The sequence below is a fragment of the Cherax quadricarinatus genome, chromosome 13, assembly GCF_038502225.1.
Source record: "Cherax quadricarinatus isolate ZL_2023a chromosome 13, ASM3850222v1, whole genome shotgun sequence".
NCBI classification, from domain to species: Eukaryota; Metazoa; Arthropoda; class Malacostraca; order Decapoda; family Parastacidae; genus Cherax; species Cherax quadricarinatus.
In genome coordinates, this window is record NC_091304.1 from 43424129 (window position 1) to 43496217 (window position 72089).

Genomic DNA, 72089 nt, shown 5'->3' on the forward strand with positions numbered 1-72089 from the left:
TACCCTAATCCCTTCATAATGATACCTCGCTTCCACTCCAACAGCGTGTCAAATCATGAAAACCCCTTGCCTCCACTCAGTCTGATCTAACATGTTCATGTCCAAAACCTCCTTTACTCCCTCCAACCCTTCCTGGAGCAACCCCTTCTTCCGTTTACCCTTTACATTCCAGATCATCCTAATTTGCTCCATCATCTCTAAATATCCTCACCACCACAACAGTCACGTTCGTCAGTGAATAACAATACTGATAACCCCACACATTTACATGTATTTCCCTGTGTTGTCTTTATCAGATGTTTCTTAACACTCATTATTAATGGCAATATTAATGATTGGTTTGTATACATTTTTACAGGTGAGCTTCGTGGAGACAGAGTTATCTTCTTTAGTAAGTATAAGAGAGAGAGAGAGAGAGACAGAGAGAGAGAGAGAGAGCATAAGAGAAGAGGTACAAAGAGTAGTTAGACAGCTTGAGGGGTAAGAAAGAGGAAGGTGAGAAAGGTAACAGACAGCGTCAACCACCAGCTACACTCCATAACATAGTATTATATATTTTTTTTTTCTGAGTTTATCTTTGCAAGTTGTTAGTGAACCTCTACTCAACCACAGCCACCACCACCCACCACAGCCACCACCACCCTCCACAACTACCACCACCCACCACAACTACCACCACCCACCACAACTACCACCACCCACCACAACTACCACCACAACTACCACCACCCACCACAACTACCATCACCCACCACAACTACCACCACCCACCACAACTACCACCACCCACCACAACTACCACCACCCACCACAACTACCATCACCCACCACAACTACCACCCACCACAACTACCACCACCCACCACAACTACCACCACCCACCACAACTACCACCACCCACCACAACTAACACCGCCCACCACAACTAACACCGCCCACCACAACTACCACCGCCCACCACAACTACCACCGCCCACCACAACTACCACCGCCCACCACAACTACCACCACCCACCACAACTACCACCACCCACCATAACTACCACCACAACTACCACCACAACTACCACCACAACTACCACCACCCACCACAACTACCACCGCCTACCACAACTACCACCACCCACCACAACTACCACCGCCTACCACAACTACCACCGCCTACCACAACTACCACCACCCACCACAACTACCACCACCCACCACAACTAACACCGCCCACCACAACTACCACCACCCACCACAACTACCACCGCCCACCACAACTACCACCGCCCACCACAACTACCACCACCCACCACAACTACCACCACCCACCACAACTACCACCACCCACCATAACTACCACCACCCACAACTACCACCACCCACCATAACTACCACCACCCACCACAACTACCACCACCCACCACAACTACCACCACCCACCATAACTACCACCACCCACCACAACTACCACCGCCTACCACAACTACCACCACCCACCATAACTACCACCACCCACCACAACTACCACCACCCACCACAACTACCATCACCCACCACAACTACCACCACCCACCATAACTACCACCACCCACCACAACTACCACCACCCACCACAACTACCACCACCCACCATAACTACCACCACCCACCACAACTACCACCGCCTACCACAACTACCACCACCCGCCACAACTACCACCCCCCACCACAACCACCTCCCACAACAATCACCTCCCACCACAACCACTACCTCCCACCACAACCACCTCCCACAACAACCACCACCACCACAACCACTACCTCCCACCACAACCACCTCTCACAACAACCACCTCCCACCACAACCACTACCTCCTACCACAACCGCCTCCCACAACAACCACCACCCACCACAACCACTACCTCTCACCACAACCACCTCCCACCAAAATCGCTACTTCCCACCACAACCACCTCCCACAACAACCACCTCCCACCACAACCACTACCTCTCACCACAACCACCTCCCACCAAAATCGCTACTTCCCACCACAACCACCTCTCACAACAACCACCTCCCTCAACAACCAATACCTCCCAACACAACCACTTCCCACAGTAACAACCTCCCACAACAACCACTACCTCTCACCATAACCACCTCCCACCACCACCACCCACCACCACCACATCCCATCACATCCACCTCCCATCACAACCACCACCTCCCACCACAACCACCACCTCCCACCACAACCACCACCTCCCACCACAACCACTACCTCCCACAACAACCATCTCCCACAACAAGCACCACCCACCACAACAACCACCACCCACCACAACTACCACCACCCACCACAACTACCACCACCCACCACAACCACTACCTCTCACCACAACAACCACCTCCCACAACAACCACCTCCCACAACAACCACCTCCCACCGTAACCACTACCTCCCACAACTACCACCACCCACCACAACTACCACCACCCACCATAATTACCACCACTCACCACAACTACCACCACCCACCACAACTACCACCACCCACCACAACTACCACCACCCACCATAATTACCACCACTCACCACAACTACCACCACCCACCACAACTACCACCACCCACCACAACTACCACCACCCACCATAATTACCACCACTCACCACAACCACTACCTCTCACCATAACCACTTTCCACAACAACCACCTCCCACAACCATTACCTCCCACCACAACCACCTCCCACAACAACCACCTCCCACACCAACCACCTCCCACCACAACTAATACCTCCCACCACAACCACCTCCCACAACAACCACCTCCCACCACAACCACTACCTCCCACCACAACCACCTCCCACAACAACCACCTCCCACAACAACCACCTCCCACCACAACCACTACCTCCCACCACAACCACCTCCCACATCAACCACCTCCCACAACAACCACTACCTCCCAGCACAACCACTACCTCCCAGCACAACCACCTCCCACAACAACCACCTCCCACCACAACCACCTCCCACCACAACCACTACCTCCCACCACAACCACCTCCCACAACAACCACCTCCCACACCAACCACCTCCCACCACAACCAATACCTCTCACCACAACCACTTCCCACAACAACCACCTCCCACAACAACCACCTCCCACCACAACCACTACCTCCCACCACAACCACCTCCCACAACAACCACCTCCCACAACATCAACCTCCCACAACAACCACCTCCCACAACAACCACCTCCCACCACAACTACTACCTCCCACCACAACCACCTCCCACAACCACTACCTCCCAGCACAACCACCTCCCACAACAACCACCTATCACAACAACCACTACCTCCCAGCACAGCTACCTCCCACCACAACCACCTCCAACAACAACCACCTCCCACCACAACCACTACCTCTCACCACAACCACCTCCCACAACAACCACTACCTCCCAGCACAACCACCTCCCACAATAACCCCCTCCCACAACATCCACTTCCTCTCACCCAAACCACTTCCCACCACAACCACCACCTCACACAACCACCACCTCACACAACCACCATCTCGTATTAATATTGGTAGAATTACCGACAATATGTTAAGTAAAAGGACACAAGTGCAACTAATGTGACATTTTTATTGTGGCAACGTTTCGCTCTCCAGGAGCTTTGTCAAGCCATTACAAACAATACATGGACACAGAGGGTATATATAGGCTTAGAGTGAGGTGTAGTACAAGTAGAGTTAGTAGTAGTAGTTATAGATGTGGTGGAAAAGTCAGCTGGTACATGAGAAAGAAAGGTTACGAAAGCTATGTCTTGGGAAGCACATAAATAAATGTTGGGCAAATGTATATAAGAACATAAGAACTGAGGAACACTGCAGTAGGACTGTTGGCCCATACTGGGCAGGTCCTTCACAAATCCAACCCAATAACAGAATATTTGCCCAACCCACTTTAGTTCTACCCTAACAATAAGCTCTGATAAATTCTCTAACTCATGTGGAAGTCCCACTCAAGTCCAACACCTCTCACTCATGCATTTATCCAACCTAAATTTGAAACTACCCAAGGTTTTAGCTTCAATAACTCAATAGCTCAGTGGTGACGTATACTTAGCTCTGTGAAGACCTGTTTGTGCGTCTCTGTGAATCTGAACCAGGATGCCCTCTCTTGAGCAACTTTACCAGCAGCTGAAAGAAGAGCTTAGGACTGCTAAGATGGAGATACAGCGATTAACGGAGGAGAACAAGAGGATTCGTAGTAATCCTCCTGTTGTGAGTCCCCAGGTTAAGAGGGAAACTTGGTCAGTGGCCGGGCAACATGGAACCAAGCTGAGGATCAAGAAGACTGTTGGAGAGGCAAAAACAACGAGAGCCCAGAAGACTACTGTGGAAACTTCCAACCCATTTTCGGTGCTACCTGACGTATGTAGGTGTTCTACTGAGAATGCCACAACGAGCACCAAGGAAGCATTGACAGACGTGAGTGAGACATCCCTAGAAACACCAACGAAGACCATCGAGAACGTCTTGACAAATTCCAGAAGTGAAGGTGTAGCGCTACCTAACGAATGTGAGTCGACTACTGGGAACATCACGACGGACGTCGACAAGGAAGGTAAAAACATTGTTGTTGTTGGGGATAGCCAGATTAGGTACATGGATAGGGCATTCTGCCTGAAGGATAGGAGTAGGAGGCAGAGAGTGTGTTTTCCTGGGGCTGGGATGAAGGATATTGTTAGCCGTCTGGATGGGAGCAATCCTATTATGTCTTAGTGCTGGAGGCAACGATGATGGCAGACGTAGGAGTGAGGACCTGATTAGCAGGTATAGGTTAGCAATAGAGATAATTAGGAGGAAGAGTGGGAACCCTGTCATATGTGGTATTTTGCCAAGGAGAGGAGTTGGAAATAAATGGTTGTCCAGGGCAATTGGTGTCAATTGCTGGCTGGACAAATACTGTAAGGAAAATGCGGTAACATTCATTGGCAACTGGGACCTCTTCTATGGCAGAAATGACATGTATGCCAGGGATGGGGTTCACTTATCTAGGTTTGGGGTGGGAGCAATGGCCAATGCAGTGGAGGAAGCTGTTAGGTCTTTAAACTAGGAATAGTTAGTGGTATGGGTTTTGGCGGGAAAACAGTGAAGTCCCAGTGTAGTAATATGAGTACTAGGAGAACTAGTAATAGGCAAAATGAGGTGGATATTGGAAAGCCAGTGACACTAATTGACAAGGACAGTAATAGGTTTAGTGGAATAACAGAAAGGAGCAGGAAGGGTAAAGAGAAAGGAGGGTCCTTAAATATATATTACACAAATAGTCGTAGTGCTAGGAAAAAGATGGACGAGTTGAGACTAGTTGCTAGTGCAGGTAACATTGATGTATTTGCCTTAACTGAGATGTGATTCAATATGAAAAATCGGGACATGCCTGCGGAATGTCACATACAGGGATTTAAATTGTTCCAAGTAGACAGAAGTATCGGGAAGAGAGGTGGGGTGGCATTGTATATCCGAGATCGCTTGAACTGTTGCATAAAAACGGGTATTAAGTCTGAAGTAACACACACAGAGTCTGTTTGGATAGAATTTTCAGAAGGACATGAAAAATTGATTTTAGGTGTGATATACCGTCCCCCAAACTAAGATAGGGACCAGGGGAGACTACTATGGGAGGAAATTGTTAGGGCCACAAGGCACGATAATGTAGTAATTCTAGGAGACTTTAACTTTAGTCATATTGATTGGAATTTCTTGACTGGGAATTTAGAATCAAACGACTTCTTAGAAGTAGTTCAGGATTGTTTTTTGAAGCAGTTTGTGATACAGCCTACAAGGGGAAATAACCTTCTTGACTTGGTTTTGGCAAACAAGGAAACTCTTGTTAATAATTTAGAAATTACAGAGGAACTCGGCACAAGCGATCACAAATCAATTACTTTTAGCATTGAATGGAAGTATGACAGTAGGGATAATTCAGTACTGGTCCCAGATTTTCGCTTAGCAGATTACAATGGGCTTAGAGAACACTTATCATCTGTGGACTGGGGTAACGAAGAGAGCTATCAGTATGATAGCAATACATGCTGCCCAAAGGATTTTTATCCCATATAAGGAAATTAGATCGAATAGAAATGACCCCAAATGGATGAATAATAGGCTCGGATATCTTTTAGGACAGAAAAAAGGAATTTATAGCCGCATCAAAAGAGGTGAGGGTCATCTTATGAATCAGTATATTGACATTAAGAGGGACATTAAAAAGGGGATAAGAAAAGCTAAACGGGACTATGAAATTAAAGTTGCTAGGGATTCTAAAACTAACCAAAAAGTTTTTTCCAGGTTTATAGAACAAAAGTTAGAGATAAGATAGGTCCCCTTAAAAATAACTCTGGGCATCTCACTGACAAAGAGAATAACAATATCCCAGTAATTAATTTTTATAGTGGGCCTAATGATGATAAATTATGCAATATTAAGTCACTACCGAATTGGTTATCAAACAAATAGACCGGTTAAAGCAAAATAAATCCCCGGGCCCTGATGAACTTTTTTCAAGGGTTCTTAAAGAGTGTAAAATGGAACTTTGTGAACCATTGACTAATATTTTTAATATTTCTCTTTAAACAGGTGTAGTGTCTGATATGTGGAAGATGGCTAATGTAATTCCTATTTTTAAAACAGGGGACAAGTCGTTACCGTCAAATTACCGCCCAATAAGATTACACTCAATTGTAGGCAAATTACTAGAGTCAATTATAGCTGATAATATATGAAGCCATCTGGATAAGCACAGCTTGATTAATGATACTCAGCATGGATTCACGAGGGGGCGTTCCTGCCTAACCAATTTATTAACTTTCTTCTGTAAAGTTTTTGAGACCGTTGATCATGATAAAGAATACGATATTGTTTATTTAGATTTTAGTACCGCACCAGAGACTCTTAAAAAAAGTGGCAGCTCATGGCATTGGGGAAAAAGTGCTGTCATGGATCGAGTCATGGCTCACTAATAGGAAGCAGAGAGTATTCTTAATGGGGTTAAATCTGAGTAGCGATCTGTAACAAGTGGCGTACCACAGGGATCAGTCTTAGGCCCATTGTCGTTTATAATATATATCAACGACCTTGATGTGGGTATTACTAGTGATATGAACAAATTCCCCGATGACACAAAGATAGGTAGGATAATTGATTCAAACGTAGATGTTAGGGAACTTCAGGAGGATTTAGACAAACTCTGTTCTTGGTCAGAAAATTGGCACATGCAGTTCAGTGTAGATAAATGCAAGGTTCTGAAGCTCGGGAGTGTCCATAACCCTAGCACTTATAAGTTAAATAATGTAGAACTTAGCCATACAGATTGCGATAAAGACTTGGGGGTTATAGTGAGCAGCAACCTTAAACCAAGACAGCAATGCCTAAGCGTACGTAATAAGGCAAATAGATTATTGGGATTTATATCAAGAAGTGTAAGCAACAGAAGTCCAGAGGTTATACTGCAGCTTTATACATCATTAGTAAGGCCTCATCCAGATTATGCAGCTCAGTTCTGGTCTCCATATTACAGAATGGATATAAATTCGTTAGAAAACATTCAGCATAGAATGACTAAATTAATACATAGCATTAGAAATCTTCCTTACGAAGAAAGATTGAAGACTCTTAAATTACATAATCTTGTTAGACGAAGAATGAGGGGAGACATGATTGTAGATGAATGGTTCACAGAACCGACACGTTGGTAAATTAGACACATGTGCAACTCTTGGGTATCTTTATTAAGGAAACGTTTCGCCACACAGTTGCTTCATCAGTCCATACACAGGAGAAACTTGAAGAACAGGAGGAGAATGAGGTAATCAGTCCCTCAACCTTGAGTCGATGTGGTCAGTCCATCAATCTTGAATAGAATACGGCATATGAGCGGAGAAGCAGCTTATAAACCGTAGGCAGGAGAGGTGCAGCAGTCGTAGGTGGTGTCACATTTGTCCAATGTGGAAGTAGGTCGTGCCCAAGGGTTAGGCAAGCGAAGAATTCCCAAGTATTAAGATCCCAAGAAGTTGCAGTGTCTGACAGGATTGTAGATGAATGGTTCACATGTGTCTAATTTATCAACGTGTCGGTTCTGTGAACCATTCATCTACAACCCCATCTTTGTCTGTAAGCCTTCCAGGTCCCAAAGTATCCCTCACTACAACCCCATCTTTGTCTGTGAACCTTCCAGGTCCCAAAGTATTCCTCACTACAACCCCATCTTTGTCTAGAAACCTTCCAGGTACCAAAGTATTCCTCACTACAACCCCATCTTTGTCTGTGAACCTTCCAGGTCCCAAAGTATTCCTCACTACAACCCCATCTTTGTCTGTGAACCTTCCAGGTACCAAAGTATTCCTCACTACAACCCCATCTTTGTCTAGAAACCTTCCAGGTACCAAAGTATTCCTCACTACAACCCCATCTTTGTCTAGAAACCTTCCAGGTACCAAAGTATTCCTCACTACAACCCCATCTTTGTCTGTGAACCTTCCAGGTCCCAAAGTATTCCTCACTACAACCCCATCTTTGTCTGTGAACCTTCCAGGTCCCAAAGTATTCCTCACTACAACCCCATCTTTGTCTAGAAACCTTCCAGGTACGAAGTATCCCCCATTACAACCCCATCTTTATCTATAAACCTTCCAGATCCCAAAGTATCCCTCATTACAACCCCAACTCTGTCTATAAACCTTCCCATTAAATGCAAAATAACAATCTGTTGCTGATGATAATTACAAAGATGTTTTTTATTAAAATTTTGAATACGATCATTATCTTTAATTAGATACTCTACTTAAAGATAATAGATGTTCTACATAATGATCGTGTTCTTCCTTCTGCTGGACCTTCATTTTCTGTGGTCTCCTCCGACTAATGAGAGCAGGTGGTGGCAGTTTTATTAAGAATAGATATAATTACCCTTTATTTCTCTTGTTCCTTTTTGTCTTTTTTTTTTTACACCGTCTTTAGCGTGAGGGAGCGTAGTCGCTATGGTTTTGTTCGATGACCTCTTAACCCAGGTTGGTGTGTCCACTTGCTGTACGTACATGTGACAGTGGTCGTACGTACAGAAATTATGCTCGAGTGCGCGCGCACACACACACACACACACACACACACACACACACACACACACACACACACACACACACACACACACACACACACACACACACACACACATCAATCAGATAACTGCTGCAGCATATGGGCGCCTGGCAAACCTGAGAACAGCATTCCGATACCTTAGTAAGGAATCGTTCAAGACACTGTACACCGTGTATGTCAGGCCCATACTGGAGTATGCAGCACCTGTTTGGAACCCGCACTTGATAAAGCACGTCAAGAAACTAGAGAAAGTACAAAGGTTTGCCACAAGGTTAGTTCCAGAGCTAAGGGGAATGTCCTATGAAGAAAGATTAAGGGAAATCGGCCTGACGACACTGGAGGACAGGAGGGTCAGGGAAGACATGATAACGACATATAAAATACTGCGTGGAATAGACAAGGTGGACAAAGACAGGATGTTCCAGGGAGGGGACACAGAAACAAGAGGCCACAATTGGAAGTTGAAGACACAAATGAGTCAGAGAGATAGGAAGTATTTCTTCAGTCATAGAGTTGTAAGGCAGTGGAATAGCCTAGAAAATGACGTAGTGGAGGCAGGAACCATACACAGTTTTAAGACAAGGTTTGATAAAGCTCATGGAGCGGGGAAAGAGAGGGCCCAGTAGCAACCGGTGAAGAGGCGGGGCCAGGAACTAAGACTCGACCCCTGCAACCACAAATTGGTGAGTACAAATTGGTGAACACATACACACACACACACACACACACACACACAAATGGTAAATGAAGTCACAATTTTTAAAAAAGGAGACAGACACGAGGCATTCAACTACAGATCTGTGTCACTAACGTGTACAGTATGCATAGTCATGGAGATCATCAGGAGGAGAGTGGTGGAGCACCTGGAAAGAAACAAGCATATAATCGAAAACCAGCATGGCTTCAGGGAAGGAAAATCCTGTGTCACAAACCTACTGGAGTTTTATGACAAGGTGACAGAAGTAAGACAAGAGAGAGAGGGGTGGATAGACGGCATTTTCTTGGACTGCAAGAAGGCTTTCGACACAGTTCCTCTCCTCCAGGGGAGACATGATAACGACATATAAAATACTGTGTGGAATAGACAAGGTGGACAAAGACAGGATGTTCCAGGGAGGGGACACAGAAACAAGATGTCACAATTGGAAGTTGAAGACTCAGATGGGTCAAAGGGATGTTAGGAAGTATTTCTTCAGTCATAGAGTTGTCAGGTAGTAGAATAGCCTAGAAAGTGACGTAGTGGAGGCGGGAACCATACATAGTTTTAAGGCGAGGTTTGATAAAGCTCATTGAGCAGGGAGAGAGTGGACCTAGTATCAATCAGCGAAGAGGCGGGGCCAGGCGCTATGACTCGACCCTTGCAACCACAAACAGGTGAGTACTAATAGATGAGCACACACACTGTTGCAACCCCTGAATGGGTTACAATGTATATGATGTATATTATATGTATATAATGTATATTACCTTTTCATATAATTTTATATTGCTTATATTTGCGATAATAGCTAAATCGTAAATATATTGCTTTATATTATTATCTGACTTAGTTACTTTTGTTAGGTAGGATGTAACATATTATTATGTGCTCATAGTTCAAGTCTTGATTGTCTTACTACTGTAATTATCGCTCTTTGCTTGTTACTCTGCCGGCTTCTGTTGCTGGGCAGCAACTGTCCACGGAGCTATCACGTGATCGATGGGGGGTGATCTCGCCTCTCCTGAAGTATTCAGTCTGGTCTAGACTCGTTTTGTGGTTGGACGTATTCTAGACAAGACGAGCCTAAATCTCCCTTATTGGCCCTTGTTGGAAGATCGTCTCTTTCTTATTATTGTTGTTAGTTCTGAAGACTCTGTTCACGGAACATTGTATAGACTTAGTGATTTTCGACGTTGTACTGAGGTTGTGTGTCGCTTAGACACTCTGAGCAACTCAGGTCCTGAGCTGTAGCTTCTGACCTAACTTGTACTGGTATCTGTGTATTGTCACAGTCGGGAATTTTCTTATGCTGAACTTAGATTCAGTAGTATGGGAGTTTTGTGACTTTTGTGGAGGATCTGCTGATGTTCTCTACTTAGTGTCTTTATATTATCTCCTTGTTCCTGATTTTGTGTCACAGTTGCTTGTTATATTGCTGTTGGGCTTAGCATTCTTTTTATTGTTCAAGCAGACTGTTCTGATTGCCAGTTGGTCAAGAAGTTAGTTTATATGAGGACTTTGTCAGTCACTTGTTTAAGTCTAGTCGAGTCGTGAGACATAACGAACTACTCAGAGCACTTACACACATACACACAAACTTACTTGTACATATTTGTAATATCTTATTAAATGTTAATGTACCAGACGGTACTTAAGAATTATAAATGTGATATGTGCTTTCAGCACAATACTATTGTATACGAGAGAAGTGATTATTCTTATTTTGTTGATATTAATTTAATTTAATTTGATATATGCCTAGACAACTTAATTATTAATAAATTTATTAAATTTTAATTTCTCTACTTAGTAGCCTACCAGTTGTAATCCTGAAGCAATATTTATTATTACTGAATTTTAATGGATAATTGGACAAGGATACTGACTACTTGTTACGAAAACCCAGTAACAGGCTGGATGCTAGAAGGGCAGTCCTTTCTAGTATTCACTGGAGATCTCTATGCTTTTAGAATCGCGTTTTTTGTAACACACACACACACACACACACATACGAGGTATCAGAGTGGGCGCCTGTGACGAGTGGGGTTCCGCATGGGTCAGTCCTTGGACTGATGCTGCTTGTGCTATATGTGAATGACATGAAGATGTAAAGCTAATGAGGAGAATTCAGTCGGATGAGGATAAGGCAGTATTAAAAAGGGACACGAAGCTCTAATCTACAGATCAGTGTCACTGACATGTATAGTATGCAAAGTCATGGAGATTATCAGGAGAAATGAGCTTAACAACAACCAGCACGTTTTTAAGGACGGAAAATCCTGCGTCACAAACCTACTGAAGTTCTATGACAGGATGACAGCAGTAAGATAAGAGACAGAGGGGTGGGTAGATTGCGTTTTCTTGGACTGTAAGAAGGCTTTTAACACAATTACATACAAGAAATTAGTGTGTAAACTGGAGGCAGGCAGGTATAACGGGAAGGCACTGAAATGCAGCGGGGAATATCAGTCAGGAAGACGTCAGTGAGTCATGGTACGTGACGAGGTGTCAGAGTGGGCGCCTGTGACGAGCGGGGTTCCACAGGGGTCAGTCCTAGGGCCAGTGTTGTTTCTGGTATTTATGAACGACATGACGGAAGGAATAGACTCAGAAGTGTCCCTGTTTGTAGATGATGTGAAGTTGATGAGGAGAATTCAATCGGACGAGGACCAGGTAGAACTACAAAGGGATCTGGACAGGCTGCAGACCTGGTCCAGAAACTGGCTCCTGGAGTTCAACCCCACCAAGTGCAAAGACATGAAGATTGAGGAAGGGCAAAGAAGACCGCAGACGGAGTACAGTCTAGGGGGGCCAGACACTACAAACCTCACTCAAGGAAAAGAATCTTGGGGTGAGTATAACACCAGGCACATCTCCTGAGGCGCACATCAACCAAATAACTGCTGCAGCATATGGGAGCCTAGCAAACCTAAGAAGAGCATTCCGACATCTCAATAAGGAATCGTTCAGGACCCTGTACACCGTGTATGTCAGGCCTATGTTGGAGTATGCAGCACCAGTTTGGAACCCACACCTAGCCAAGCATGTAAGTAAATTAGAGAAAGTGCGAAGGTTTGCAACAAGACTAGTACTGGAGCTAAGGAGCATGTCCTATGAGGGGAGGTTAAGGGAAATCTACCTGACGACACTGGAGGACAGAAGAGATAGGGATGATATAATAACGACATATAAATACTGAGAGGAATTGACAAGGTGGACAGAGACATGATGTTCCAGAGATGGGACACAGCAGTAAGGGGTCACAATTGGATGTTGAAGACTCAGATGAATCACAGGGATGTTAGGAATTATTTTTTCACTCCCAGAGTTGTCAGGAAGTGGAACAGTCTGGGAAGTGATGTAGTGGATGCAGGTTCCATACATGGCTTCAAGAAGAGATACGATAAAACTTATGGAACAGGAAGAGTTACCTAGTAGCAACCAGTGAAGAGGCGGGTCCAGGAGCCGTGACTCGACCCCTGCAACCACAACTAGGCGAGTACATCTAGGTGAGGCTGCAAGCCTGGTCCAGCAACTGGCTCCTATTGTTTAACCCCACCAAGTGCAAAGTCATGAAGATCGGGGAAGTTCAAAGACAATTGCAGACGGAGTACAGTCTAGGGGCCAGAGACTACAAACCTCACTCAAGGAAAAGGATCTTGGGGTGAGTATAACACCGGGAACATCTGAGGAGAACATCAGCCAAATAACTGCCGCAGCATATGGGCGAGTAGCAAACCTGAGAACAGCATTCTGATACCTTAGTAAGAAGTCGTTCAAGACTCTGTACACTGTGTACAGAGTCTTGAACGACTTCTTACTGAGGTATCAGGCCCATATTGGAGTATGCAGCACCAGTCTGGAAACCACACCTGGTCCAGCACGTCAAAAAATTAAGAGAAAGTGCAAAGGTTTGCAGCAAGACTAGTCCCAGAGCTAAGGGGCATGTCCTTCGAGGAGAGGTTAAGGAAAATCGATCTGAAGACACTAAAGGACAGGAGGGACAGGGGGGACATGATAACGACATATAAAATTCTAAGAGGAATTAACGAGGTGGACAGAGACAGAATGTTCCAGAGATGGGAAACAGCAACAAGGGGTCAGAAATGGAAGCTGAAATCTCAGATGAGTCACAGGGATGTTAGGAAGTATTTCTCCAGTCATAGAGTTGTCAGGAAGTGGAACAGTCTGGAGGCAGGAACATACATAGCTTTAAGAAGAGAGTGTGGACCTAGTAACGACCAGTGAAGAGGCGGGGGCCAGGAGATGTGAATCGACCCCCGCAACCACAATCAGGTGAGTACAATTACTTAAGTACACACATTCACGCATATAACTTTTTTTTGGATCGCGTAGTGCCTAGACTGCATCTAGTTACTCAACACTTCTGCACACTGAAGTGTCGTGGTTATGTCGACGTGAAGTTTTGAATTATCTTCCATCTTCATTTAAAATTATTTGTGTTTTTGTCTCCGCGTGTTCCAAGAAAAATATCTCCGTCTCTTATAAGCCCCGCCACCTCCACATCAATACACGAGACAGGAATAGTACAGGGTGGTCATAAAATTGTAATGCAGGAAATATAAAACTATGTATACGTGTGCATTTGTATACTCGTTGGCACTGTATATCTGGAGAACAGACTTACATGTATGGTCGGGGTGTCACAGACTTCTCATAAACAAAGTAAGACTATGCATTTCCTTAATCTGTTCCTATCTGTGATGCACTGGAGACGTTCAGAGGAGTTCACACTGCTACCTCGATGGAATATGAAGATGTGCGCCCAAGCATGCAATCGAAGGACACCAGGGATCGCGTCATCTTTGGCAGCAAGCACACTCGCCATTCCCTGGATATGAACCAGCCCGCATTGTGTCCCTGTCATCTGGTATTGTAGCAGATGCGTCCCTAAACTGTGACGATGCAAAAATTGGTCTTGCACCAGCGTCACATAGATGGTAAACAGTTCACAACATTTTACTTCGCCGTAACGGTAAAGTTTTGACGATCGGTGCTAATAGTATTATTATTAACGTTAAGTCAGAGAAAAGGATTCAGTCAAACAGTCTTTTATTCAACAGAATTATGTGTGATCTTCATAACAATTCAGAGATGAAAGTATTTTTGGTTTACGAATTTGCTTCTCAGCCACCTTCCCTTTAACAAAGTGGCCATGGCTTGGCGTCTTAAATCACTTATTATCCAGGAAACAAACATGCCAGAAAATGCTTTTCTTTTAGACGTTGGTCATTTACTGCAGAGAATTGTGTATCCAGGTAAAGAGGTGTACAGCAGTTATAAGATTCACACACTGTAACATTCAACAATGGGAGCTCAACAAAGACGCGGAGCTCAGAAATGTAGATCCCATATCATCTACATCAGCATCAAACACTACAGTGTTTGATGCTGATATGGAAGACACTACTCCCCCAGCAACATTCTTGGCTAACAGCGACAATAAGGCCAACAGCAACTCTGCGCGAAATGATATTTATTGCCGGCATACATGGAAAACAGGCTGAGACAGACGCAGTCGCGCTGATTATCTCGACAGCTTTTGCCATAGCAGAATCAGAGGATCTACTGGTTGTTGTTACTGGGACAGCCTTACTGGCCATGCTGGTGGCTAGGGCAACCAGTACTACCAGTGCGTACTAGTTATACCACAGCAGCTTCCAAACAATGTACAACATATGTCAAATTCAAGATGCCGTTGGAGATCCCAACAAGCATGAACATAAGACAGAAGGAACACTGCAACAGGCCTACTGACCCATGCGGAGCAGGTCCATGTCCCCCCCCCCACGTATTAGACCAATGACCCTCCCCCCGGATTAGCCCAATGACCCACCCAGTCTGGTCACCTCCACTCAAGGATGGAGCACTGCACCAGACCCAGCAGCACAAGCTAGTCAGGTCCAACTCACACCCACTCATGTATTTATCTAACTTATTTTTAAAACTACACAACGTTTTAGCCTGAATAACTCTACTCGGGAGTTTGTTCCACTCATCCACAACTCTATTACCAAACCAGTGCTTTCCTATATCCTTCCTGAATCTGATTTTTTCCAACTTGAAACCATTGCTGCGAGTCCTGTCTTGGCTGGAAATTTTCAGCACGCTATTTACATCCTCTTTATTTATTCCTGTTTTCCATTTATACACCTCGATCATATCCCCCCTAATTCTACGCCTGTCGAGAGAGTGCAGATTCAGGGCCCTCAGTCTATCCTCATAGGGAAGATTTCTGATACAGGGGATCATCTTTGTCATCCTCCTCTGTACATTTTCCAGAGCATTTATATCCATTCTGTAACACGGTGACCAGAACTGAGCAGCATAGTCTAAATGAGGGGTAACCAATGATATATAGAGTTGAAGAACAACCTGAGGACTTCTATTATTTATACTTCTAGATATGAAGCCAATAATTCTGTTAGCTTTATTGCGAACACTAATGCACTGTTGTCTTGGTTTTAGATTACTGCTAACCAGAACTCCTAAATCCTTTTCACAATCAGTAGTATTAAGATCTACATTATTTAGTTTATATGTGGCATAGTTACTTAGCTGTCCAACATTTAGAACTTTGCATTTGTCAATATTAAACTGCATCTGCCACTTCTCCGACCATTGCATCAGTCTATTCAAATCATCCTGGAGTGCTCTAGTGTCCTCATTAGAATGAATTGGACGGCCTATTTTGGTGTCATCAGCAAATTTGCTTATGTCGCTATTTATTCCCTCATCTATGTCGTTTATGTAAATTGTGAACAACAACGGGCCCAACACTGACCCCTGAGGAACACCGCTTGTGACGTGCCCCCATTCTGATTTCTCCCCATTTATACAAACTCTCTGCTGTCTATTTGTCAGCCATGCCTCTACCCAGGAAAAAATTTCTCCTGTTCCGTGTGCCTTAAGTTTCCTCAATAGCCTCTGGTGTGGAACTCTATCGAAAGCCTTACTGAAGTTTATATACACAATATCATATGCATTACCATGATCTACCTCCTCAAACACCTTAGTGAAAAAAGTTAGTAAATTCGCAAGACAAGAACGCCCCTTTGTAAAACCGTGTTGAGATTCATTAATCAATCTGTGCCTGTCAAGATGGCTACGAATTGCTTCGGCAATTATTGATTCCATAAATTTTCCCACTATGGAGGTAAGGCTTATTGGTCTATAGTTCGAAGCCAAGGACCTGTCACCTGCCTTGTAAATAGGTATTACATTTGCCATTTTCCACTTATCAGGCACTTTGCCAGTTTGTAGTGTTATGTTAAAAAGATTAGCCAAAGGTATGCTAAGTTCCTCTTTACATTCCTTTAACACCCTTGCAAACAGTTCATCAGGGTCTGGGAATTTGTTGGGTTTTAGTTTCTCTATTTGTCTGAGGACCATGTCACTAGTTACCGCAATCGTACATAGTTTATCATCATCCTGTTCTATATAATCTATTATTTCAGGAATATCGCTAGTATTTTCCTGTGTGAAAACTGAGAGGAAGTAGGTATTGAGAATTTCACACATATCCTTATCACTGTCAGTGATCTGACCAGAGTTACTCTTAAGTGGGCCAATTTTTGTCCCTAATCTTACTTCTGTATACCTGAAAGAATCCTTTTGGGTTGGTCTTTGAATCCCTTGCGACCTTAGCCTCATTATCCCTTTTTGCTTTTCTTAATCCTTTCTTAATTTCTCTCTTTAATTAAATATATTGATTTCTTAACTGCCCATTCCCTCTTTTGATACGCCTATATATGCCTCTCTTTTGACCAATGAGATGTGATGATCTTACATTGAGTCACTGGCTGTGATAATGTGTCTCCAATTTATCATCAGGTAAAGCACCAAGTTTTTAATTAACATAGTACACAAAAAAAGAACCGTTGCATGCTGGACACGTTCACAAAACCTGTAAGTATTCAAGATGAGGTAAAACATGCAGGAGAAAGATTCAGTCCTAAACTGCTTTCCACTGGAACCTTTAAAACCCTCCACTTCTCAAGGGAGGTTTCTTGATGCTGGTGAAGGGCTGTTAGGTAAGACACATATGCAACAGTTAGACAACTTTATTCCGAAACGTTTCGCCTACACAGTAGGCTTCTTCAGTCGAATACAGAAAGTAGGCAGGAACAGTAGAGATGTGAAGACGATGTAATCAGTCCATCACCCTTAAAGTCGTAGAATTTGAGGTTGTCAGTCCCTCGGCCTGGAGAAGTTCAGTTCCATAGTCAGGAACTATCTGAAGATCAAGCGACAGTGCGGAGACTTAAATACTGTCGGAAGGAGAGGTGCAGGGTAGTAGTAGTAGTAGTAGTAGTAGTAGTGAGAGGCAACTGAGAGGTCATGTCCCTCTCAGATCCAACCCTTCTCACTTGAAAAGCTTGTCCAAGGTGTTTTCTGTACCAAGATGCCACGTGTTGCAGTGTCTGACAAGATGAACATCAAAATGGTATACAATACCGACAGGTTGTTAGGTAAGACACATATGCAACAGTTAGACAACTTTATTCCGAAACGTTTCGCCTACACAGTAGGCTTCTTCAGTCGAATACAGAAAGTAGGCAGGAACAGTAGAGATGTGAAGACGATGTAATCAGTCCATCACCCTTAAAGTCGTAGAATTTGAGGTTGTCAGTCCCTCGGCCTGGAGAAGTTCAGTTCCATAGTCAGGAACTATCTGAAGATCAAGCGACAGTGCGGAGACTTAAATACTGTCGGAAGGAGAGGTGCAACACGTGGCATCTTGGTACAGAAAACACCTTGGACAAGCTTTTCAAGTGAGAAGGGTTGGATCTGAGAGGGACATGACCTCTCAGTTGCCTCTCACTACTACTACTACTACTACTACTACTACCCTGCACCTCTCCTTCCGACAGTATTTAAGTCTCCGCACTGTCGCTTGATCTTCAGATAGTTCCTGACTATGGAACTGAACTTCTCCAGGCCGAGGGACTGACAACCTCAAATTCTACGACTTTAAGGGTGATGGACTGATTACATCGTCTTCACATCTCTACTGTTCCTGCCTACTTTCTGTATTCGACTGAAGAAGCCTACTGTGTAGGCGAAACGTTTCGGAATAAAGTTGTCTAACTGTTGCATATGTGTCTTACCTAACAACCTGTCGGTATTGTATACCATTTTGATGTTCATCTTGTCAGACACTGCAACACGTGGCATCTTGGTACAGAAAACACCTTGGACAAGCTTTTCAAGTGAGAAGGGTTGGATCTGAGAGGGACATGACCTCTCAGTTGCCTCTCACTACTACTACTACTACTACTACTACTACCCTGCACCTCTCCTTCCGACAGTATTTAAGTCTCCGCACTGTCGCTTGATCTTCAGATAGTTCCTGACTATGGAACTGAACTTCTCCAGGCCGAGGGACTGACAACCTCAAATTCTACGACTTTAAGGGTGATGGACTGATTACATCGTCTTCACATCTCTACTGTTCCTGCCTACTTTCTGTATTCGACTGAAGAAGCCTACTGTGTAGGCGAAACGTTTCGGAATAAAGTTGTCTAACTGTTGCATATGTGTCTTACCTAACAACCTGTCGGTATTGTATACCATTTTGATGTTCATCTTGTCAGACACTGCAACACGTGGCATCTTGGTACAGAAAACACCTTGGACAAGCTTTTCAAGTGAGAAGGGTTGGATCTGAGAGGGACATGACCTCTCAGTTGCCTCTCACTACTACTACTACTACTACTACTACTACCCTGCACCTCTCCTTCCGACAGTATTTAAGTCTCCGCACTGTCGCTTGATCTTCAGATAGTTCCTGACTATGGAACTGAACTTCTCCAGGCCGAGGGACTGACAACCTCAAATTCTACGACTTTAAGGGTGATGGACTGATTACATCGTCTTCACATCTCTACTGTTCCTGCCTACTTTCTGTATTCGACTGAAGAAGCCTACTGTGTAGGCGAAACGTTTCGGAATAAAGTTGTCTAACTGTTGCATATGTGTCTTACCTAACAACCTGTCGGTATTGTATACCATTTTGATGTTCACCTGGTGAAGGGCTCCTGATCTAGGGAACCGGATCTGTGCTCCGGTTCTCTGAATTGCGCCTGAATACCTTCCATGCCCCCCCCCATTTGTGCTGTATAATCCTACCGGTTTAGCGCTCCCCCATGATTATAATTAAAACACTCCATGAATATCGCCATATTGCATTCAGAAGAACAATCCAGCGAAATTCCCTGACTTCAACATTTTATCTTGCAAGTTCACCCCTAACTAGTACTGGGCAACATTCGTATGGCACTTATCATAAGCTTCAAGAATGAATGGGAAATCCTTTGCCACTAACATAATGTGGATGGAAATCACAAGATAACACCCTCATAGCAGAAGAAACCGAACTTCTTGTGGCCCCTGACAGCCCGTTCATCATTGTGTCACGTAGATGCAGAGCTGATGTTTATGGTATGGCATGCGGGTGCATCAAACTTTGACTGTTTTACATCTCAGTGATGTGCAGTAAATGCAATGGTCAAACCTGCAGCAATAATGAATCAGCATTGTTTGATACCGACGACGAAGGTACTTGACCTACAATATTGGACACTGATGAAGCCATAATACTGAAAGATTGTATCTTTGCCTTAATTTGTTTATATAATTACAGCTGCATAGAGAACAGTGACAGTGTGAAGAGTTTCCATAATAAATTCCTAAATACATTTGGTTTTGAAAGCCATGTGAGCCCAAATATTATTTATTGGATCACCGATTCTTAAGATTCCTTGGTCTGAAAATATGTGTTGAGAGATTTTAATTGTATTTCCGTTATGTCTGAATGCAAAGACACGAAGAAAATAAAGAGGAGCAGCCATGTTGGAAGCTATTTTGAATTCTTGCTCTTAGCGCAAGATAAATTTTCAGGGACTTGATATATCCAGGAAAAAGTTATCAATTAAAAAGTTTTTTACAGGGCTAAGGGCTTTTAAGAGTTACTGCTCTTTAACTCTTTATTCAACCTAAAGAAGTACAAAGTAATAAAGTTAGTCTCTAGAACAGGAGACAGGGTAGCAGTTAACATAATTTAAAATAAAACATTGATCTACAGTGTCACCTGAAGCATGGAACTAGAGCATCAGCGGCACATACAAAGTCAGGAAATGCAAAGACATTCTTCAGACCAACTAGAGGAAACAGTCTGCTTGACTTGGTTCTTGCCAACAAAGATTCACTAATTAATAATCTTGAGGTTAATGATAAGCTTGGGGAAAGTGATCACAAATTACTTAGTTTCAATATATCATGGAATAACCCAGATAACTGCAATCAAATTTCTGTCCCAGATTTTCGCTTGGCCGATTTCATGGGACTGAAAAATTACCTGGGTGGGCTAAATTGGGATGTCCTGACTATGGGTCAGGTAGGTGATCTTGGTTGCCAATATGACGTTTTTCAGAGCATAGTTCTAGCTGCCCAGACAACTTTGTTCCGAGTAGGGAAATTAGATCAGGGAAGACTACTATGGGAGGAAATTGTTAGGGCCACAAGGCACGATAATGTAGTAATTCTAGGAGACTTTAACTTTAGTCATATTGATTGGAATTTCTTGACTGGGAATTTAGAATCATACGACTTCTTAGAAGTAGTTCAGGATTGTTTTCTGAAGCAGTTTGTGACAGAACCTACAAGGGGTAATAACCTGCTTGACTTAGTTCTGGCAAACAATGAATCCCTTGTTAATAATTTAGAAGTTTCAGAAGAACTGGGTGCTAGCGACCACAAATCAATTACATTTAGAATTGAATGGAAGTATGATAGTAGGGATAACTCAGTAACAGTCCCAGATTTTCGCTTAGCAGATTACGATGGGCTTAGAGAACACTTATCATCTGTTGACTGGGGTAACGAAGAGAGCTATCAATATGACAGTTTTCTGAACACAATACATGCTGCTCAAAGAACATTTATCCCTTATAAAGAAATTAGATCAAATAGAAATGACCCAAAATGGATGAATAATAGGCTGAAATATCTACTAGGGCATAAGAAAGGAATTTATAGGCGTATCAAAAGAGGCGAGGGTCATCTTATGAATCAGTATATTGACACTAAGAGGGACATTAAAAAGGGGATAAGAAAAGCTAAAAGGGACTATGAAATTAAAGTTGCTAGGGATTCTAAAACTAACCCAAAAAGTTTTTTCCAGGTATATAGAACAAAAGTCAGAGATAAGATAGGTCCCCTTAAAAATAACTATGGGCATCTTACTGACAAAGAGAATGAAATGTGCTCGATTTTAAATAATTATTTTCTCTCGGTTTTTACACAGGAAGACACTAATAATATTCCGGTAATTAATTTTTATAGTGGATCAGAAGAAGATAAATTATGTAACATCACAGTCACTAGTGAAATGGTTGTGAAGCAGATAGACAGACTGAAGCAAAATAAGTCACCGGGTCCTGATGAGGTTTTTTCAAGGGTTCTAAAGGAATGCAAAATGGAAGTCTGTGAACCATTAACTAATATTTTTAATTTATCTCTCCAAACAGGTGCAGTGTCTGATATGTGGAAGATGGCTAATGTAATTCCTATTTTTAAAACAGGGGACAAGTCGTTACCGTCAAATTACCGCCCAATAAGCCTGACCTCAATTGTAGGCAAATTACTAGAGTCAATTATAGCTGAGATTATAAGAAGCCATCTCGATAAGCATAGCTTGATTAATGATACTCAGCATGGATTCACAAGAGGCCGGTCTTGTCTAACTAATTTATTAACTTTCTTCAGTAAAGCTTTTGAGGCTGTTGACCACGACAAAGAATTTGATATTATTTACTTAGATTTTAGTAAGGCATTTGACAGAGTTCCGCACCAAAGACTGTTGAAGAAAGTAGCAGCTCATGGCATTGGGGGAAGGGTGCTCTCGTGGATCGAATCATGGCTCACAGACAGGAAGCAAAGAGTGTCCATAAATGGGGTTAAATCCGAGTGGGGATCAGTAACAAGTGGCGTTCCACAGGGATCAGTCTTGGGCCCGTTGTTGTTTATAATATATATCAATGATCTTGATGAAGGAATTACTAGTGATATGAGCAAATTCGCCGATGACACGAAGATAGGTAGGATAATTGATTCAAACGTAGATGTTAGGGAACTTCAGGAGGATTTAGACAAACTCTACTCTTGGTCAGAAAAGTGGCAGATGCAGTTCAATGTAGATAAATGCAAGGTTCTGAAGCTTGGGAGTGTCCATAACCCTAGCACTTATAAGTTAAATAATGTAGAACTTAACCATACAGATTGCGAAAAGGACTAGGGGGTTATGGTAAGCAGCAACCTTAAACCAAGACAGCAATGCCTAAGCTTACGTAATAAGGCAAATAGATTACTGGGATTTATATCAAGAAGTGTAAGCAACAGAAGTCCAGAGGTCATACTGCAGCTTTATACATCATTAGTAAGGCCTCACCTAGATTATACAGCTCAATTCTGGTCTCCATATTACAGAATGGACATAAACTCGTTAGAAAACATTCAGCGTAGGATGACTAAATTAATACATAGCATTAGAAATCTTCCTTATGAAGAAAGATTGAAGACTCTTAAGTTACATTCACTTGTTAGACGAAGAATGAGGGGAGACCTGATCGAAGTGTATAAATGGAAGATAGGTGTTAATAAAGGGGATATTAACAAGGTCTTGAGGATATCTCTCCAAGAGAGAACCCGCAGTAATGGATTTAAATTAGATAAATTTAGATTTAGAAAGGACATAGGCAAGTATTGGTTTGGAAATAGGGTAGTTGATGAGTGGAACAGTCTACCTAGTTGGGTTATTGAGGCTAGGACTTTGGGAAGTTTCAAATTTAGGTTGGATAAGTACATGAGTGGGAGGGGTTGGATTTGAGTGGGACTTGCACATCAGAGCTTATTTCTTGGGTAGCATTGAAAATTGGGTGGGTCAAATGTTTGTTAGTGGGATGAATTGTAAAGGGCCTGCCTAGTATGGGCCAACAGGCCTGCTGCAGTGTTCCTCCTTTCTTATGTTCTTATGTTCTTATGAAATGATCCCAAATGGACGAACAATAGGTTAAAACATCTCATTGGTCAAAAGAGAGGCATATATAGGCGTATCAAAAGAGGGGATAGGCAGTTAAGAAATCAATATATTCAATTAAAGAGAGAAATAAAGAAAGGAATAAGAAAAGCAAAAAGGGATTATGAGGCTAAGGTCGCAAGGGATTCAAAGACTAACCCAGAAGGGTTCTTTCAGGTATACGGAAGTAAGATTAGGGACAAGATTGGCCCACTTAAGAGTAACTCTGGTCAGTTCACTGACAGTGATAAGGATATGTGTGAAATTCTAAATACCTACTTCCTCTCAGTTTTCACCCAGGAAAATACTAGCGATATTCCTGAAATAATAGATTATGTAGAACAGGATGATAATAAGCTATGTACGATTGCGGTAACTAGTGACATGGTCCTCAGACAAATAGAGAAACTAAAACCTAGCAAATCCCCAGGCCCTGATGACCTGTTTGCAAGGGTGTTAAAGGAATGTAAAGAGGAACTTAGCATACCTTTGGCTAATCTTTTTAACATAACACTACAAACTGGCATAGTGCCTGATAAGTGGAAAATGGCAAATGTAATACCTATTTACAAGGCTGGTGACAGGTCCTTGGCTTCGAGCTATAGACCAATAAGCCTTACCTCCATAGTGGGAATCAATAATTGCCGAAGCAATTCGTAACCATCTTGACAGGCACAGATTGATTAATGAATCTCAACACGGTTTTACAAAGGGGCGTTCCTGTCTTACGAATTTACTAACGTTTTTCACTAAGGTGTTTGAGCAGGTAGATCATGGTAATGAATATGATATTGTGTATATGGACTTCAGTAAGGCTTTCGATAGAGTTCCACACCAGATGCTATTGAGGAAACTAAAGGCACCCGGAATAGGAGAAATTTTTTTCCTGGGTAGAGGCATGGCTGACAAATAGACAGCAGAGAGTTTGCATAAATGGGGAGAAATCAGAATGGGGCACGTCACAAGCGGTGTTCCACAGGGGTCAGTGTTAGGCCCGTTGTTCACAATTTACTTAAACGACATAGATGAGGTAATAAATATCGACATAAGCAAATTTGCTGATGACACCAAAATAGGCCGTCCAATTCATTCTAATGAGGACACTAGAGCACTCCAGGATAATTTGAATAGACTGATGCAATATTCGGAGAAGTGGCAGATGCAGTTTAATATTGACAAATGCAAAGTTCTAAATGTTGGACAGCTAAATAACTATGCCACATATAAACTAAATAATGTAGATCTTAATACTACTGATTGTGAAAAGGATTTAGGAGTTCTGGTTAGCAGTAATCTAAAACCAAGACAACAGTGCATTAGTGTTCGCAATAAAGCTAACAGAATTATTGGCTTCATATCTAGAAGTATAAATAATAGAAGTCCTCAGGTTGTTCTTCAACTCTATATATCCTTGGTTAGGCCTCATTTAGACTATGCTGCTCAGTTCTGGTCACCGTATTGCAAAATGGATATAAGTGCTCTGGAAAACGTACAGAGGAGGATGACAAAGATGATCCCATGTGTCAGAAATCTTCCCTATGAGGATAGACTGAGGGCCCTGAATCTGCACTCTCTCGAAAGGCGTAGAATTAGGGGGGATATGATCGAGGTGTATAAATGGAAAACAGGAATAAATGAAGAGGATGTAAATAGCGTGCTGAAAATTTCCAGGCAAGACAGGACTCGCAGCAATGGTTTCAAGTTGGAAAAATTCAGATTCAGGAAGGATATAGGAAAGCACTGGTTTGGTAATAGAGTTGTGGATGAGTGGAACAAACTCCCGAGTACAGTTATTCAGGCTAAAACGTTGTGTAGTTTTAAAAATAGGTTAGATAAATACATGAGTGGGTGTGGGTGGGTGTGAGTTGGACCTGACTAGCTTGTGCTGCTGGGTCTGGTGCAGTGCTCCATCCTTGAGTGGAGGTGACCAGACTGGGTGGGTCATTGGCCTAATCCGGGGGAGGGACATGGACCTGCTCCGCATGGGTCAGTAGGCCTGTTGCAGTGTTCCTTCTTTCTTATGTTCTTATGTTAGAACCCATGGCAAGTGAGTCGTAAAATTCCAGGCCAGTTAAATTAAAAATTTACCAGTAGAAAGTTTAATGTTGTGAGTGAGTACTGGTAGCGAGACTACGAGAGAAGAATTACGAGGAAAAGTTCTAAGAACGTGACCTGACGTCAGTGTAGGAGTGTGGATAAAGAGGCACAGGCAGGATATACATGGGTGGCCTGGTGGCTGAAGCTCCCGCTTCACACATGGGAGTACTATGAACTGTTTAGGGGGCTGTTCCATGGGCGGTTTGTTGAGGATAGCTTGTGCCCTAAACAGTTCATAGTACTCCCATGTGGCGATGTTGCCACGAATACTCGCCGGGCACTTGCTATGAGTAACATCAACGTTTCCACCATAAACACATCCTCTATCAAAGACCTCACTACTAAACGCAGCCCCACACCTCTAACTTCTACAGCAGGCGTCTACACTATCCCCTGTGGGTTCTGTCCCAAGAAATATGTAGGCGAGACAGGCAGAGATCTTGCAGTCCGCCTGAATGAGCATCGAAATGCCTCTAACAGAGACGATGTAAGGTACGCCTGTGTCCTCCACAGAGACTCCACGGGGCATTTGATGAAATGGAACGAGGCACAACTCGTTCTCACCGAACCAGACCTCAGACGCCGACGGTGCCTAGAAGCCTCACTAATCGCCGTCACCGACACTATAGAACGCAACACTGGAAACTACAAAATTTCAAAAACATTGGCATACATGATACTTAAGCAGGACCAACCCAACAACACAGGAGTCACATGATTTCATCGTCTACTGGTCCTCATCATGGGCAGAGGTTGTTTTGATAAGGACCTGCCTCGCATGGGCCAGTAGGCCTTCTACAGTGTTCCTCCATTCTTATGTTCTTATGACATTCCTCAGGTCACGTGCGTCACATCTCACTCTCCGCCTATATATATAATGTCTTTCTACCTCTGTATGTTAGAAGTGATCAAGGTCCCAGGACCGAAACGTTTTCTAATAAATATGTTATAGTGTTTGCTTACGTGTCTTTCTAAACCAACTTGTCGGTATTTATTACCAAGGTTTATACCAGGTACGTGTGTGCTGAAATATCTACTAGGGCATAAGAAAGGAATTTATAGGCGTATCAAAAGAGGCGAGGGTCATCTTATGAATCAGTATATTGACATTAAGAGGGACATTAAAAAGGGGATAAGAAAAGCTAAAAGGGACTATGAAATTAAAGTTGCTAGGGATTCTAAAACTAACCCAAAAAGTTTTTTCCAGGTCTAAAGAACAAAAGTCAGAGATAAGATAGGTCCCCTTAAAAATAACTATGGGCATCTTACTGACAAAGAGAATGAAATGTGCTCGATTTTAAATAATTATTTTCTCTCGGTTTTTACACAGGAAGACACTAATAATATTCCGGTAATTAATTTTTATAGTGGATCAGAAGAAGATAAATTATGTAACATCACAGTCACTAGTGAAATGGTTGTGAAGCAGATAGACAGACTGAAGCAAAATAAGTCACCGGGTCCTGATGAGGTTTTTTCAAGGGTTCTAAAGGAATGCAAAATGGAAGTCTGTGAACCATTAACTAATATTTTTAATTTATCTCTTCAAACAGGTGCAGTGTCTGATATGTGGAAGATGGCTAATGTAATTCCTATTTTTAAAACAGGGGACAAGTCGTTACCGTCAAATTACCGCCCAATAAGCCTGACCTCAATTGTAGGCAAATTACTAGAGTCAATTATAGCTGAGATTATAAGAAGCCATCTCGATAAGCATAGCTTGATTAATGATACTCAGCATGGATTCACAAGAGGCCGGTCTTGTCTAACTAATTTATTAACTTTCTTCAGTAAAGCTTTTGAGGCTGTTGACCACGATAAAGAATTTGATATTGTTTACTTAGATTTTAGTAAGGCATTTGATAGAGTTCCGCACCAAAGACTGTTGAAGAAAGTAGCAGCTCATGGCATTGGGGGAAGGGTGCTCTCGTGGATCGAGTCATGGCTCACAGACAGGAAGCAGAGAGTGTCCATAAATGGGGTTAAATCCGAGTGGGGATCAGTAACAAGTGGCGTTCCACAGGGATCAGTCTTGGGCCCGTTGTTGTTTATAATATATATCAATGATCTTGATGAAGGAATTGCTAGTGATATGAGCAAATTCGCAGATGACACGAAGATAGGTAGGATAATTGATTCAAACGTAGATGTTAGGGAACTTCAGGAGGATTTAGACAAACTCTACTCTTGGTCAGAAAAGTGGCAGATGCAGTTCAATGTAGATAAATGCAAGGTTCTGAAGCTCGGGAGTGTCCATAACCCTAGCACTTATAAGTTAAATAATGTAGAACTTAGCCATACAGATTGCGAAAAGGACTTGGGGGTTATGGTAAGCAGCAACCTTAAACCAAGACAGCAATGCCTAAGCATACGTAATAAGGCAAATAGATTACTGGGATTTATATCAAGAAGTGTAAGCAACAGAAGTCCAGAGGTCATACTGCAGCTTTATACATCATTAGTAAGGCCTCACCTAGATTATGCAGCTCAATTCTGGTCTCCATATTACAGAATGGACATAAATTCGTTAGAAAACATTCAGCGTAGGATGACTAAATTAATACATAGCATTAGAAATCTTCCTTATGAAGAAAGATTGAAGACTCTTAAGTTACATTCACTTGTTAGACGAAGAATGAGGGGAGACCTGATCGAAGTGTATAAGTGGAAGATAGGTATTAATAAAGGGGATATTAACAAGGTCTTGAGGATATCTCTCCAAGAGAGAACCCGCAGTAATGGATTTAAATTAGATAAGTTTAGATTTAGAAAGGATATAGGAAAGTATTGGTTTGGAAATAGGGTAGTAGATGAGTGGAACAGTCTACCTAGTTGGGTTATTGAGGCTAGGACTTTGGGTAGTTTCAAATTTAGGTTGGATAAATGCATGAGTGGGATGGGATGGATTTGAGTGGGACTTGCACATCAGAGCTTATTTCTTGGGTAGCATTGAAAATTGGGTAGGTCAAATGTTTGTTAGTGGGATGAATTGTAAAGGACCTGCCTAGTATGGGCCAACAGGCCTGCTGCAGTGTTCCTCCTTTCTTATGTTCTTATGTTCTTAATCGACTGATGTGGGTCGCATCCTGGGGAGTACAACTGACCTAATTTGCCCGTAATGCTCTGCATAACAAGGGGCTTTCTATGTAGTTTGTCAATGATGTCAGCTATGGGCTGTATACGTTGTACATGTTCCTTTAGAAAAATTATTATTATTATTATTATTATTATTATTATTATTATTATTATTATTATTGTTATTATTACAGTAATAGTAGGTAGTAGGTTGGTAGACAGAAACCACCCAGGGAGGTACTACCGCCATACCAAATGAGTGTGAAACACAAGCCTGTAACTGTTTTGCATGATGGTAAGATTGCTGGTGTCTTTTTCTGTCTCATAAACATGCAAGGTTGCAGGTATGTAAAAGTTATAGGGGAATAAGTCTGTTGAGTATACGTGGCCGAGTTATTTCTGAAAGGATTAAGAGTAAGACGGAGAGCAGGATAGCGGATGAACAAGGAGGCTTTAGGAAAGGTAGGGGGTGTATGGACCAAGTGTTTACAATGAAAAATATAGGTGAACAGTATTTAGATAAAGATAAAGAGTTTTTTTTGTGGCATTTATGGATTTGGAAAAGGCGTATAATAGGGTGGATAGGGGGGCAATGTGGCAGATGTTGCAAATGTATGGAATACGAGAGAGATTATTGAAAACACCGAAGAGTCTTTACGAGGATAGTGAGGCTCATGTTAGAGTATGTAGGAGAGAGGGAGATTAACAGTAAAAGTAAGCCTTAGACAAGGATGTGTGATGTCACCGTGGTTGTTCAATATATTTATAGATGGAGTTGTAAGAGAAGTGAATGCTCGGGTGTTGGTAAGAGGTGTGGAGTTAAAAGATAAAGAATCTAAAACAGAATGGGAGTTGTCACAATTGCTCTTTGCTGATGACACTGTTTTTGGGAGATTCTGAAGAGAAGTTGCAGAGGTTGGTTGATGAGTTTGGTAGGGTATGTAAAAGATGGAGATTAAAAGTGAATATAGGAAAGAGTAAGGTGATGAAGATAAAATTATGTAATGAAAGACTGGATATCAGATTGGAGGGAGAGAGTATGGAGGAGGTGAATGTGTTCAGATATTTGGGAGTGGATGTGTCAGCAGATGGGTCTATGAAAGATGAGGTGACTAATAGAATTGACGAGGGGAACAAGGTGAGTGGTGCACTGAGGAGTTTGTGGAGACAAAGAACGTTATTCATGGAAGCAAAGAGGGGAATATATGAGAGTATGATTATTCCAACGCTCTTGTATGGGTGGGAAGCATGGGTGGTGAATGTTGCAACAAGGAGAAGGCTGGAGGGAGTGGAGATGTCATGTCTGAGGGCAACGTGTGGCGTGAATATAAAACAGAGAATCCGTAGTTTGGAAATTAGGAGGAGGTGTGGGATTACCAAAACTATTATCCAGAGGGTTGAGGAGAGGTTATTGAGATGGTTTGGACATGTAGAGAGGGTGGAACGAAATGGAATGACGTCGAGAGTGTATAAATCTGTAGTGGAGGGAAGACGGGGTAGGAGTCGGCCTAGGAAAGGTTGGAGGGAGGGGGTAAAGGAGGTTTTGTGCGCAAGGGCCTTGAACTTCAAGCCAGCGTGCATGAGTGTGTTAGAAGCAAATGGAGGCAAATGGTTTTTAGAACTTGACGTGCTGTTGGAGTGTAAGCAAGGTAACATTTTTGAAGGGATTCAGGGAAACCGGCAGGTCAGACTTGAATCCTGGAAATGGGAAGTACAGTGTCTGCACTCTGAAGGAGGGGTGTTAATGTTGCAGTTTTATAACTGTAGTGTAAGCACGCCTCTGGCAAGACGACAGTGGAGTGAATGAAAGTTTTTCTTTTTCGGGCCACCCTGCCTTGGTGGGAAGCGGCCGATGTGTTAAAAAATAATGAGACTGGGTTCAAAACGAGGGGACATGGAATCCCTAAACTCATAGTTATTATAAAGACATTAGAAAGCATTTTATAACGTTATAGTCGTTAGTAGACCATAGTGGCGGAACTAAGAGCTGAAGTTCGACTGAACAAACTCTATTAGATAATTACGATAAGGAAATTGCATTCACATGTTTTCTTACACAGTACGTGTTAATGATGTTATAATTTTAGTCTGGTTTATGCTCGGTAGGCATTATGGGAGATAATTACAAGCACTGGTCCTTGGATGATGCTGGGCGGTCCCTGGTACCCTTGACCTGGGCTCCATTTACCTGTTGGCTGCCTGGAAGAAGACTTTCTGGTACCCTTGACCTGGGCTCTGCTTACCTGTTGGCTACCTGGAAGAAGACAACCTGGTAGCCCTGACCTGGGTTCTTATCTGTTAGCTAACTGGAAGAAGACAACCTGGTAGCCCTGACCTGGGTTCTTATCTGTTAGCTAACTGGAAGAAGAAAACCTGGTAGCCCTGACCTGGGTTCTTATCTGTTAGCTAACTGGAAGAAGACAACCTGGTAGCCCTGACCTGGGTTCTTATCTGTTAGCTAACTGGAAGAAGAAAACCTGGTAGCCCTGACCTGGGTTCTTATCTGTTAGCTAACTGGAAGAAGACAACCTGGTAGCCCTGACATGGGTTCTTATCTGTTAGCTAACTGGAAGAAGACAACCTGGTAGCCCTGACCTGGATTCTTCTTATATGTTGGCAACCTGGAAGATATACGTACAGTTACAACATAATGGGATCATTTATTGACGGGTGACTTTGTCAATGGTCCAAGTCGGACCGAAACGTCGTCGTAAGCTTCTCTCTTTTATGTGCGGGTTATTTGTGTATTTTTCTTTGTGACTTGATAAATCCCACTATCTGAGTGAAACATCTTACACTGCATTTCTCTCTCCTTTTTTTTTTCTACCGTGTCGGTATTTTATACCATTTCTCTCGTTGTTGGCTATCTGGAGAATTTTTTTTTCCGGGGGTTAGACCCGATGAGCTGTCTCAGACATATCTTCCTCACTCACGAACTCGTGATAACACTGATCTGTGAGTTTTAGAACTCCCGCGTCATGGGTTCCAGACCCGCCGGTTCCTTGATCAGTCTTCCTAGTTGACGGCTGGTGGCACACAATCCCACTGAAGAAACCATAACCTAAGTGATCAGGAATGGTCTCAGATTACGTGAAAGCAGTTACAGGTTCCTTGGTAATTCGCCACATATCTGAAGGGAAAGCGTTCGTAAGTATTGATCTCTCCGGTATTTAAGTCCTTGTTTACATCCGTGTTGCTGTCCATAGTCCACTCTCTTGCCAGCTCACATAATGGATAATTCTAGTGTGTAGTTTAGAAACAGTACACAAATAACCCGCACATAGAAGAGAGAAGCTTACGACGACGTTTCGGTCCAACTTGGACCATTTACAAAGTTAGTGTGACTTTGTAAATGGTCCAAGTCAGACCGAAACGTCGTCGTAAGCTTCTCTCTTTTATGTGCGGGTTATTTGTGTATCGTTCCAGTCACGGTGTTGTGCCTTTTTTTGTTATTTAGAAACAGTCCCTTCAGTATTTTTTCAGTTGTAAATTTTAATATATCTTTTATTCGGATTTTAGTTTGCGTGATTTTAGAAATTTCTAACAATTTAGATGTTTAAATTCCAGAGGCAGTGAATATTGTTAGTATATTCTCAAGATCGGCAATTTCACCTGACCTTAAATGTGTTTACTGATATGCAATAATATTCCAGTGTAGAGAATAAGTGCCTAAAAGAATATTATTTAGCTTCTCTTGAAGGTTCTTGTTATCTTTCGTGTGATGTCTTGAAGGTTCTTGTTATCCTTCGTGTGATGTCTTGAAGGTTCTTGTTATCCTTCGTGTGATGTCTTGAAGGTTCTTGCTATCCTTCGTGTGATGTCCTTGTAGTTGCCGTATTAACACTTATGTGTCCAATTATATTCCTTTGTTTTACCATAAAAGAAAGAAAATTTTCCTTGTTGAACATCATGTTTTCTGGAATCCAACAGGGTACTTGCTTGTCGTAGGCTCGGAAGTGCACTGTGTTCTCCTTTCAAGTAACTCCTATGCAAACTTAAGGATTACATGGAAAAAAAGTTAGTGTTCGTGTGTGTGTGTGTGTGTGTGTGTGTGTGTGTGTGTGTGTGTGTGTGTGTGTGTGTGTGTGTGTGTATGAGGTGGATAAGGGGAGGTTACAGTGTTCATCTATTTGTGGTTGCGGGGGTCGATTCTTAGCTCCTGGCCCCGCCTCTTTGCTAGTTGCTACTAGCGACTAGCAAACTTTTGCACCAGGTGTGGATTCCATATTGGTGCTGCATACTCCAATATGGACCTGACGTACACGGTGTACAGTGTCGTGAATGTCACACTACTTAGATGTCGGAACGCTATTCTTAGGTTTGCCAGGTGCTCATATGCTGCAGCAGTTATTTGGTTGATGTGCGCCCTAGATGTGCTTGGTATGATATTCACCCCAGGTCCTTTTTACTGAGTGAGTTTTGCAGCCTTTGATCCCTTAGGCTCTACTTCCCAAACTTCATGATTTTGCACTTCGTGGGGGTTAAACTCCAGAATCCATTTGTCGGACCAGGCTTGCAGCCTATCCAGATTCCGTTGTAGACTTTCCTGATCCTTGTCTGCATGTATTCTCGTTATTAGTTTCACATCGTCTGCGAAAAGGGGCACATCCGAATCTATCCCTTTCATCATGTCATTTACGTATACAAGAAATAACACTGGATAGTACTAACCCTCGTGGAACCCCACCCGACACATACGCTCACTCTGACGCCTCGTCACTACCAACACACGTTGTTTTCTACCTGTTAGGTATTCCCTGATTCATTGTAATACTTTCCATGCTATTCCTGCCTGCTCGTCTTGCTTTTCAACCAGTCTGTAGGGTGGTACTGTGTCGAGAGCCATCTTACAGTCCAAGAAGATTAGATGCAGTCTACCCATCACTCTCTCGCTTACTTCTGTTACCTTGTCATAGAACTCCAGTAGGTTTATGATGCAGGATTTCCATTCGATGAAGCTGTGCTGATTGTCATGTATGAGCCCGCTCCTCTCTTGGTGCTCCACCATTCTTCTCCTGATAATCTTCATAACTTTACATACTATAAATATCGGTGACACTGGTTTGTATTTTAGTGCTGCTTGTCTGTCTCCTTTCTTAAAAACTGGAATTACATTTGCTGTCTTCTACACCTCAAACCTATTTCGAATAGATTTATTGAAGATTGTTGTTAGGGGCACACACACTGCATCTGCTCCCTCTCTCAGGACCCATGGAGAGATGTTATCTGGGCCCACCACCTTCGAGGTATCTAGTTTATCTAGCAGTTTTTTCACCTCCTCGGTTGTGTGTAGTGTGTCCAGAGCACTTGCTGGTGCACTCTACTCCCTCAGTTTGCTGGAAGCCTTTCTGTCTCCATTGTGAATACCTCCCCTCCCGCTTTCTTGTACTGAGCTCTTCACATACTTCCTGGTCGCTCCCTGTGAGCTCCCCTCCTTCCTTTCTCAGACTGATTACCTGGTCCTTGACTGTTGTTTCCCTCCTGATATGGCTTTATAGCAACTTTGAGTCAGATTTTGCTTTTGATGCTATGTCATTCTCATATTGCCACTGGTCCTCTCTGCTTATTCATGCATATTCGTTTCTAGCTCTTCGACTCAGCTCCTTGTTTTCCTGGGTCTTTTGCCTTCTATACTTTTTCCATGTTCTAGCACACTTTGCTTTGGTCTCCATACCTCTGGGTAAACCGTGGGCTCACATTGATCTTCCAATTGTTTCTGTTGCTCTTTGGTACGAACTTATTCTCTGCCTCCCGTCACTTTGTGGTCACCTCTTCCATCATCTATTTCGTTTACTGTCTTTCCCTCTATCTCTGTTTACCACTGCATCTTATACAGGAATTGCCTCATACCTGTGTAGGCCCCCTGTTTTTTTTTTTTTTTTTTTTTTTTTGTTTAGTTTGGCTTCTCGTTTCACTCTCCACTGTTAACTCTACTATCATACCACGGGCGGGATTGAACCCGTGGTCAGAGAGTCTCAAAACTCCAGACCATCGCATTAGCCACTGGACCAGTGGCTAACGGCCAGTGGCCTGTGGTATGGTTTGTTTGCAATCGTATCATTATGATTTCGTGAGTCATGTTGACGGCAGTGAAGGGACTTGAGCTAGAGTTCGTCACTCCACTCTAGCTGGAGATTCGTCTGTAAAAACTTGCAATTGTGGTCACAGTGGTGCCTGTGCTAACCTTCCTATGGTGTAGAAATATACCTAGCTGGTCCAGTGGCTAATGCGACGGTCTGGAGTTTTGAGACTCTCTGACCGCGGGTTCAAATCCCGCCCGTGGTATGGTTTGTTTGCAATCATGTCATTACGATTTCGTGAGTCAACTCTACTATGTATTTGAAAGTCAGGACCCATGATCACTAATGCTGAGGGGCCTTTCAAGCATAATATACCTTATGTCTGAACTGCTTAAGGTGAACACAAGATCCACCCTTGTCATTTAGGGGGGTAATGATTAGGGGAATATGGGGGTAAGTGGAGGGATTTAGTAGGTGTGGGACAGGCGAGGCAGTAGGAGGGATGAGTGCGGAGGTAGGTAATATGAGGTCACTGGTGACTACATCTTCACCTCTCATTACTCTACCCGCCACACTACACTCCCTCTCACTACATGAAATAAAATAATGAATAAAATAGCAAATAACGGGGACAGTGAATATTACTATTCTACTCAAACACAGTTTATTATTAAGTCCTTGTACAATAATATATTTGGGAACAGGAGAACATTATTGTGGTTTAGATAAATGGGATGGTATGTATAAGCAGTGAGACAGGAAACACAATCAACTTGACGAGAATGAATATAACTTACAATATAGTACAGAGGACAGTTCACTACAGGGACTAAGCCACAGGTCCCAAGACCTACACAGCACGAGTACTGCGCCAAGCCAGTACTCTGCCCAATGCCTCCAACAGTCTCCTCCAGAGACTTCAGCAGCCTTCTCCCGAGCCCTGCACCCCAGCAGCAGCTCCGCTCGAATCTCTCTGCTCAGGAGCTCTGCACCCCAGCAGCAGCTCCGCTCGAATCTCCTGATCATGCTCTTCCTTGGGCTTTTATGGTGGTCCAAGCACCCTCCACAACCACGTGTACGACCTGACGCCTAGGTCTGACGCCGTCAAGAACAAAAGACCTCAGACGTGGGCGTGGCTACAGACGTTTGCCAAGGCAAGGTGTGACCATATAATTGGTTAAATTAGGTCTCCCCAGAGACCTCACAAGCCCAGCTGAACTATATCACACCCTTGCTGGTTCATCTTGTCCTCTCCCTCTGGTTCTGTCCCTAAGATGTTGGTGCATGAAATTTTCCAGTACTGCCTCCAGCATCTTAGCCTTCCACATTTCTATTCCCCCATGTGGTTCCAGGTTTTCTCAGTCAATTTCCTTGTGACTGAAATTCCTCATGTGAGCCCTTCTCAGCTAGTGTGTCCACCATTTTTCTGTTGCTCTCATCATATTCTTATCTTGGTCTCTTGCTGTTCAATGGCAGATTGTAACTCACTGCTATCATCACTCTTGGACCCCTCGGTCTGAAGTGTTCCTATGTAGTCATCTGCTTTCCCTCTGTCCACTCCTCCCGTTTCCTCAAAACTCCACTAGTTTTTGATGAGAAGTGAAATTCCTCCTTCCCCTCTATTCCTCCTGTCTTTCCTCAGAATCTGATATCCAGTCGGGAAGATTGTGTCTGTTATCACCCCAATAAGCTTTGTCTCTTTGAGTGCTGTGATGTCTGGGAATGCCTCAGTGATTCGTTCTTACCACTCCTCACTCTTATTTGTTTTTTCATCTGTGTTGGTGTACCATACCTTCAGCATCCTTTCCAGTACTGTATTCTGGGGGGTAGGAGGGGTTGGTATGGGTGTGGAGTCTGGCTTGTTTCTGGCTATTGCGTTTGGTGTGGTGTGGTAAGGTTCGAGGGGATTCTGTGGGTTGTTCTGTAGGTGGTTATGTTGTTCCCCCAAGTCTGTGCTCGCATGTCTGTCGATGCCTGCCCTGTATCGCCTTTCCTGCCACTGGTGTCTTCTCACCCTCTCTCGGTTGTTCCCATTCTTTTCGTTTCTGTCACAGTCAAAGTACACTCGCTGGTATATTTGGGAGTCTTTTAACAATCGTTTATGCTTCATCATATTTCGTACCATTTCTGTCTTGAATGTCAATTTTATTGGACTTTTTTTTCCCTCAAATATTCCCTAAATCTCTGAAATTATGCCAGCTGGGTTATGGGCTTCTCTTCTGTTATTGTGATGATCCTCCAAATCTCTTTTACCTCTCCCTGTCTTCCTTCATCGTAGGTCCTCCCTTCCATCTCATAAAGTCCTTGAATAATTAGCGACCTCTCCCTCTACTCTTTCCATTTTTTCCCTCAATATCTCTTAATCTACTTTAATCATGTCCTGTCATATCTTCCGAACGTCCTGTTGGCCTGATATTGCTTCTGCTTCAGTAACCTCACTGTCCACTGATATTCCTGTTCCACCACCTTGCACATTTCATTCCTCATCTCTGTATCCCACTTCAGCACTTCCATTTTCTCTCTGTCCATAGATGTTCCTATTCCCAGCACCTTGCTCGTATTGGTCTTCATCTCTACATCCTGCTTCAGCACTTCCGGTTCCTCTGCCAGACTCTGTATCTTTGTCTCAGCAGCTGCAGCTCGTAATTCACACTTCTTGCTCTCTGCAGATATCTCCACCATTTTATTGCAAAGCTCAATGAGCCTTTTCCCCCCATTCTTGTTCCAGCATGCTCTTGATCCATTCTGCCCATACTTCTGGCTGATACAGCCATTATGTTGGCTGTATCAGCCACCTGTTGACTGAATCAGCCACCTGTTGGCTGTATCAGCCACCTGTTGACTGAATCAGCCACCTGTTGGCTGTATCAGCCACCTGTTGACTGAATCAGCCACCTATTGGCTGTATCAGCCACCTGTTGACTGAATCAGCCACCTGTTGGCTGTATTAGCCACCTGTTGGCTGTATCAATCAGGGGAGGGCCTCAAGCCACTAGCTATATCCAAGACTAGTGTTGTATTCAAGAGCCGGCTTGTATGGGAGGTTAGATGAGGCTTAAGCAACCAGGGTAAGCCAGGTGTGGCGATGTTCTAAGCCAGGTGACTCACTGAGAAATCTAGGTGACTCGCCTAGATATCCAGGAAAGGTAAGTAACATGCCACATACTTCATCTGACCCAACTGGTTGGTACCTCACACCAGCTGGTTAATGCCTCACACCAGCTGGTTGATGTCATTCACCAGTTGGTTGGTACCACATACCAGCTGGTTGATACCACATACCAGCTGGTTGATACCTCACACCAGCTGGTTGATACAGCACACCAGCTGGTTGATAACACATACCAGCTGGTTGATATACATCATATGGCTGACACTACACACCAGCTGGCTGACACCACCCACCATCTGATTAACATATACTAACCAGTTGATTGACATACACTAGCTGGTTGACGCCACACACCAGTTGGTTGATATCACACGCCTGCTGGTTGATATAAACCAGCTGGTTGACACCACTCACCAGCTGGTTGACACCACCCACCAACTCATTAACATGCACCAGCTGATTGACATATACCAGCTAGTTGACACCACCCACCAGCTAGTTGCTTACCTAAGGTGTCACGGTCAGCTAGACGGCCGTGCTGGACATCGAGTTTCTTCGTGGTGCGTCATGACACCAGCCATGGGTAACACACGCACAGTTTCGATTAGCCAGGAAGGTTCGGTTGTCCGCAGACACTGCCGGTGTGGCTAGTCCAGCTGGTCGTAAGTTTATTTAGGTACAGGTACACATGAATGCAGTTACACAAATTGTCATACATGATAACATATGTATAAATTACCTAGGATAACCCCTCCCCCCCCAAAAAAAAAGTCAAAGTGACGTATTTCCACTGGTGTCCGTAACCAAAGGTTCGTAAACCCTTGATGTGGGATTCGTAACCTTTCTCCTGACATTTACCACCTAGGCTCGATATTACCAGTCATTTTCCCCCTCTCCATTAATAGGCATAACAAAGAAGAGAGGAAAAACAATTTGATGAAGGAAGAAAGCGTACAGCGCACTCATATCAGTAACTATCTTGTGAAAATAGTCTGATAGGCAAGGCTCTCGCCTCACATACTGAGTGTCCGTGGTCCAGTCCACGGCTGGGTGGAAACATCTGGCGTGTTTCCTTACGCCTGCGTCCCCCGTTCACCTAGCAAGCAAGTAGGTACCTGGGTGTTAGTCGATTAGTGTGGGATCGCATCCTTGGGGACAAGCCTGAAGGACCCTAATGGAAATAAACATATTCCTCGATGACGCACTGACTTTCTTGGGTTTTCCTGGGTGGATAACCCTCCGAGGCTAAAAATCTTAACAAAAATCCTATCTTATCTCAAACATATTTCTATCAACGGGAACATGGCTGCTATGTTGTCTCAGTCAGTTTATGTTTTGAAGGATTATTATTATAATCATGGGGAGCGCTAAACCCGTAGAATTATACAGCGCATGTGAGGGGGATGGAAGGTATTCAGGTTTAATTCAGGGAACTGGAGCACAGATCCAATTCCCTAGACTAAGAGCCCTTCACCAGCGTAAAGGAACCTCCCTTGAGGGGATGTTTTAAAGGAGTCGTTGATGACAGCGTTACAGGCGTATCAAAAGAGGGAATGGGCAGTTTAGAAATCAGTATATTCAATTAAAGAGTGAAATAAAAAAAGGAATAAGAAAAGCAAAAAGGGATTATGAGGCTAAGGTCGCAAGGGATTCAAAGACTAACCCAAAAGGGTTCTTTCAGGTATACAGAAGTAAGGTTAGGGACAAGATTGGCCCACTTAAGAGTAACTCAGGTCAGATCACTGACAGTGATAAGGATATGTGTGAAATTCTCAATACCTACTTCCTCTCATTTTTCACCCAGGAAAATACTAGCGATATTCCTGAAATAATAGATTATGTAGAACAGGATGATAATAAACTATGTACAATTGCGGTAACTAGTGACATGGTCCTCAGACAAATAGAGAAACTAAAACCCAACAAATCCCCAGGTCCTGATGAACTGTTTGCAAGGATGTTAAAGGAATGTAAAGAGGAACTTAGCATACCTTTGGCTAATCTTTTTAACATATCACTACAAACTGGCATAGTGCCTGATAAGTGGAAAATGGCAAATGTAATACCTATTTACAAGGCAGGTGACAGGTCCTTGGCTTCGAACTATAGACCAATAAGCCTTACCTCCATAGTGGGAAAAATTATGGAATCAATAATTGCCGAAGCAATTCGTAGCCATCTTGATAGGCACAGATTGATTAATGAATCTCAACACGGTTTTACAAAGGGGCGTTCCTGTCTTACGAATTTACTAACTTTTTTCACTAAGGTGTTTGAGGAGGTAGATCATGGTAATGAATATGATGTCGTGTATATGGACTTCAGTAAGGCTTTCGATAGAGTTCCACACCAGAGACTATTGAGGAAACTTAAGGCACACGGATTAGGAGAAATTTTTTCCTGGGTAGAGGCATGGCTGACAAATAGACAGCAGAGAGTTTGCATAAATGGGGAGAAATCAGAATGGGGGCACGTCACAAGAGGTGTTCCTCAGGGGGTCAGTGTTGGGTCCGTTGTTGTTCACAAATTACATAAACGACATAGATGAGGGAATAAATAGCGACATAAGCAAATTTGTTGACACCAAAACAGGCCGTCCAATTCATTCTAATGAGAACATTAGAGCACTCCAGGATGATTTGAATAGACTGACGCAATGGTCGGAGAAGTGGCAGATGCAGTTTAATATTGACAAATGCAAAGTTCTGAATGTTGGACAGATAAATAACCATGCCACATATAAACTAAATAATGTAGATCTTAATACTACTGATTGCGAAAAGGATTTAGGAGTTCTGGTTAGCAGTAATCTAAAACCAAGACAACAGTGCATTAGTGTTCGCAATAAAGCTAACAGAATTCTTGGCTTCATATCTAGAAGTATAAATAATAGAAGTCCTCAAGTTGGTCACTGTATTACAGAATGGATATATGTGATGAATGGTTTTGAAAACCGACAAGTTGAAGAATTGAGACACTTATGCAACACATGGGAATCTTTATTGAAGAAACGTTTCGCCACACAGTGGCTTCATCAGTCCAATACAAAGTAGAAATGGGTAAGGAGAGGAGAAGTTCGAGGTAATCAGTCCCTCAACCTGGAAACGATGTGTTCAGTCCATCACTCTTGTAGGAAGTGATGGACTGAATATGATGGACTGAACACATCGTTTCCAGGTTGAGGGATTGATTACCTCGAACTTCTCCTCTCCTTACCCATTTCTACTTTGTATTGGACTGATGAAGTCACTATGTGGCGAAACGTTTCTTCAATAAAGATTCCCATATGTTGCATAAGTGTCTCAATTCTTCAGAATGGATATAAATGCTCTGGAAAACGTACAAAGGAGGATGACAAAGATGATCCCATGTATCAGAAATCTTCCCTATGAGGATAGACTGAGGCCCTGAATCTGTACTCTTTCGAAAGGCGTAGAATTAGGGGGGATATGATTGAGGTGTATAAATGGAAAAAGGAATAAATAAAGGGGATGTAAATAGCGTGCTGAAAATTTCCAGCCAAGACAGGACTCGCAGCAATGGTTTCAAGTTGGAAAAATTCAGATTCAGGAAGGATATAGGAAAGTACTGGTTTGGTAATAGAGTTGTGGATGAGTGGAACAAACTCCCGAGTACAGTTATTGAGGCTAAAACGTTGTGCAGTTTTAAAAATAGGTTAGATAAATACATGAGTGGGTGTGGGTGGGTGTGAGTTGGACTTTACTAGCTTGTGCTGCTGGGTCTGGTGCAGTGCTCCATCCTTGAGTGGAGATGACCAGGCTGGGTGGGTCATTGGGATGATCTAGGGGGTGGGTCATTGGTCTAATCCGAGGGGGGGACATGGACCTGCTCCACATGGGTCATTAGGCCTGTCGCAGTGTTCCTTCCTTCTTATGTTCTTATGACGGCTCCTGGCATAACGTTGTCTGCTTACTGACGGCTCCTGGCATGACGTAGTCTGCTTACTGACGGCTCCTGGCATGACGTAGTCTGCTTACTGACGGCTCCTGGCATGACGTAGCCTGCTTACTGACGGCTCCTGGCACGACGTAGCCTGCTTACTGACGGCTTCTTGTCTTGGTCGCTGCTCAGACGGTGAACCAGGGAAGAATAAACAGGCAAAATACTGTGACTGGAACAATACACAAATAACTCGCACATGGGAGACTGAAAGTTATGACGATGTTTTGATCTGATCTGAGCTATTAACTAGTCACACAGAAGCATTAACAGTCTAAGTCGGATCCAAACGTTGTCAAAAGTTCCATTCTCCTATGTGAGCGTTATTTGTGTACCGTGAGTCTGGATTCACACAGACATGTTGTGACACCAGGAACCAGCATCTTGAAGACACGCTGAGGCAGAAGTGGGGTTGAATCTGTGACTTTCGTCAAAAAAAAAAAATCATATTAGCAGAGGTATGTAGGACGATCAGCTTTTGTTTTTTCCCCGGGTCGTCATTCATTGAGATCAGCGGTGAATGATCTTAGCTTTTCTGTGGGAACTATGTTGAAAAGTAACCAGTGAAGCGATGCCTCAGGATTTTCAAATCTGCAGTGATGTCTCTAGTTAACTCAGGTAAGAGACCAGGTTCTTAACTGATGAATTCATCCAAATCTGGGAAATCTGAAAAATTACTTTGACGAGCCCGTCGAGGCCACACAAGTCCAGCTTGGTCTGGAATTCTTCCACCTTGTCACCTGCTTTTAAAAGTGTAATCACTTTTAAAAGCAAGTGACTTGCCCTGGATTTGTTGGTTGTATTGGTTGAGAAGGTCAGATATATCTGAACGGGATACTACACAGGAAATGAACCATAGATCAATTAAGTTCTTACACATCTTTGAATCCAGATCACAAAGAAAAAAATCTGCCTTAGTAAGGAGCTCCAACATACGGTTAAGAATATGCGCACGTGAAGGTCACCTCACCTCAGTATGAGGCAAGAGAGTCCAGTGTTTAGAAACCATCACAAAAAGCTTTGAACAAGCGGTGATTCAGCGCTCGAGTGCGAATGAAGCTAACAACCTCAGTAACTTTCTGTAAAACCATTTCCAGATTTGCAGGAAGTTCTGTTTGAACCAATACATGTCTGTGAAGATCACAGTGAGTTGACATCACATGGGATGACCTTTATTTACAACTGCGGTAAAACCTGACGTAAACCCTCACCATGGCTGATGCCCCATCACTACAAACTGATCCGACAATGTCCCATGTGAGGCTTTTTCTCAAAGAAGTCCTCTGGTATTCTTGCCATGTCAGGGGCAGTGTCACTGGGATACAAAATCACTTGAACACAGAGTACCACTCAGAGCTGGCATCAAGGCACCATATAACACTCGTACATTACCATAGCCAATCTTGTAACTGCTTGCAGAGACTTGCAGAAAGTGAAATTCTAAAAATATATTTACGAGACACACCCACACACCCAAGCACGTAAAGAAACTAGAGAAAGTGCAAAGGTTTGCAACAAGACTAGTCCCAGAGCTAAGAGGTATGTCCTACGAGGAGAGGTTAAGGGAAATCAACCTGACGACACTGGAGGACAGGAGAGATAGGGGGGACATGATAACGACATACAAAATACTGAGAGGAATTGACAAGGTGGACAAAGACAGGATGTTCCAGAGACTGGACACAGTAACAAGGGGACACAGTTGGAAGTTGAAGACACAGATGAATCAAAGGGATGTTAGGAAGTATTTCTTCAGCCACAGAGTAGTCAGTAAGTGGAATAGTTTGGGAAGCGATGTAGTGGAGGCAGGATCCATACATAGCTTTAAGCAGAGGTATGATAAAGCTCACGGCTCAGGGAGAGTGACCTAGTAGCTATCAGTGAAGAGGCGGGGCCAGGAGCTCGGACTCGACCCCCGCAACCTCAACTAGGTGAGTACACACACACACACACACACACACACACACACACACACACACACACACACACACACACACACACACACACACACACACACACACACACAGAAGCAGAAGCTGGAGGATCAGGCGCATATAACAGGGAGGGCACTGAAATGGATCAGGGAATACCTGACAGGGAGGCAACAACGAGTCATGGTACGTGAAGAGGTATCACAGTGGGCGCCTGTGACGAGCGGGGTCCCACAGGGGTCAGTTCTAGGACCAGTGCTATTTTTGATATATGCGAACGACATGATGGAAGGAATAGACTCTGAAGTGTCCCTATTCGCAGATGATGTGAAGCTGATGAGAAGAATTAAATCGGATGAGGATGAGGCAGGACTGCAAAAAGACCTGGACAGGCTGGAAACGTGGTCCAGAAACTGGCTTCTCGAGTTCAACCCTGCCAAATGCAAAGTCATGAAGATTGGGAAGGGGCAAAGAAGACCGCAGACAGAGTATAGGCTAGGTGGACAAAGACTACAGACCTCAATCAGGGAGAAAGATCTTGGGGTGACCATAACATCGAGCACGTCACCGGAGGCACACAACCAAATAACTGCTGCATCATACAAGCGCCTGACAAACCTGAGAATAGCGTTCCGATACCTTAATAAGGAATCGTTCACGACACTGTACACTGTATGTTAGGCCCATACTGGAGTATGCAGCACCAGTCTGGAACCCACACCTGGTCAAGCACGTCAAGAAGTTAGAGAAAGTACAAAGGTTTGTAACAAAGCTAGTTCCAGAGCTCGGGGGAATGTCGTACGAGGAAAGGTTGAGGGAAATCGGACTAACGACACTGGAGGACAGAAGGGTCAGGGTAGACAGGATAAAGACATACAAGATACTGCGGGGAATAGACAAGGTGGACAGAGACAGGATGTTCCAGAGAGGGGACACAGAAACAAGGGGGCACAATTGGAAGCTGAAGACTCGGACGAGTCACAGGGACGTTAGGAAGTATTTCTTCAGTCATAGAGTCGTCAGGAAGTAGAATAGCCTAGCAAGTGAAGTAGTGGAGGCAGGAACCATACATAGTTTTAAGAAGAGGTATGACAAAGCTCAAGAAGCAGAGAGAGAGAGGACCTAGTAGCACTCAGTGAAGAGGCGGGGCCAGGAGCTGAGACTCGACCCCTGCAGCCACAATTAGGTGAGTACACACACACACACACACACACACACACACACACACACACACACACACACAGACACACACACACACACACACACACACACACACACACACACACACACACACACAGACACACACACACACACACACACACACACACACACACACACACACACACACACACACACACACACACACACACACACACACACACACACGAAGTGAAATGTGCAGCAGTGGTCTGGTGTCCAGAACAAACAAAAAAAAAAAAAAAGATGAAAGAGAGAGAAAAAACAAAGACATGCGCCAAAAAATTGAGAAAAATGCGTTGGAGTGAGTGATAAGAGAAAGTGACGTCGCTCTTTGATGGGATCAAACCAGAAATGATGACCTCATTTCAGCTCAGAAAAGTATGTTTAAAAAAATTAGAAAAGATTTTTTAATGCTGTGATCAGTGAGCATAAAAGTCTGTAAACTTCTTTTTCCACAGTTAAAAATGGTAGATTATAGACATGTTAAGTAAGACCAGGTACTATATGCTAACATTATTATAAAAAAGAAGCGCTAAACCACACGGGCTTTACAGCGCCGCTGTGTACTAAGAACATTGTTCCCTATAGTTCACTATATATATGTATATATATATATATATATATATATATATATATATATATATATATATATATATATATATATATATATATATATATGTCGTGCCGAATAGGCAGAACTTGCGATCTTGGCTTAAATAGCAACGCTCATCTTGCCATATAGGACAAGTGAAAATTTGTGTATGTAATAATTTCGCCAAAATCATTCTGAACCTAACGAAAAAAATATATTTCACTGTGTTTGTTTAATATTAAATTATTGTAAACAAATCTAAAATATATTTAGTTGGGTTAGGCTAAAATAAATTGTTCTTGTTATAATAAGGTTAGGTAAGTTTTCTAAGTTCCTTTTGGTGCAAAATTATAAATTTTTACATCAACATTAATGAAAAAATATATATCTTTAAACGTATAAGAGAAAATTTTAGAAAGGACTTAATTTTAAATGAGTTCTTGCTAATTGACCAGTTTTACATATTCGGCATGACATATATATATATATATATATATATATATATATATATATATATATATATATATTACTTTAAGAAAAAGGAGGAGTAGATGTAAAATAAAAACAGGCGCTCCCTTTACAGGCGAAGGAAAAGAAAAACAGAGCGGCTAAAAGAGGTCAATATATCTGCAATGCGTAGAGAGATACTGGTCAGAGAAATAAACATCGAACTAAGGCTAAATGAATCTTATAGGAGTCTGAAATCGCGGGAAGAACTAAAAGCCATAAATGAAATCGAAAGAAACCCAAAGTATTTCTTTTCTTATGCCAAATCAAAGTCGAGAACAACATCCAGTATTGGGCCCCTACTTAAACAAGATGGGTCCTACACAGATGACAGCAAGGAAATGAGTGAGCTACTCAAGTCCTAATATAATAACGTAAGAAAGGAGGATCACTGCAGCAGGCCTGTTGGCCCATACTAGGCAGCTCCTTTACAATCCATCCCACTACAAAACATTTCCCAACTCAATTTTCAATGCTACCCAAGAAATAAGCTCTGATAACTCTATCCACTCATTTGCAAGTCCCAATCAAATCACTCATATATTTCACTCATATATTTATCCAACCTAAATTTGAAACTACCCGAAGTCCTAGCCTCAATAACCCAACTAGGTAGACTGTTCCACTCATCAACTACCCTATTTCCAAACCAATACTTTCCTATGTCCTTTCTAAGTCTAAACTTATCTAATTTAAATCCATTACTGCGGGTTCACTCTTGGAGAAACATCCTCGAGACCTTATTAATATCCCCTTTATTAATACCTATCTTCCACTTATACACTTCGATCAGGTCTCCCCTCATTCTTCGTCTAACAAGTGAATGTAACTTAAGAGTCTTCAATCTTTCTTCATAAGGAAGATTTCTAATGTTATGTATTAATTTAGTCATTCTATGCTGAATGTTTTCTAACAAATTTATGTCCATTCTGTAATATGGAGACCAGAACTGAGCTGCATAATCTAGGTGAGGCCTTACTAATGATGTATAAAGCTGCAGTATGACCTCTGGACTTCTGTTGCTTACACTTCTTGATATAAATCCCAATAATCTATTTGGCTTATTATGTACACTTAGGCATTGCTGTCTTGTTTAAGGTTGCTGCTCACTATAACCCCCAAGTCCTTTTCGCAATCTGTATGGCTAAGTTCTTCATTATTTAACTTATAAGTGGTAGGGTTATGGACACTCCCGAGCTTCAGAACCTTGCATTTATCTACATTGAACTGCATCTGCCACTTTTCTGACCAAGAACAGAGTTTGTCTAAATCCTCGTGAAGTTCCCTAACATCTACGTTTGAATCAATTGTCCTGCCTAACTTTGTGTCATGGGCGAATTTGCTCATGTCACTAGTAATACCCTCATCAAGGTCATTGATATATATTATAAACGACAATGGGCCTAAGACTGATCCCTGTGGTACGCCACTTGTTACAGATCGCTACTCAGATTTAACCCTATTAAGAATACTCTCTGCTTCCTATTAGTGAGCCATGACTCGATCCATGACAGCACTTTTTCCTCCAATGCCATGAGCTGCCACTTTTTTTAACAGTCTATGGTGCGGTACTAAAATCTAAATAAACGATATCGAATTCTTTACCATGATCAACGGCCTCGAAAGCTTCACTGAAGAAGGTTAATAAATTAGGCAGGCAGGAACGGCCTCTCGTGAATCCATGCTGAGTATCATTAATCAAGCTGTGCTTATCCAGATGGCTTCTTATATTATCAGCTATAATTGACTCTAGTAATTTACCTACAATTGAGTGTAATCTTATTGGGCGGTAATTTGACTGTAACAACTTGTCCCCTACTTTAAAATAGGAATTACATTAGCCGTCTTCCACATATCAGACACTACACCTGTTTAAAGAGAAATATTAAAAATATTAGTCAATGGTTCACAAAGTTCCATTTTACACTCTTTAAGAACCCTTGAAAAAAGTTCATCAGGGCCCGGTGATTTATTTTGCTTTAACTGGTCTATCTGTTTGATAACCAATTCGGTAGTGACTGTGATATTGCATAATTTATCATCATCAGGACCACTATAAAAATTATTACTGGGATATTGTTAGTGTCTTCCTGAGTGAAAACCGAGAGAAAATAATTATTAAGAATAGAGCACATTTCATTCTCCTTGTCAGTAAGATGCCCAGAGTTATTTTTAAGGGGACCTATCTTATCTCTAACTTTTGTTCTATAAACCTGGAAAAAACTTTTTGGTTAGTTTTGGAATCCCTAGCAACTTTAATTTCATAGTCCCGTTTATCTTTTCTTATCCCCTTTTTAACGTCCCTCTTAATGTCAATATACTGATTCATAAGATGACCCTCACCTCTTTTGATGCGCATATAAATTCCTTTTTTCTGTCGTAAAGGTATCTAAGCCTGGTAGATAATACACAGGCAACATTTAAGCAACTTTATTCCGAAACGTTTCGCCTACACAGTAGGCTTCTTCAGTTGAGTACAGAAAGCAGGCAGGAGCAGTAGAGATGTGAAGACGATGTAATGAGTCCATCACCCTTGAAGTCGTAGATTTGAGGTTGTCAGTCCCTCAGCAGCCTGGAGAAGTTCTGTTCCAAAGTCTGGAACTAACTGAAGATCAAGCGAATGAACGAACGAACAAGTTCAGGTAAGATCCCAAATGGGATGAGCGGGGAAGACGGGACAGACGAAGAATAGCGCTGGAGAGGAGTGTTCTTAGTCGTAGAAATAGACCCAGGGCTTAACCCAGCAGCGAGGCGATCGTGGGACAGATATTGAGAAGAGAAATTCAGGCTCTTCTGTTGGGGCTCCGGTGGGGTGAGCGGGAAGGAAGGGACAGGCGAAGTTTAGTGCTAGAGAGGAGTGTAGAACTGAGCCATGTCTTAACCCAAAGGGTAAGGCGAACGTGGATCAGAGAGGGTACCTGTCAGAAAATCCAAGGTTATTTGTAAATAGGGTTAGGAGCAGGATCATGCAAGGAGTAGAAAAGGTTGTGTTGGTTTGTGGGTCTGTGAATGTCTTCGTCAAGGAGAGAGGTCCAGTAGTCATGTCGTGTCTCAAGTTTGTCTATCTGTCTGTCATTGAGCGTCTTCCAGTACAGATTAAGCGCAGGGATGTCTAATTGTGCATGGAGAGACTCGCTTGTGGCGAAGTCCTCCCATTTGACATCAAGCACCCAGCGCAGCGCCTTGTTCTGGACACGCTGCAGTTTAAGTTTGTTTTAGCTGCAAGAGAGAGGGCTAGAGGAGAGTAAGTTATCACAGGACGTATTAGGGATTTATAGAGGTGTAGTTTGGTGCGTTGGGAGGCATGTTTCAGCTTGTAGAGGCCCGCAAGAGCCTTACTAGCTATTGTATGTCTTGAGTGAATATGACCGTGTAAGCCAAGAAGGTAGTCAAGATTAACGCCAAGGACAGTGACAGATTGTGTTGACAGTGACAGACTGTGTTGGACAGTGACAGATTGTGTTGACAGTGACAGATTGTGTTGACAGTGACAATATGACTCAGTTTTTAGCAAGCCGCTAACCAGACTGAGAGTCGAAGATCTAAATAAATTTTTTATGAGAGAGCCACAGAATTTGGTAAACACAAGCCTATCTGATGTTATCCTGATACAAAATGATTTCGAACAGGCGATAAATGACATGACCATGGACCTGCCCCAGGGCCAGACTCCTGGAACTCCGTGTTCATCAAGAACTGCAAGAAGCCCCTATCACGTGCTTTTACCATCCTATGGAGAGGGAGCATGGACACGGGGGTCGTCCCACAGTTACTAAAAACAACAGACATAGCCGCACTCCGCAAAGGGAACAGTAAAGCAATAGCAAAGAACTACAGACTGATAGCACTAACATCCCATATCATAAAAATCTTAGAAAGGGTCCTAAGAAGCAAGATCGCCACCCATCTAGATACCCATCAATTACACAACCCAGGGCAACATGGGTTTAGAGCAGATCGCTCCTGTCTGTCCCAACTACTGGATCACTACGACAAGGTCCTAGATGCACTAGAAGACAAAAAGAATGCAGATGTAATATACACAGACTTTGCAAAAGCCTTCGACAAGTGTGACCATGGCGTAATAGTGCACAAAATGCGTGCTGAAGGAATAACAGGAAAAGTTGGTTGATGGATCTATAATTTCCTCACAAACAGAACACAAAGAGTAGCAGCCAACAGAGTAAAGTCTGAGGTGGCTACGGTGAAAAGCTCTGTTCCGCAAGGCACAGTACTCGCTCCCATCTTGTTTCTCATCCTCATATCTGACATAGACAAGGATGTCAGCCACAGCACCGTGTCTTCCTTTGCAGATGACACCCAAATCTGCATGACAGTGTCTTCCATTGCAGACACTGCAAGGCTCCAGGCGGACATCAACCAAATCTTTCAATGGGCTACAGAAAACAATATGAAGTTCAACGATGAGAAATTTCAATTACTCCGATATGGTAAACATGAGGAAATTAAAACTTCATCAGAGTACAAAACAAATTCCAGCCACAAAATAGAGCGAAAAACTGACGTCAAAGACCTGGGAGTGATCATGTCGGAGGATCTCACCTTCAAGGACCATAACATTGTATCAATCGCATCTGCTAGAAAAATGACAGGAAGGATAATGAGAACCTTCAAAACTAGAGATGCTAAGCCCATGATGACATTCTTCAGGTCGCTTGTTCTATCTAGGCTGGAATACTGCTGCACACTAACAGCACCTTTCATGGCAGGTGAAATTGCAGACCTAGAAAATGTACAGAGAACCTTCACGGCACGCATAACTGAGATAAAACACCTCAATTACTGGGAACGATTGAATTTCCTGAACCTGTATTCCCTGGAACGCAGGCGGGAGAGATACATGATTATATACTCCTGGAAAATCCTAGAGGGACTAGTCCCAAACTTGCACACGAAAATCACTCCTTACGAAAGCAAAAGATTCGGTAGACGATGCAACATCCCCCCAATGAACAGCAGGGGTGTCACTAGCACGTTAAGAGACAACACAATAAGTGCCAGGGGCCCAAGACTGTTCAACTGCCTCCCAGCATACATAAGGGGGATTACCAATAGACCCCTGGCTGTCTTCAAGCAGGCACTGGACAAGCACCTAAAGTCGGTACCTGACCAGCCGAGCTGTGGTTCGTACGTTGGCTTGCGTGCAACCAGCAGCAACAGCCTGGTTGATCAGGTCCTGATCCACCATGAGGCCTGGTCACAGACCGGGCCTCATGGTGGATCAGGACCTGATCAACCAGGCTGTTACTGCTGGCTGCACGCAATCCAACGTACGAGCCACAGCTCGGCTGGTCAGGTACCGACTTTAGGTGCTTGTCCAGTGCCTTGTCCCACAACAAAGCAACACCTGACGCGCGACTCATAAGAAAGGGAACACTGCAGCAGGCCCGCTAGCCCAACTAGACAGGTCCTTCACACAACCCCATAGTTTATTGGTGGGTTGTGTGAAGGACCTGTCTAGTTGGGCCAGCGGACCTGTTGCAGTGTTCCCTTTCTTATGAGTCGCGCGTCAGGTGTTGCTTTGTTGTGGGATGTGATAGTGAGGTGTGGGCTAGGCCCTTTATATGCTTTCCTTTGATCCATTACTTTCATTGTTCCTTGATAATGTGAGTAGTGACGAAAGTGCTTGGAATTTCTCTGTTCTTCCACAGTGGTTGTTTTGCATATTCTGAAATCACCTGTTTACTGTGATCTTATTGCATATATATATATATATATATATATATATATATATATATATATATATATATATATATATATATACATACATACATATGCGCAAACAATCGCAGACGGGCAATCTTAACTATGCAGGACAGAAAGCACTCACAGCATCACTGAGAGTATTCACAGCATCACAGAGAGTACTCACGGCATCATAGAGTACTCACAGCATCACAGAGAGTACTCATGCCATCACTGAGAGCACTCACAGCATCACTGAGAGTACTCACAGCGTCATAGAGTACTCACAGCATCACAGAGAGAACTCATAGCATCACTGAGGTTACAGCATCACTGAGGGTACTCACAGCATCATTGAGAGTACTCACAGCATCACTGAGAGTACTCAATGCATCACAGAGAGTACTCACAGCATCACAGAGAGTACTCACAGCATCACTGAGAGTACTCACAGCATCATAGAGTACTCACAGCCTCACAGAGAGTACTCATGCCATCACTGAGAGTACTCACATCATCACTGAGAGTACTCACAGCGTCATAGAGTACTCACAGCATCACAGAGAGTACTCATATCACTGAGAGTACTCACAGCATCACAGAGAGTACTCACAGCATCACAAAAAGTACTCAAAGCATTTCAGAGAATAGTCTCAACATCACTGAGAGTAAAGCATCATAGAGAGTACTCTCACCATCACAGAGAGTACTCACAGCATCACTGATAGTACTCGCAACATTACTGAGAATACAACATCACTGAGATCCTCACATCACAGAGAGTACTCATAGCATCACGGAGAGTACTCATAGCATCATCTCAGACAGCGTGTGTAAAGTACTGTGGCTCCAGGAGGCAGAACACACTCAACAAGTTTTGTCTGTAACCACAGCAGTTTGGCGGCAACACTGCCCAAAAACCTCCAATACTCACTTTAAGATGCGTGGAAAGCAAAGAAAAAAAAATCAGTGGACGCCCGCTGGTATAACGTGGAATAGGAATTGTTAAAAAAAAAAAGTTAGTTTAGGTGCGCAGCCCAGGAGATGGAGCTCAATCGGTGAATGGAAATATCCAAAAACATGCATGTTGTTTGGAAGGGTATGTGTAAGAAGGGATGGTGATTACTAGAGCGCTTCAGTAACTCGTGTAACAAAGGCAGGAAGGAAGGAGAGACTGAGGGAGGGTAATTATGTTATTACTGATAATTCCTCACAGTTACGTGAGCGACGCTGAAGACGTCACGCTGCTGACACCATCCTACTAATGACCTTATTAGTATCATTTGCGCAAGAGGGGCATTTTTCACCCTCTTCACCATCCATGAACAAGGCGGGAGGAAACAACAGTGTGCGTGAAGGCTCCGCTGGCGTGCTGCTGTGTCTGTGCTGGCCAGTGGAAGGCCTCGTCAGATGGCGAAAAGCTCCAGTGGCGGGTCATCATATGACTAAGAACCGCGTCAGGAAACACTTATTGCCTAACGAATCTTACCTAACCTAACCATGGCATCAGTAGAGATAGGAGGGTATACCCATACCATACAAGGACGGTCTAAGGGTCTACTCCTGTATCCCTGCTGTCTGAGCAACAGCATCAACAGGGATGGGATAGTGTAGTCGTATGTTACATGGGCGGTGTGAAGAACTACAGTGGCAGACAACCTAGCACAGCACCTTTGGTCACGAACTTTGTCAGATCTCTTACCATGAGTTTCGCCGATAGTATGATAAAAAATCTTATTGCTGATTTTTTCATAGATGGTTATCCGGCTTTCAAAACAAAAGAGGCTTTTATAAAACGGAGCCCCAAAGGTAGATTATTCGAATTCAAATTAATATTTTTATTTCTCTCATGCAGTACAAAGTTGATGTAGTTTACTTGTAATAAATTATTATTAGGCATGAAAAAAGCCACTAGAATGCAAATACTGACTAGTGGATTCACTGACATTTTTTCGTAGCTTCCTAGACACTGAAGGAGGTTGTAGTATTTTATTTGTCAGGAAATATAAAAAATAATCTGGTGAGGAGGGTTATAATGACATGATTATGAGTCATCATAATCACATGGCAACGCACCTCATGGAATGGGTCATCATGACAGCCTGGTTGACAAGGCTAGTTCCAAACGAGCCTGGACATAGCCGTGCTCCGGGAGCAGAAAAACTCTCGACACTCATCAAAGAGATATATCGAAGGTGGTGACCCACTTCTTGGAGTGGATCACCGTAAATACATGATGACCCATTTCATAGAGTGGGTCGTCGTAATCACATAACGACCCACAACGTAATTTTCTCATTAGTTAACAGAAACCTACCGCTGCCTCATCCGTCAACAAGCAAACTTAACTATATTCATCATAAGACAATTGTAGCTTCACATAACCAACCCAATACACAGCTGTGTCCTGGGAGACCCTGAGGGGAATATGCCATATATTTACCGGATGTGGCATGTTAAAAGTACATTATATTTAATACAGCGTGTGTCATATACCTTTATAAGTATGCCCTCTCAACCACAGAACCAGATGGTAAGATTATAATCAGCGGCCCCCCCCCTTCTTATGCTAGCACCTTGGTTCCACCAATCACAAGGAAGCCCGTCAAAGTTGTGAAGCGATGTGGTACACTCGTGAATCAACATTGGTATACTTGCCATCAAGTCTGGTCAGCCACAGTTCTCATTCTGTCTCTTGCTTGCAAACTTTCTTTGTACATATAAATACTGTACATATATTTACATACTGTTTGGTGAAGGAAGTATATATAAGACTCTACTTATTACTGTCTTTTGCTCATTTCTGGTTTCTACCTTTCTTATCGTGCTACAACCAGGTGTGCAGACCATAAGACAACTCCTGTGCTCGTAATGCTGGAGTTCTTGTAATAATCAGCAGACAAGTACATTGGTCACGTGAACTTAAGATTAATGTAACTTCAACTTAATTTTCCCACTGAAAATCAACTTCATATAAAGAGGAGCGGAATTCTGAATGCACAAAATTGTTTGTCTAATATAATGATAAATTGTTTTGCTAAACATAAAAGTGTCATATTTCTGTTTAATGTGTTAGGTCAAAAACTAGTTGGTTTTGTTGTCTATTATGCAGTTTCTGGACTCAGTAATAGCAGTTGCTTTAAGCTTATGCGGTTTGTGGTCGGGAAGTGGATTGACCTCCTTTCAGAAGTGGTGGTGGCAGGACGCCATGCATAATTTTAAGAATAGTTACGATAAGGCCCACGAGGATGGGAGAAAGTGACTCTGGCAAGTGGCAAGTTGAGAGGCGGGACCAGGAGCTAAGACTCGACTCCTGTAACCACATATAGATAATATAGGTGAGTGCGCATACACGCACTCACTCAAATGAGTCATAAGGATCTTAGGAAGTATTTCCTTAGCATTAGAGTTGTCAGAAATAGAACAATCTGGAGAGTGAAGTAATGGAGGCAGGATCCATGCACAGCTTTAAGAAGAGGAGCTGGTAGAGAGTAACCTAGTAGTGGCTAGCGATGAGGCTGGGCCAGGAGCTGTGAATCGACCCCTGCAACCACAAATAGGTAAGTACATACAATATGTGTACACAGCTCAGCTGTTACATAGAACACCAGTCTTCCTGGACATTAATAGACCAATATTACAGGTTTATCTAAGTGTCAGTACAGCAAATTTAATAAATCGTAATGCTGCATAAATAGCAGGGTCACACACACTCAATTATTTACATTATAACGGTAAGCTTGTCAATGGCCGAGACAGTCAGTATATATTTAGAAATATACGTTCGTAGTACACCGACAATTTTCTAAATCTATATACGCCATAAGGTTAATGGAATTGCAGTTACTAAGTCGGCAAGATTAGAATTTTCCCAGTTTTACGTTACTGGAAGATTAAAATGCAGGACTCCTTGTTGACGTACCTTTTTCATATTCCAGACAGACCGGAGGTGGTGAAGGAGACTAACACTGGTACATCTTAATTGTAGTCTAATATGCTGGTGGGCTTCAGGTGTTTGGCCTGTCAACCATTGTCATGCTTGGGCTACCAGGTGTGTGCTTAACTGTGTAACGTTCGTGATCTGACTACCAGGTATGTGGCTCACCTGTAGCCATGACTACCAGGTATGTGGGTCACTTGTGAACCATTACAAGACTACCAGGTGTGTGGCTCAGCTGGCTACCAGGTGTGTCATATGTTTTCCGGTAGTTGTTGTGGGCTATTTTATATGAGTCTGGACTGTTACTAGATGTGACAGCTATCACATGTTAGGGTCGTTACTTGTAATGTCAGTTGTGCTGCCCTACCACAGGTGTAATGTGTTATTAAGTGTGATGAGTTGATTGTTACCAGTTGTATCAACTGTGATGAGGTTACCAGTTGAATCAGGTGTGAGGTTATCAGTTGTCTGCTTTTAGGTTATCAGTTATGTCAGCTGTGATGAGGTTATCAGCTGATGAATAAGACACTTGTGCAATATTTGGGAATCTTCATTCCGGAAACGTTTCGCCACCCAGTGAGTTCTTCAGTCCAATGCAGAGAAACATAAGAACATAAGAACGAAGGAACACTGCAGAAGGCCTACTGGCCCATGCGAGGCAGGTCCAAGTCTCCTACCGGCTTAAGCCAATGCACCCAACCTAGTCAGGTCAGGTCACATTGACTTAAGGGAGGAACACGGCAACCGACCTGGTGCGGAATATGAGAGGGAGTTTGTGGTAATCAGTCCCTCAGCCCGGAGTCGATGTGTTCAGTCGTGATAAAAGTGCAGCATGTCCGGGGAGATGGGGCTTATATACTGATGACGGATGTGGTGGAGTAATAGTAAGCGTAAACACGCATTGTTTACGTCTAACTCAGACATGTTCAACTCACGAAGGGACGCCAGGTGCCTCTTAGAATTACCAGGTCATTCTCACATTTCATCGTTTTTTAATTGCTTTTTTTTCCAAGAGGACATTGCCTTCTTTTTTGACGACTTCTTTAACGTGATTATACAATTTACCATTCTCTCTGACAGTGCCAGTTTTATTTGTAGATTTACTCTAAATTCATCAGAGACCCTTATCAAGTATACAGATAATAATCTCTTTCCTGTCACCGTTCTCCTTCCAACACTTCCGTCTCTTTCCTTCTACTGTCTCTCTTACTCTTTCCACCTAACTCTGAACATGCATTTAAACCTTACCATGAACAACAGCAACAATAATAATAGTTTTTGTGGTTGTATAGTTCTCAGTATAATGGATGTTAGGTAACTGAGAAATGCAGAGGCGGCGTCACTAGACGAGTAAACAGTGTATTCTTAGTCCCCACTGAATGGTAATGGCTGTTGTGTGTTCCTGGCCGCTGGGTAATTTGTTCCTGGTGGCGCAGGATCTAAGCAACAGAGTGTTACTATATTTTGGTCTAAATACCGTCATAACTTATGATGGTTTAAACCATTTTGACCAAACCACAGATACTGTTTGGTCGTCGGGAAATATATATAAATTGATTTTGTTTGTATTGTGGTTATATCTGTAGTATGATGTTAACTTAATTTCGATAGCTGAAAATGTTAATGATAACACTACTAACAATTTTACTGAAATTTACCAGTGTAGTTAAGAGATAAACGGTACAAACTTCCATGTGTTTTTTTTTTTTTTTTTTTTTTGCTTTTGCAAGTTGTGTAACTCAACTCCCATGAGAGATTTCTCTTTTGAGATATTTTGGTACAACCCTTCACCTGTGTCATCAACTTACCTGTGATGTACATCACCTGTGTCATCAACTTACCTGTGATGTACATCACCTGTGTCATCAACTTACCTGTGATGTACATCACCTGTGTTATCAACTTACCTGTGATGTACATCACCTGTGTCATCAACTTACCTGTGATGTACATCACCTGTGTCATCAACTTACCTGTGATGTACATCACCTGTGTCATCAACTTACCTGTGATGTACATCACCTGTGTCATCAACTTACCTGTGATGTACATCACCTGTGTCATCAACTTACCTGTGATGTACATCACCTGTGTCATCAACTTACCTGTGATGTACATCACCTGTGTCATCAACTTACCTGTGATGTACATCACCTGTGTCATCAAACCTGTGATGTACATACCTGTGTGATGTACATCACCTGTGTCATCAACTTACCTGTGATGTACATCACCTGTGTCATCAACTCACCTGTGATGTACATCACCTGTGTCATCAACTTACCTGTGATGTACATCACCTGTGTCATCAACTTACCTGTGATGTACATCACCTGTGTCATCAACTCACCTGTGATGTACATCACCTGTGTCATCAACTCACCTGTGATGTACATCACCTGTATCATCAACTTACCTGTGATGTACATCACCTGTGTCATCAACTCACCTGTGATGTACATCACCTGTGTCATCAACTTACCTGTGATGTACATCACCTGTGTCATCAACTTACCTGTGATGTACATCACCTGTGTCATCAACTTACCTGTGATGTACATCACCTGTGTCATCAACTTACCTGTGATGTACATCACCTGTGTCATCAACTCATCTGTGATGTACATCACCTGTGTCATCAACTTACCTGTGATGTACATCACCTGTGTCATCAACTTACCTGTGATGTACATCACCTGTGTCATCAACTTACCTGTGATGTACATCACCTGTGTCATCAACTCACCTGTGATGTACATCACCTGTGTCATCAACTTACCTGTGATGTACATCACCTGTGTCATCAACTTACCTGTGATGTACATCACCTGTGTCATCAACTTACCTGTGATGTACATCACCTGTGTCATCAACTTACCTGTGATGTACATCACCTATGTCATGTTACCTGTGATGTACATCTTCACCTGTGTCATCAACTCACCTGTGACGTTTATCTTGACCTGTGTCATCAACTCACCTGTGATGTACATCTTCACCTGTGTCATCAACTCACTTGTGACGTTTATCTTGACCTGTGTCATCAACTCACCTGTGATGTACATCTTCACCTGTGTCATCAACTCACCTGTGATGTACATCTTCACCTGTGTCATCAACTCACCTGTGATGTACATCTTCACCTGTGTCATCAACTCACCTGTGATGTACATCTTCACCTGTGTCATCAACTCACCTGTGATGTACATCTTCACCTGTGTCATCAACTCACCTGTGATGTACATCTTCACCTGTGTCATCAACTCACCTGTGATGTACATCTTCACCTGTGTCATCAACTCACCTGTGATGTACATCTTCACCTGTGTCATCAACTCACCTGTGATGTACATCTTCACCTGTGTCATCAACTCACCTGTGATGTACATCTTCACCTGTGTCATCAACTCACCTGTGATGTACATCTTCACCTGTGTCATCAACTCACCTGTGATGTACATCTTCACCTGTGTCATCAACTCACCTGTGATGTACATCTTCACCTGTGTCATCAACTCACCTGTGATGTACATCTTCACCTGTGTCATCAACTCACTTGTGACGTTTATCTTGACCTGTGTCATCAACTCACCTGTGATGTACATCTTCACCTGTGTCATCAACTCACCTGTGATGTACATCTTCACCTGTGTCATCAACTCACTTGTGACGTTTATCTTGACCTGTGTCATCAACTCACCTGTGATATACATCTTCACCTGTGTCATCAACTCACCTGTGATGTACATCTTCACCTGTGTCATCAACTCACCTGTGATGTACATCTTCACCTGTGTTATCAATTAATGATTATTCCCTTAAAACAATTTGCAAAGTCTGAAAATTTATATGTGTTCCAGTGTTTTTTGTTGCACGTTCCACTGGAGCTGCGCTTTTGTTCACACAGACTCACTGTCAACACCTCACCTGAGTCCTGTATATATGAGATCATCTTGTGTCTGTATTTAGCCATCAAGACTAAGGTATAGTGGTGGGCACAGCTAATCGAAAAGTTAGCTCCGCTAGCCGCTAATCCGCTAACTAAAAAATTAGCTCCGCTTACGCTAAACCGCCGAAAAAATTAGCGGAAGCTAACCCTAACCGCTAACTTTTTCACATGAATTTAGATTCGGTTTAGTTTTTGATACTTCACTTTTACTTTTAAGACTTTTAGAACAGACCTGGAGAGTTTCTTAACAAGATATAGAATGTCAAGGTCATATGACGATCAAGTGCCGCTAGTGTTTACCTGGAGTTTACCTGGAGAGAGTTCCGGGGGTCAACGCCCCCGCGGCCCGGTCGACCGACAAGGACACACTTCTAGCTGTGTCGAAGCCCCATAGCACCTGAACACACTGAGTTAACTTATTTGACTGTTTTCTTCATTAGTTCCAGTTACTCATTGTATTCGTTCATTTTATTATGTTTCTGTTCGTGTTTGCATTTAACTTAATTTAGATTTTGAACCCAGTAAACTATAAACAGGTAGTTGAAACCTTGAGACCAATTTATCGCTGCACCAGCGATGCAGCCGTACAGGTGCACACAACTTATCGCTACACCAGCGATACAGCCGTACAGGTGCACACAATTTATCGCTGCACCAGCGATACAGCCGTACAGGTGCACACAATTTATCGCTACACCAGCGATACAGCCGTACAGGTGCACACAATTTATCGCTGCACCAGCGATACAGCCGTACATGTGCACACAACTTATCGCTACACCAGCGATACAGTCATACAGGTGCACACAACTTATCGCTACACCAGCGATACAGTCATACAGGTGCACACAACTTATCGCTACACCAGCGATACAGTCATACAGGTGCACACAACTTATCGCTGCACCAGCAATACAGCCGTACAGGTGCACACAACTTATCGCTACACCAGCGATACAGCCGTACAGGTGCACACAACTTATCGCTACACCAGCGATACAGTCATACAGGTGCACACAACTTATCGCTACACCAGCGATACAGCCGTACAGGTGCACACAACTTATCGCTACACCAGCGATACAGTCATACAGGTGCACACAAATAGTTAAATGAACAAATGAAATCAAACATCAGCTTAAATCCAACATACACTTTATTTACTATACAAAATGCATAGCATGGGTATTATGCCAAGATCAGATGATGACTGGGCTGATTATTACTCTGGCTGGGTCTTCTCCATCTCTTTGATGTGATGCTGGATGCCCTTCATAAGCATCAGCCTCTCAGAGTTTCCATCTGACAGGGTGGCTCTATTGGCCCTCAAGATATCTTTACCTATAAAGAACAGGCGCTCAACTGCAGCACTGGATGGGATGGCGGTGTTGTACATAATGCTTCAACCACAGCCGCTGCAGACTTCTCAACAACGCCCTCACGAGGAACAGAAACGTCTCCCCTGTTCGTAACGATAAGTGACAACGCACCCCGGTGATCGCTGACATTGTAAGACTATAACAATGCTGCTCAGATGCTGCTGCTGCGTTGACAAGTCACGTTTACACGTAGTCAGTCAATAGTGCCTGACTGACTGTTGGACAAAGACCACAACAGACAGGAACAAACACGTGCACCATTGAAAAAGCATTGCTTTCCGACTACAACAACGTATGATTTTTTTTTAGCGGACTCAAAGTTAGAGGAATTTTAGTTAGCGGAAACGCTAATCCTAAAATCCACTGTCTTCACTGTAGTTTTACAAGACTGAGGGACTGATTACCTATAATTCCACTGTCTTCTGTGTATAGTTTTACAAGACTGAGGGACTGATTACCTATAATTCCACTGTCTTCTGTGTATAGTTTTACAAGACTGAGGGACTGATTACCTATAATTCCACTGTCTTCTGTGTATAGTTTTACAAGACTGAGGGACTGATTACCTATAATTCCACTGTCTTCTGTGTATAGTTTTACAAGACTGAGGGACTGATTACCTATAATTCCACTGTCTTCTGTGTATAGTTTTACAAGACTGAGGGACTGATTACCTATAATTCCACTGTCTTCTGTGTATAGTTTTACAAGACTGAGGGACTGATTACCTATAATTCCACTGTCTTCTGTGTATAGTTTTACAAGACTGAGGGACTGATTACCTATAATTCCACTGTCTTCTGTGTATAGTTTTACAAGACTGAGGGACTGATTACCTATAATTCCACTGTCTTCTGTGTATAGTTTTACAAGACTGAGGGACTGATTACCTATAATTCCACTGTCTTCTGTGTATAGTTTTACAAGACTGAGGGACTGATTACCTATAATTCCACTGTCTTCTGTGTATAGTTTTACAAGACTGAGGGACTGATTACCTATAATTCCACTGTCTTCTGTGTATAGTTTTACAAGACTGAGGGACTGATTACCTATAATTCCACTGTCTTCTGTGTATAGTTTTACAAGACTGAGGGACTGATTACCTATAATTCCACTGTCTTCTGTGTATAGTTTTACAAGACTGAGGGACTGATTACCTATAATTCCACTGTCTTCTGTGTATAGTTTTACAAGACTGAGGGACTGATTACCTATAATTCCACTGTCTTCTGTGTATAGTTTTACAAGACTGAGGGACTGATTACCTATAATTCCACTGTCTTCTGTGTATAGTTTTACAAGACTGAGGGACTGATTACCTATAATTCCACTGTCTTCTGTGTATAGTTTTACAAGACTGAGGGACTGATTACCTATAATTCCACTGTCTTCTGTGTATAGTTTTACAAGACTGAGGGACTGATTACCTATAATTCCACTGTCTTCTGTGTATAGTTTTACAAGACTGAGGGACTGATTACCTATAATTCCACTGTCTTCTGTGTATAGTTTTACAAGACTGAGGGACTGATTTTCTTAAATTCCACTATCTCCTGTGTATATTTCTGCAGTTCTGAGGGACTAATTACCTCATCTTCTACGGCCTTTGCATGTCGTCTCGGTATTCAACTGATAAAGCCACTGGTTGGTTAAACGTCTTTGAATAACAAAATATATTTTCTGTACTCAGGAAACGTTTCGCCACCCAATGGCTTCATTAGTCCAATACAAAGAGGAAGGCGTAAGGTGAGGAGGAGAATGAGGTAATCAGTCCCTCAGCCTGGAGTCGATGTGTTCAGTCCATCAATCTTGTAGAATGTACTGATGGACTGAACACATCGACTCCAGGCTGAGGGACTGATTACCTCATTCTCCTCCTCACCTTACGCCTTCCTCTTTGTATTGGACTGATGAAGCCACTGGGTGGCGAAACGTTTCCTGAGTAAAGATTTCCATATGCTGCATAAGTGTCTCAATCTTCAACTTGTCGGTTTTTCAAACCATTCATCACACATATTTTCTGTCTCTGCACGATCCTGGAAGGATAACCCCGTGTTCAACCCCCCCAACCCCCTGTACCTCAGTAAACGCGATTAGAGTAGTGCAGAGTGCGGCATAAGTTGATAATGCAGTTAAACATTAGCGTTGAAAATTTGAAGAGAATTACAAGAGACATTTAAAAGTCATCATGTGGAAACTGATATCCAGATTTCTTCAGTAAAAAAAATGCGGTAAATTAGGACGTACAAAATCGAAATCTAATTCAAATTAAAAAAAAAAAGCGATATTCTAAATTACACAAGCACATTAAGTTTGAAGCCGCTCAGAAGCTGCATTATCAAGTAATCAGCATTGCAAGGTTGAAGATAATCAGATGGGACACTCAGATATTATCACATCAGAAGCAGTATTGCATTTTTTTCAAATTTCTTAAAAAAAAAAAAAAAAATTGGACCTACACAGACCTATATCAGTCCCAACTTTTCTCAAAATAAAATTGACCAGTTTATGAAAATATAGTAAGTAAAAAATTAAGAAATCTTTAAGAACATAAGAACATGGAAATAAATGGTATAAAATACCGACACAATGGCAATATAAACACGAATGCAGTATAATGTGATCCTTTATTGACTACGTTTCGCCCACACAGTGGGCTTTTTCAAGTCACAAACAGAACTACCTGGGGTGGAAGGGACGCGAGTATTTATAGTCCGGCTATAAATACTCGCGTTCCTTCCACCCCAGGTAGTTCTGTTTGTGACTTGAAAAAGCCCACTGTGTGGGCGAAACGTAGTCAATAAAGGATCACATTATACTGCATTCGTGTTTATATTGCCAACATAAGAACATAATGGAGGAACACTGCAGAAGGCCTACTGGCCCATGCGAGGCAGGTCCTTATCAAAACGACCTCTACCTAAAGCCACCCAAGAAATAACTCCCGTACCCAATGACACCAATCAAACCCAGCCCCTTAAGTCTAAAGCACAATGATCTTGAGGTCAGACAGATGTTATAGATACATAAAAGAACATTAAGTTAATTTAATCTAGAATAACCAAAATAAAACTATACACTGTAACTAATTATACACTGTAACTAATTATACACTGTAATTTCCGGCCAGAAGAAACTCTCAAGTTATTTCACACAAACAATTTGATTAATAAAACTGACACATGATAACCTAACATCAAAAGATTGCTGCCCTCTAGGAAAACTCATCAATACTAAAAGTTTAAAGCCGATCTGAAGATATATTTTCCAGTTGCGCAGAATCCAATAAAATTTGTGCCTACACAGCCTAAGGGTCAGGTCACACAAATCGTGTTATCTAATTCTCTCCTTTTTTCTTCCAGTCTTCCTTCAACTCCCGTAAGTTATTCATAGCATATCTTGTACGCTTATATTTGTCTTGTCAGCGCTGTATGACCCTTAAGGGTTTAGCGCGTCGTTAGTTATAATACTATTTGTATTGTAATTTCATTACCAAATACCACTAACACAGGTAGTGGGAATGTTCATGATCACACAGGTAGTGGGTATGTTAATGATGACACAGGTAGTGGGTATGTTAATGATCGATAAATTAAACACATGTGCAACTCTTGGGTATCTTTATTGAGGAAACGTTTCGCCACACAGTGGCTTCATCAGTCCATACGTAGGAGAAACTTGAAGAACAGGAGGAGAATGAGGTAATCAGTCCCTCAACCTTGAGTCGATGTGTTCAGTCCATCACTCTTGAATAGAATACATTCATCTACGAACCATTCATCTACAAATGTTAATAATCACACAGGTAGTGGGTATGTTAATGATCACACAAGTAGTGGGTATGTAATGATCACACAGGTAGTGGGTATGTTAATGATCACACAGGTAGTATGTTAATGATCACACAGGTAGTGGGTATGTTAATGATCACACAGGTAGTGGGTATGTTAATGATCACACAGGTAGTCTGTATGTTAATGATCACACAGGTAGTGGGTATGTTCATGATGACACAGGTAGTGGGTATGTTAATGATCACACAGGGTGTCGTCTTAGTAAACTAGAGTTCAGTAGCCCCAGGTAAGGTCCTGGCACCTTCACTGTTTTTTATCTTCTGATCATATATACATAACATCACTCGACACAGCTTTGTATCATCCTTTGTGGACGATACTAAAATAAACTTGAAAATCCCCTCCATATAAGAGACAGAAAATTTACAGATATCAACAGATATCCAGTGAGAAGAGAAAAATAATATTATGATTAACTGGCATCTATTTCAACTACTTAGAAGCGGAAAGAAGAACTTAAATCGAACACAAGCTAAAAAGAGCAGACGCACCATCTCTTACTCTGAAAGACACGTATGAAAGACCTTGGAGTATTAATGTCAGGCGACCTAATTAATAAAGGAGACAGTGTGGCAGGCACATCAAAGGCTGGTATAAAACACGGACGAATTGAAAACTTTTCCTTAATAAAACACTAATATTGCGCATCTGTCTTGTCTCACATGACACGATGGATTATGACAAGTTTTAAAACAAGAGGAGTCAAGGTAATGATGGTTTTATTCAAAAACATTTGTGCTCTTATGACCCGAATATTGTTGTGTTTGCTCGCAGTGCCTTTCAAGGCACGAGGGGGAATAGAGATGGAAAATACAGAGAGATCATGCTCTGCCTTCACTGGATTAATAATACACATAAACTACTGTAAACGCTTTGAATCACATAGAATGTGTTCTCTGGATTGGCCACAAAAGAGAGATACCTGATAATATATACAGAGAAAGTACTTGAGAGCTTGATTCCCGGTCTGGAAACTGTCATAACATTTACCCTGGTGAAAGATATGGGAAGAAGTGTAGAATATGACCAGTGAAAAGCTGGGGTGCCATAAGCACAATTAAAGAACACTGTGTCAACATCCCTCTGCCAATCTCTTCAGACGTTTACCTGCAGCTATAAGAAATACTGTCAGAAAAAATGAGGCTGTTTTCAATAGAAAACCGGACTAATTCCCATAAGAAGTATCAAAACAGCCTGGGGTGTAATGTCTATGCAGGCCGCTCACACCAACAACTTCGTTAGCTGGCCAGTCAACAAAGAATTTTGATAAGACACATATGCAACAGTTAGGTATCTTTATTATGAAACGTTTCGCCTACACAGTAGGCTTCTTCAGTCAAGTACAGAAAAGTTGCAGAAGATACTTGAAGACGATGTAATCAGTCCATCACCCTTAAAGTTTTGAGGTGGTCAGTCCCTCAGTCTGGAGAAGAGCATTGTTCCATAGTATGAAACAATATTGTTTCATACTATGGAACAATGCTCTTCTCCAGACTGAGGGACTGACCACCTCAAAACTTTAAGGGTGATGGACTGATTACATCGTCTTCAAGTATCTTCTGCTTCTATCACCTTTTCTGTACTTGACTGAAGAAGCCTACTGTGTAGGCGAAACGTTTCATAATAAAGATACCTAACTGTTGCATATGTGTCTTACCTAACAACCTGTCGGTATTTTATACCATTTTAATGTTCAAAGAATTTTGAACTCATAACGGGCTGAGCGGGTGATAAAACCCTTCGAAATCGGTCACATATATGTATCTGATTACACATGGTGTGTGTCTATTCACATTTTTTTTGGCGGGTATGTATCTGATATATAAGTACGGGGAAATTCCTGTTTCTGATTATTACACAGGAACTCATCACTGTGGCAAAAATAAACTCTGGAATTTAAACCCACCCAGACTGATGAGGTAACTTAACGTTACTTAACTCTCTCTTCCTGTCTACCCACGAACTTTCACTAGTCTGTCCTAGACCAGTTCTTTCCCTCTCCATTCTTGCCATTGATATTGTGGAGAAACAAATGAGAAACATAAAGCACTGCTGCGTTTGTCTCTCTCTATGATTTGTCTCTCTGTATGATTTGTCTCTCTGTATGATTTGTCTCTCTGTATGATTTGTCTCTCACTCTGTATGATTTGTCTCTCTGTATGATTTGTCTCTCACTCTGTATGATTTGTCTCTCTGTATGATTTGTCTCTCACTCTGTATGATTTGTCTCTCACTCTGTATGATTTGTCTCTCACTCTGTATGATTTGTCTCTCTGTATGATTTGTCTCTCACTCTGTATGATTTGTCTCTCACTCTGTATGATTTGTCTCTCTCTATGATTTGTCTCTCTGTATGATTTGTCTCTCTGTATGATTTGTCTCTCTGTATGATTTGTCTCTCACTCTGTATGATTTGTCTCTCACTCTGTATGATTTGTCTCTCTGTATGATTTGTCTCTCACTCTGTATGATTTGTCTCTCACTCTGTATGATTTGTCTCATTCTGCATGAACTGTCTCTCTGCATGAATTTTCTGTCACTTTGCATGAAATTCCTCACGTGGTGCTGTGTGCACGCACTTTTTTACGCATTGCTATGACCTCACGCATTGCTGTGTCTACACAGACACTCCCACATTGCTGTGTCTACACAGACACTCCCACATTGCTGTGTCTACACAGACACTCCCACATTGCAGTGTCTACACAGACACTCCCACATTGCTGTGTCTACACAGACACTCCCACATTGCAGTGTCTACACAGACACTCCCACATTGCTGTGTCTACACAGACACTCCCACATTGCTGTGTCTACACAGACACTCCCACATTGCAGTGTCTACACAGACACTCCCACATTGCTGTGTCTACACAGACACTCCCACATTGCTGTGTCTACACAGACACTCCCACATTGCAGTGTCTACACAGACACTCCCACATTGCTGTGTCTACACAGACACTCCCACATTGCTGTGTCTACACAGACACTCCCACATTGCAGTGTCTACACAGACACTCCCACATTGCTGTGTCTACACAGACACTCCCACATTGCAGTGTCTACACAGACACTCCCACATTGCTGTGTCTACACAGACACTCCCACATTGCTGTGTCTACACAGACACTCCCACATTGCAGTGTCTACACAGACACTCCCACATTGCTGTGTCTACACAGACACTCCCACATTGCAGTGTCTACACAGACACTCCCACATTGCTGTGTCTACACAGACACTCCCACATTGCTGTGTCTACACAGACACTCCCACATTGCAGTGTCTACACAGACACTCCCACATTGCTGTGTCTACACAGACACTCCCACATTGCTGTGTCTACACAGACACTCCCACATTGCAGTGTCTACACAGACACTCCCACATTGCTGTGTCTACACAGACACTCCCACATTGCAGTGTCTACACAGACACTCCCACATTGCTGTGTCTACACAGACACTCCCACATTGCTGTGTCTACACAGACACTCCCACATTGCAGTGTCTACACAGACACTCCCACATTGCTGTGTCTACACAGACACTCCCACATTGCAGTGTCTACACAGACACTCCCACATTGCTGTGTCTACACAGACACTCCCACATTGCTGTGTCTACACAGACACTCCCACATTGCAGTGTCTACACAGACACTCCCACATTGCTGTGTCTACACAGACACTCCCACATTGCAGTGTCTACACAGACACTCCCACATTGCTGTGTCTACACAGACACTCCCACATTGCAGTGTCTACACAGACACTCCCACATTGCTGTGTCTACACAGACACTCCCACATTGCTGTGTCTACACAGACACTCCCACATTGCTGTGTCTACACAGACACTCCCACATTGCTGTGTCTACACAAACACTCCCGCATTGCTGTGTCTACACAGACACTCCCACATTGCTGTGTCTACACAGACACTCCCACATTGCTGTGTCTACACAGACACTCCCACATTGCTGTGTCTACACAGACACTCCCACATTGCTGTGTCTACACAGACACTCCCGCATTGCTGTGTCTACACAGACACTCCCACATTGCTGTGTCTACACAGACACTCCCACATTGCTGTGTCTACACAGACACTCCCGCATTGCTGTGTCTACACAGACACTCCCACATTGCTGTGTCTACACAGACACTCCCACATTGCTGTGTCTACACAGACACTCCCGCATTGCTGTGTCTACACAGACACTCCCGCATTGCTGTGTCTACACAGACACTCCCACATTGCTGTGTATACACAGACACTCCCGCATTGCTGTGTCTACACAGACACTCCCACATTGCTGCGTCTACACAGACACTCCCACATTGCTGTGTCTACACAGACACTCCCACATTGCTGTGTCTACACAGACACTCCCGCATTGCTGTGTCTACACAGACACTCCCGCATTGCTGTGTCTACACAGACACTCCCACATTGCTGTGTCTACACAGACACTCCCACATTGCTGTGTCTACACAGACACTCCCACATTGCTGTGTCTACACAGACACTCCCACATTGCTGTGTCTACACAGACACTCCCGCATTGCTGTGTCTACACAGACACTCCCGCATTGCTGTGTCTACACAGACACTCCCACATTGCTGTGTCTACACAGACACTCCCGCATTGCTGTGTCTACACAGACACTCCCACATTGCTGTGTCTACACAGACACTCCCACATTGCTGTGTCTACACAGACACTCCCACATTGCTGTGTCTACACAGACACTCCCACATTGCTGTGTCTACACAGACACTCCCACATTGCTGTGTCTACACAGACACTCCCACATTGCAGTGTCTACACAGACACTCCCACATTGCTGTGTCTACACAGACACTCCCACATTGCTGTGTCTACACAGACACTCCCGCATTGCTGTGTCTACACAGACACTCCCACATTGCTGTGTCTACACAGACACTCCCACATTGCTGTGTCTACACAGACACTCCCACATTGCTGTGTCTACACAGACACTCCCACATTGCTGTGTCTACACAGACACTCCCACATTGCTGTGTCTACACAGACACTCCCTCATTGCTGTGTCAACACAGACACTCCCACACATTGCTGTGTCTACACAGACACTCCCACATTGCTGTGTCTACACAGACACTCCCGCATTGCTGTGTCTACACAGACACTCCCACATTGCTGTGTCTACACAGACACTCCCACATTGCTGTGTCTACACAGACACTCCCGCATTGCTGTGTCTACACAGACACTCCCACATTGCTGTGTCTACACAGACACTCCCACATTGCTGTGTCTACACAGACACTCCCACATTGCTGTGTCTACACAGACACTCCCACATTGCTGTGTCTACACAGACACTCCCACATTGCTGTGTCTACACAGACACTCCCACATTGCTGTGTCTACACAGACACTCCCACATTGCTGTGTCTACACAGACACTCCCACATTGCTGTGTCTACACAGACACTCCCACATTGCTGTGTCTACACAGACACTCCCACATTGCTGTGTCTACACAGACACTCCCGCATTGCTGTGTCCGCACAGACACTCTCGCATTGCTGTGTCTACACAGACACACATTGCTGTGTCTACACAGACACTCCCACATTGCTGTGTCTACACAGACACTCCCGCATTGCTGTGTCTACACAGACACTCCCACATTGCTGTGTCTACACAGACACTCCCACATTGCTGTGTCTACACAGACACTCCCACATTGCTGTGTCTACACAGACACTCCCACATTGCTGTGTCTACACAGACACTCCCGCATTGCTGTGTCTACACAGACACTCCCACATTGCTGTGTCTACACAGACACTCCCACATTGCTGTGTCTACACAGACACTCCCACATTGCTGTGTCTACACAGACACTCCCGCATTGCTGTGTCTACACAGACACTCCCACATTGCTGTGTCTACACAGACACTCCCACATTGCTGTGTCTACACAGACACTCCCGCATTGCTGTGTCCGCACAGACACTCTCGCATTGCTGTGTCTACACAGACACACATTGCTGTGTCTACACAGACACTCCCACATTGCTGTGTCTACACAGACACTCCCGCATTGCTGTGTCTACACAGACACTCCCACATTGCTGTGTCTACACAGACACTCCCACATTGCTGTGTCTACACAGACACTCCCACATTGCTGAGTCTACACAGACACTCCCACATTGCTGTGTCTACACAGACACTCCCGCATTGCTGTGTCTACACAGACACTCCCACATTGCTGTGTCTACACAGACACTCCCACATTGCTGTGTCTACACAGACACTCCCACATTGCTGTGTCTACACAGACACTCCCGCATTGCTGTGTCTACACAGACACTCCCGCATTGCTGTGTCTACACAGACACTCCCACATTGCTGTGTCTACACAGACACTCCCACATTGCTGTGTCTACACAGACACTCCCACATTGCTGTGTCTACACAGACACTCCCGCATTGCTGTGTCTACACAGACACTCCCACATTGCTGTGTCTACACAGACACTCCCACATTGCAGTGTCTACACAGACACTCCCGCATTGCTGTGTCTACACAGACACTCCCACATTGCTGTGTCTACACAGACACTCCCGCATTGCTGTGTCTACACAGACACTCCCACATTGCAGTGTCTACACAGACACTCCCACATTGCTGTGTCTACACAGACACTCCCGCATTGCTGTGTCTACACAGACACTCCCACATTGCTGTGTCTACACAGACACTCCCACATTGCAGTGTCTACACAGACACTCCCGCATTGCTGTGTCTACAC